This window comes from Alosa pseudoharengus, unplaced genomic scaffold (assembly GCF_046254945.1).
Source record: "Alosa pseudoharengus isolate Yale_2024_CS ecotype anadromous, Long Island Sound unplaced genomic scaffold, YU_APseudo_1.1 YU_APseudo_1.1_scf_10, whole genome shotgun sequence".
NCBI lineage: Eukaryota > Metazoa > Chordata > Actinopteri > Clupeiformes > Clupeidae > Alosa > Alosa pseudoharengus.
The window spans coordinates 24,019,899-24,091,987 of NW_027468565.1; the positions used below are offsets into that span (position 1 = coordinate 24,019,899).

The window sequence follows — 72,089 nt, forward strand, 5'->3', positions numbered from 1 at the left end:
GTCCACAGTCCCTGTAACTCTAAATAACGATGGAGAAATCATCAAATTTCCACAAAAACTCTCTCCCCCTCTATATCAGAAACCGTCTCCCCCTCTATATCAGGAACTGTCTCCCCCTCTATATCAGGAACTGTCTCCCCCTCTATATCTGCTGTGTGTTCAATGTAAGCTTTTCTGAGTGAGATGCTGTATAAGCTGAACATGTATGTTTAGTCTCTACTTTTAGTTTAACGGAGTGCAGCGCACTCTAAGATTTCACTGTATCTCCTCAAACATATTCCCAGACTGCCATGAGTCATTGACCTACAGCGCTATTCTTCTACGATTCAATGAAAAAACATGTTCTAGTGTGATGTCTGTAAGACAAGTTTAAACATTTTCTGTTACATTTAAATGATGTCTCTTTAAACGAGAGCTGCTGATGCGCGCCTACTGTCTTCACCCAAACCGAGTAGACACACGAGAAGCCGTTGGATTTGTAGAGTGGTTCACTACGCGGCAGACCTGGACATGTGGATCTGTGAGCTGAAGCACCAGCTGAGTATTTTTAGCATAGCGGGATGCTGCCGCTAAATCAGTGCAGCGCCTCAGAGACATAGAGATGGAGGAGGAGGAAGATGAGGAGGAGGGGTGGAGGGCACAATCCATCTCTGCTGCTATTGTCTCCTCATATGTGCGTGTGTGTGTGTGTGTGTGTGTGTGTGTGTGTGCAAGACAAGTATATGAGACTATGTTTGTGTGTGTGCGTGACACGTGTATGAGAATGAGTTTGTGTGTGTGAGATGGAGTTTGTATGTGTGTGTGCATTTGTGTGAATGCGTGTATGAGACTGTGTTTGTGTGTGTGTGGGGGGGGGGCTCCCCTAGGGCTGTCTGCAGGTAGACTCTGGGTCTCCTCTGAGGCTTGCTGGAGGCTGAGGGAGTGTTTACATCGCTATGCCACCTCTTGTCCATTTATGAAGTATTTCCTGTTCATCTGTCATGAGTTCCTCTTTGCCGCTTAGCTTGAGGCTACAACTGGATTACATAACGCCCACATGCACATCATAAAGATACCAATGCCTTTACAGGAGCTATATTGGAGCACCATTTCAACAAGTTTCAAGTTTCAACAGTTTAGAAGTGACATTGTCCAAGAGTATGCGTTCTTCTAATCCATTTACAAACTGTTCATGTGAGGATTATATTAACGTCATGTGTATTTATTTTTGAGTGAGTGGAACCAACTATCATTTGGTAATCCTTCTTGAGGATCCCTCACTCTGGAGGGACAGGTGTGTAGTGAGCTTTCTCAGGAGTTTGTGAGAGATTAGCTTTCTTTGAGCTGCACATTCAACTGATCCATGATTAGTCATTGATTTGAGCGGCCGATGTCCTTCTCATTGTAAATGATCATTGCTGTCTGCCACTTTTTCTAAGCCACTGAAAACAGCTGTTGTAAAGCCCCTTCTCAAGAAGAATAATCTGGATGCCTCCATGCTAAACAATTACAGGCCCATATACAATCTACCTTTTATTGGCAAAATTATTGAAAAAGTTAGCCTGGAAATCCAGACCCAGAAATCTAGAAAGATTAAGGGTCTGGCCACGAGTAATGAAAACTCGAGGGGCAGCACCAAGCATGCATTTGAAAACATTTGCTGCATGCAATTGGATAACACTACGACCAATGTTTACTGACTGATTCCGTACTTCGACGCAATTGGATAACACTACGACCAATGCTTACTGACTGATTCTGGACTTCGACCATTCACCATCCAGCAAATTCAAATTGTGCTCTGAGAACTCTGGATTTACAGGGTATGAAAAAAGTCTTTAATCAATTAACCACTTTCCTAACATCAAATCGGTATTTTGATTACTTTCAGTCTGGTTTTCGGGCAAGTCACAGCACTAAAACAGCTCTTATTAAGGTTTTAAATGGCATGCGCCTCAATACAGATGCAGGCAAAACATAGTGCTACTGGACCTTAGTGCAACATTTGACACTGTTGATTACAACATATTACTACACAGATTAGAACACTGGGTTGGATTTACAGATCTAGTTATCTGGCTCAAATCATATCTACTAGAAAGGCGCTTCTTTGTTGCCATCGACAACTGTACCTCAACACCAACGTCCTTGACTTGTGGTGTTCCCCAGGGGTTAATCTTGGGGCCACTATTATTCAACCTCTACTGTATATGCTCCCACTTGGACAAATCATCAAAAATATTTTGATTTTCTATCATAGCTATCGGAACTCCCCCTATTACCGTCGGTCCCGTATTTCCGCCGTCTTGCGTGTATGTGTCACTTAATATCCATTTCTATACAAACCATGACGGCGGATTCCTAAAGAAACGCAAGCACCCACACCATAGGTGTATCTAAATTAGCCAAAAATGACATTTTACCGTGACTCGAAGAGCTGTAAACAGTGTTGTAAGGCTGCGTGTACACATCCACTTGGAGTTTCAGTGGAATTTTAATTTCATGACGAGAATTCTTGGTCTAACCGTTCATGTGCAGTTGAAACTTGAATTTCCCCTTGGGGATCAATAAAGTATCTATCTATCTATCTATCTATCGAAACGGCGTAAATAGGCGACCCATTAGGCCAGCACTATAACTCTGAGCGTGGTAAACAAAATCAGATATTTCAGGCAGTAAATGCTTCCGTTAAGAACCAAACCAGATTTTGTTAAAATCTACACACCTATGGCTACTGAAAAATGTAAGGTTCATTTAGCAAATGTTATTTTGAAGTGTTAAAAAACATTGTTGTTTTAGAATTTCCGAACAAAAGTGGTGATAATTGGGGGTGTTACGATATGCAGATGACACCCAATGACCCCCATTGACCAAATCACTGTTGGACTTACTCATTTGCACTATCACCATGACCACTATCACCATTGCACTACCATCATGACACTCATTCACACAGAGCTCCTTAGAGCACCTTACCATACCTTACTATGCACAGAGAATCACAGGCTCAGTCCCTGCCTCAGTCATTGCAAGCGCCTCTGATTGATTAATCACCACTATGTGGATACTGTTTTTAGAATTTAGATTAAGTGTTAGTTAGTATAATTTGTATTTTAGTATATTTAGCATATTCTTTATCTTCTACCGTCCTTATTGCTTAGTTGTGTTTTTATATTATATACTTTAATTACTCTTTCTGCTGTTAAAGAATGTGTTTGTGTTGTCTGTATGCTGCTGAGACCTTGAATTTCCCCTGGGGATCAATAAAGTATCTATCTATCTATCTATCTATCAACTAGCCTGGCCCTGACCACCTAGATCTTCTTTCAGGGAGATCTAGTCTGGAATCCCATAGTTCATAACAGTTTCCCTCAGACAAGAAAAATGTCAGCCCAATCAACGATGAGAGGGGAAGACGAAACCGAAACTTATTGTAATAAACAGAATAAAATGATAAACAGTCACAAAATGCAGTTGGAAAAATGCAGACATTTATTTATAGCAAAGGTAGACCCACATACATTGTTTCCTGACAGTTGATGCTGTTTATTGTCAGTTTGGAAAGTTTTGGCGAAGTAGGAAGTAATGTAATGGAATCTCTGATCAATGTGATTCGTAAGTCTGGACCAATGATTTCAAAGTTGCCCGTCACAATGCAAGAGTTGCAAACGTTTCCCAATCAAGAGTTCCCAGTCTATTCACTTCGTGAATGAGCCTGGATATTTCCAGACTACAAACCAATAACTGGATGTCTCAAAATGTTCTTCAGCTGAACAAAGAAAAAACTGAAGTAATTATATCTGGTAAAACGGAGGACACTGTCTTGGTGTATTAATTTACAGTGATCTACATTTCAACAGCCACATAAAAGCAATAACTAATTCAGCTTTTTACCACCTCAAAAACATTGTCAAACTTAGAGTGCTGATGTCAAAACATGATTTAGAAAAACTCATTCATGAATTTATCTCCAGCCAGGGGCAGAGCCAGAGGGGTGGCTCGGGGTGGCACAGGCTACCCTTAAAATTCGATTGGCCACCCCAGGTGCCACCCCAAAATCCTAGTCTATGGTTGGCCATTATGACATTATCTAAGGCGGGACCTTTCTTGATGCACCTGCATCGCTAGTTTGAAGTGTCAGACAGACGTCGGAAAGTGGCAAACACACTTGTCATTATACATGACTTTGAGTTTAGGCCTACAGGCTACTGCTTATGCTAACACGCAAAGATATCTATTTACCTATCGCTTCTGCCAGTGCTTATCTAATCACACACAAGTTGCGTGACTAATTAGTCAAGTTGCGTGACTAATTTTCCTATCTGCTTATTTTACCTAGCCTACCCTGCCAACATTTGCTAGGTCATTAAGTGTTAACTGTGGCCCTAAAAGCATTTAATTATAATACTGTCCTAATCAAGTTTTGAAAATCGGAGGTTCACAGGCTACTGTGACCTTGGTGTCCCCTTCTTTCAATATTCTTTGCATCCGACTAAGAATTTTCATTTAACCTATGGCCTGTCAAAATAATCTTAGTGCAAATAATCTCACAGCGCAAATTAATTTAGTCTTTTACGCAGTGGAGAAAGTGACTGCGCACGGCAAGAAAGAAAGAGCGTCCATTCACCCATTCTTCTCTGTTGAACTACCGTACTAGCGAAGTAGTCTACTCATCACACAGACATTACATGTATGAGCCGGACAGTAACGGAGTGCATTTACTTGAGTACAGTACTTGAGTACAGTTTTGAGGGATCTGTACTTTACTCAAGTATCATTTTTGGGGAGTACTCATGACTTTACTCAAGTACATTTGAGAGGCAAATATTATACTCTTTACTCCACTACATTTATATCCATAACTATGAGTACCCGTTACTTCTTCTTCTAAAAAAGGAAAAAATAAAAATCTCGGAAACCCTCAATTTGTTGTTTCCCTCTCAAACGTGATTGGATTGTGCAGGCGCCACTGATTGGGACAGCCTATTAGCAATCACCTTCAGCTTTCCGCCAAAGTCAACTCCATGGTGAGATTTAGATAAGAGACGAAACCATGGACGAAACAATGGATGGAGACGCAGCAGGTCCATCCCGGGAATGTGACAACCTTGCCAGACTATTTCAATTTTCTGAACAAGTTAATGATAGTTTTCGCTTCAAGTGTTTCAATTACAAAATAGTATTTTGTATTTGAAATACGTATTTTAAATACATGTATTACAAATACTGCCCATCCCTGGCAACATGGTAAAAAGATGAAAATGACTTGATTTTAATTTCAATTCCTTTTACATTCTCCAAGGTATTAACATTAAAACTTTTTATAACTCCATGTAGGATGTTTCTGTACAAATGTAAGCACTGTGGCAGTAGTAATGCAATATTTAGAAAATGTACTCTTGTACTCTTGATACTCAAGTACTTTTAAAAACAAGTACTTCAGTACTTTTACTTGTACTTGAGTAAAATTTAGCAAAGGGTATCTGTACTTTTACACAAGTAATGAAGCTGTGTACTCTGTCCGCCTCTGCATATATCACGATGTTAGCCACTAGTTGCTGTGGTAAACGGTTCGCGAGAAAAGTAACTAATTTAATCATATTATTATACAGTTCTGCGCCCATCTCCCATTCATCTCGGTGGAATGCTTTGCGAACTCTTCCCATATAGCCTACAAACAATACATACAAACCATCAGAATAAACAGCGGACCTTACCGAACACAAAGGTGTAAAGCATCCCCCTGTACAGATAGCCATTCCAGAGTAATCCGGTTTTGAATTTGCAGCAAATTTCTACATGTCTCCAACTTTGGGCTTTACATTTCATAGCAGCGATTGTAAGCGATATGAATTCTGGTGACCATTCAACCAGTCAAGGATTTGTTGTGAAATATTTACATTTTGGGAAGTTTACGTAGCTTGGGCTAAACTGTATGTTTCTTTCATCCCCCATGCCTGTTTTATTCGTCCTGACCAGGAGGGATAAATGAAACATTGCGCATGTTCCACTTTTGCTTAAATATATTCTGGACGGTTTTGTTCAGAGCTGAAAGTGCAACTGTATTTGACAAAAGACAGATGTAAGTAATTGCTAGTGACAAAATATTAACTTTCGGTGTGGTCTTTTTGTAAATAATGTTTAATTAAAAAGTATTTTGATCGTCCCAGCTGTCCCCTAGAGGTGTCCTATATCCAAGGGGAATATTCTCACCTCTATGTATTGCCACTCTGTTTCGAGGGACAAGGGGTAGGCTAGGGGAAGGGGAAGAATGTCAAATGGGATTGAGCCTTAGGGTCTGTAGCATTATGAATGTAACATTATGTTTAGATTAAGGTTAGTCTTTAATTGGTGTTTATTTCATTCATGTTTCATACAAAAGTATTTTAAGCATTTAGTTGAGAGGTGTTTGTTGATTTTGGATGACTTTGTTATAGCTCTTTGCCAGCTCAGACAAAAAAAGCAGGTCAAATTATTTTAACAGCTACAGAAATAGATGGCCAGATAGCCATATAATAGAATATAATATATTTTAATGTCCCCATGATGGAATTTGTTTTAGCACAGCATAACCCATTAATAGACAACTTAGATTGAATATGTTTGTTTATTTGTATTTGCATTTTATTCAAATACAAAGACATTGTATGTGAGAGTATGGTCTTTGCCCTTCAATTGATGAGTATAGTGTTTGGTGCATGGTTTTCCTAATGTATTTGTGCTAATTTAACATCTTGAGTCTGTTTCTGTTTATCTGGATGTTTTGCCTCATGCCCCACCCTTGTTAAAAATGTCTAGAATCGCCACTGTCTCCAGCAGGGTTGATTACTGCAATGGACTTTTCACAGGCCTTCCTAAAAAGAGTATCAAACAGCTTCAGGTGATACAAAAAACGCAGCAGCTAGGATTCTCATGAAAACTAAAATAATTGACAACCTTACTCCAATTCTTAAGTTCCTGCACTGGCTTCCAGTAAGTCACAGAATTGACTTTATAGCACTACTGCTTGTTTATACAGTAAATCAGTAAATGGAGCAGGACGTAAATACCTATCAGACATGCTTCAGCAGTACACACCTCCTCGACCTCTCAGGTCTCAGGAGAAAAACTTGTTAGTAAAACCTGCTGTTACATGGTGAAGCAGCTTTTAGCTGCTATTCGGTTCAGCTCTGGAACCAATTTTCGGATGACATAAAAAAGGGCCCAACTGTAGCCAGTTTTAAATCTAGACTTGGGTGTTAATACTCCACGAGGGGGACCATCGAGCCCTGTGGTCGGGCATTTTGGCCCTGAAAGGAAATATGTGTATGCCCGCACAGTTTGGGACTATTTCAAGATTCTCCAGAGTGCTGCTGTTCACTGGGTGCTTGACAATACCGATCATTCTATGTTGACAATCATTCTATGTTTGTCTAGCATAGAATTTTGGCATTTTTATGTGTTTTAATTATTACTTCTTAAACACTTTTAAACTATTGGCCTTTTTATGGAAGAATATTAGACTCAAAAGTTTTGTACGTGTGTATCACGTTTTGAAACTGTAGAAATTATTTGTAACTGTAAAAATGATCTGTACAAGTAATTGTCAATATCACAAATATGCCCTACACTGTCACAAATCACACAAATCTATTCTATGGGTATGGAACGGTTTTACAGCTACAAATCATCCTACAGTTAAAAATATTTTACCATTACAAATATATTCTACAATTACAAATCAATATTCTACGTACAAAAAGTTGTCCTACAGTTACAAATCTTTTCTGCAGGTGCACAGGCGTTTGCACCACCTTAGGGATAAAAAGCGTCTCTTTAACAGGAAGTGCCAGAACAGTCTCAAAAGTATTGGTATACTTGCAGAAAATACTTGTGCGAGCGGCAGAGATGTGTAATGGCAGAAAAGTTTCGTAATTGAAAGACAAGCAACTGTGGAAAGTTTAGTACCTGTGGAATATATTTGTAAGTGAAGGACATATAAGTAATACTTGAAATCGTTCGTGTTATTTTTTTGTTAAATCACAAATTAGTTTTACAGTTACAAATCTTGATGCACACACACACAATACATATGAGACACTTCTCATCCCTAAGGTGGTGCAAAAGTCTGTGCACTTGCAGAAAAGATTTGTAACTGTAGGACAACTTTTTGTGCGTAGAATATTGATTTGTAATTGTAGAATATGTTTGTAATGGTAAATTATTTTTAACTGTAGGATGATTTGTAGCTGTAAAACCGATCCATACCTGTATAGATTTGTAAGTGTATAGGGCATATATACCATAGGAACCATAAGTCTCTATGGAGTTTAGCAGTATATAGCTTCACCCAGAAGACCCACAGGTTAGGATGTACCATGCATCCTGCAGCTGGGCTGTGTGTGTGTGCTGCTGCTCCGGCTCCTGCATGCCTACCGGCCCAGAACCGAACTGGGTGAGCAGTGCAGATGGAAACCCCTGACGTTGAAGAGGAGCAGCGACCACGTGTGTGTGTGTGCGTGTGTGTGGGCAGCTCCGGAGTCTTCTGCTTTTACTGCTGCTGATGTTCTCTAGGCTTTACATAAAGAACACAAACACAAACACACACACACACACACACACACAGTAGCCTACAGTAGCACTCCAACACACCATGCCTTACATAAAGAACACACACACACACACACACTCACACAGTAGCCTACAGTAGCACTCCAACACATCATGCCCTAAGAACGCGCGCACACACACACACACACACACACAGCAGCCTACAGTAGCACTCCAACACACCATGCCTTACATAAAACACACACTCACTCACACACACTCACTCACACACACACACACACACACACACACACACACTCACACACACAGTAGCCTACAGTAGCACTCCAACACACCATGCTTTACATAAAGAACACATACACACACACCAGGGTTGTGCACAATTCGAATTGCAATTCTGCTTCCTGTTTGCTACCTCAATTGAAATGCAAGTGAAATTCAACAATTAAATTGGAATTTAAGAGCCAGTTTCAATTCAATTCTGGAATTTTGCACAAGCCTGACACACACACACGCACACACAGTTGCCTACAGTAGCACTCCAACACACCATGCCATGAACACACACATACACACACACAGTACACTAGCACTCCCAACACATCATGCCTTTCATAAAGAACACACACACACACACACACACACACACACACAGTAGCGCTCCAATACAGCATGCCTTACATAAAGAACACACACACACAAACACACACACACACACACACACAGAGTAACCTACAGTTGTTCTTCAACACTCACCATGCCTTACATAAAGAACACACACAGAGTACCCTTTAGCTGTACTACAGTAGTACTCTTACAGACGTCAGACCTTACATAAAGTGTGAGAGTGTGCGCCGCATACACACTCCGCTAAAGCAGCACTGGTGCAGAGGCAGAGCAGAGTGTGGTGTAACACTCAACGCTAGCAGAAGCTGACCTCGAGCATGGCACAGAACAGTGAGCCACTCAGCCCCAAAACCTCCAACATACTCAGCCTTTTCAGCACCTAGAAGAGCAAAGAGCTCAACTTTCTGACGGCTGAAATAACTCTGAGCTCCACACTCTTCACTTCCCCTCAGGAGCCCGCAGAACAGGCTGCTTTTTGGAGCACTGTATGCCTCTGGCCATGTCACATGGTTCCTGCTTTTGTCAATAGGACAGCCAGACAAAGATTTTCATATTTTGTTGAGCGACACTTGTCATCTGAACTATAAATTGGCCTTGAGAATCAAATAGGGACGAAGGATAAGCCATTGCAATGCCAAGCTAAGGTCAAAATCAGTCTGGCTACATGCTCTTCCTATTTATTAAACAACTTGCATTCAGCTTCAGTGGGACACTATTCCCAATTCAATAGTAATCCATATGGAGATGATTCCTGATTCCCCATCGCTTCAGTGATTCCAGATTCCCCATCGCTTCAGTGTGGGCTGATTCCCAATTCCCGATTTCCGGTCTCTGCTCCGGCCGCCCACTGACTCATCCTCTCAGCTATTCTGGAACTACAATGGAGAGCAGAAATGAGTCACTGAGATACACTCTGACTCCGGCCCCAAGTCGGGGAGCCCTGAAGACTGCACAGAAGTTCCTGTAAGCATAGCCCTCACAGAAGGGTTCCTGTTCCTGTCCCCTGTGGCCTTGGTTTCTGGACATTTCTGTAAGTACAGTTTTCTTATAAAGGTTCCAGCTTTTGTCTTCCTGTCTTGGAGCCTTGGACAGTGTCCTGTAACTGGAGCCAAAGGGACTGTTCTAACAGTTTAGCCATACAGTTCTAACAGCTTAGCAATACAGTTCTAACAGTTTAGCAATACAGTTCTAACAGCTTAGCAATACAATTCTAGCAATAGAGTTCTAACAGCTTAGCAAAACAGTTCTAAGAGCTTAGCAATGCAATTTTAACAGTTAAGCCATACAACTCAAACCGTTTAGCCATACAAATCAAACAATCTAGATCAGTGGTTCTCAAACTTTTCACAGCATGTACCACCTCAGAAAACAAATGGCTCTCTAAGTATCACCATTATGACCAGCATTAAAATACAAACTTTTCACAGCATTAAAATACAAACTTTTCACAGCATGTACCACCTCAGAAAACAAATGGCTCTCTGTTTTAGTGTAGGCCAATTTAACTACATATTTTACATGGTAAATACTGTTTTGCATCGGTACCACTATAGAGAGTCCACGAACCACCACTGGTACCCGTACCACAGTTTGAGAACCACTGGTCTATACACATCTCTATTATTTTATCCCAAGGCACCAAAACCATGCTTGTGGAGATGACACCTCATTCCGCTACGCAGGTTGAGCTGCAGGAGCACAATGCAATATGACACATATTGAACTCACAGCCACCTCCCCAGCTGTACGGCCGAGGCCAGCCTGCTCTCAGAGACAGGTCGTATCCGTGCCCGAGACAGGGCGTATCCGTGCCCGAGACAGGGCGTATCCGTGTCTGAGCCTAAGTGTGTGCCCGTGTGGCTGAGTGTGTGCCCTGTGCCTGAGTGTGTGCACGAGCCTGAGTGTGTGCCCGTGTGCCCAAGTATGTGCCCGTGTGCCTGAGTATGTGCCCGTGTGCCTGAGTGTGTGCCCGTGTGCCTGAGTGTGTGCCCGTGTGTCTGAGTGTGTGGCCGTGTGCCTGAGTATGTGCCCGTGTGCCTGAGTGTGTGCCCGTGTGCCTGAGTGTGTGCCCGTGTGCCTGAGTGTGTGGCCGTGTGCCTGAGTGTGTGGCCGTGTCTGAGTGTGTGCCCGTGTGCCAGAGTGTGTGGCCGTGTCTGCCCGCGGTGCAGACCAGAGTTTCAGGAAGCAGAGCTGTGGTGGGCTGGTCAGCTTTCATGCGGGCCTTTCATGTGTGGCTGTGAGGTCCCTTTGAGGCTGGGCTCGGCCGGGACAGGGCTCTGGGCTGCCTAATGACGCTGTGCTGCTGCTGCACGCGGACGTCTGTTTGATGTGGCAGCAGGTGTAGCCTGACCGCTTTTGTTCTATGAAATAACCTGCGGCTTCAGTGGAGCAGCTCCCATGTCACCACAGTAACTCCTGATTATCCATGACACTCAAACACATCACGCTTAAGCAGCGGGATTTACCCGGGGAGTCAGTAGCACTGGTCAGTGTGGGTATATTACGCTCTCAAATAAGATCCTCTGTGACTATGACTGTCTCTCTGTCAGACTGAACCAGAGATGTGTTTGTGTCCTGACCTGTCCTGATCACCAGTTCAACTCCATTGGTTGCTTTCCCTTCCTCTGTTATACCTTCACCGCATTCTGAGAGATGAGCTGTTCATGAGAAGCCAATAATCATTTGAGTTGGATGTGTGGAGTTGCTGGGGGTGTAGCAGGCCGGGGGTGGGCGGGGTGGGGGGGGGTTATAAATCAGACTTGTCACTCACAAAAAGGAGCCAGAGGCCCCACCCGGGGGGGAGGGGGTAATAAATCAGACCTGTCACTCACAAATAGGAGCCAGGAGCCACCCCAGCGCCCAATTCAAAGAAAGAAGAAAAGCTCCTTCAATGGGCCAGGTACAGCTGGAATCATTAAAGAGAGTGTGTGTGCAGGGGGTGGGAAGAGAACAGGATCATTAAGGTCTGATAATCACATTTATAAAACACAGGTCACCTGGGCACAATCAATATATCTTTATCCAAAGGAAGATGATGTTTCAGGGCTGAGATAATCTACTGCCACCCCCCCCCCCCTCCCCTCTCTACTGGCACCCCCCCCCCCCTCCTCCCCTCTCTACTACCTCCTCCCCTCTCTACTACCTCCTGCCCTCCATCTCCTCCCCTCTCTGCCACCTCCTCCTCTCTCTGCCAGCTCCTCATCACTCTGTCACGAGGGCTGTATGCTGATGCTTAAAGGCTGTGCTCACAGGAGGAAGAACATAGTCATTGCATGCATCGCTTTGGATAAAATCATCTCTTCTTCATCTCATCTTGTGTGCCTCTACACCAGTGTTTCCCAAACTTTTTTTCTGGGGACCCACTTTTTAAAAATGACAGACCATCGCCACCCATTTCACTTCAGAGCATGCAACATGCAACCACCAATATTGTTTTAGGCCACAGGTTCTCAAACTTTTCTAGTGCGTTTTAAATCCGAAATAATAAGGAATGTGAGGAGGTTGCTATTAACTTTAAAGAGTGCATCTACAATCAAAAATATCTACAGCCAATGATGCAAATTGAATAGCCATGTCCGGTATTCGGATGTCTGCTTTAGTTGACAGCACGGTAACTAGATTTTAATCGGTCAAGCTGAAGAGCTGGTGTCCGTTAATGTTCATGCAAAAAGGCTAATTCATGTCCCTTGCATTTTGCAACTGCGTGGTCCATGGCAGGCGCCCCACAGAAATGTTTCATTTTGCGAGTGAGATGTCCACGCTGTCCCCTCTGCGACGCGTTCGCCCCCCAGTTTCAGAGCTATTCTAAATGCAAAATTGCACAGAGGGCCGTGACTGTAGTTAACAAACTAGATCCTAATAGAAAACTGTTAGCTTTCCTGGCTAAATGATATAAGTTAGGCCTATTACACAACATAAATTGTGCTGGCGACCCAAATAAAATCTCCTGCGACCCACCTGTGGGTCGCGACCCAGTCTTTAGGAACCAATGCTCTACACCTTCCTCTACAGTTCCAGGTCCTGGACTGTACTGGCTGTCCACTGGCCCACTGTGTTACTGCTTACACTGTCTACACTGTTTTACTGGCTATATTAGCCCACTTGCACAACACCTCCCTCCATCCCCTAGTCCGGACTGTGGTCTAACTTCATATTTGACCAATGGCTGATACCCTATTACAGTACATCAAACCTTAATACCTCAACCTATCCTTGCATTGCTGCTATAATTCTTATATTACTATGTTTACATTTTTCAAGTATATTGTCCATATAATTATACTATAACTGTTATATTGCTATGCTTAACATTTTCTATGCTTATATTACTATACTTAAATTACTATTCTTATATGCTTACTTTTTTCTCTTACATTGTCCATATTTAATGCTGGTCTCTTATATTGTCCATATTTATTGCTGGTCTCTAGACTAGTCCCTGCGCTGTTGCACTGTTGGACTTATTTGCACTACCACCATGACACACACCTCAAAGAGCACCTTACCACTGCATACTGAAACACAGGGTCAGTCCCTGCTCCGTCACTGCAAGTGCCTCATGATTATACATCCTTAGTACATTCATGTGGATCCTTGATTTAGTATCTTTTACTGTCCTTGTTAATGTGAATTTGTTATTTTTTTTATCATCCTGTTTATGTTATAGTGTATGTTGTGTGTGATGTCTTGAGCTACTGGGACCTTACATTTCCCCTAGGGGGTCAATAAAGTATCTATCTATCTATCTATCTATCTATCTATCTAAAAAACACTCACCTTACTTTTCCTCAACACAAATGACAGAAGTTTGCAGAGTAAACCACTCAGATTCGCACAGGTCTCTTAGTCTCTATCACACGCGACTGTCACTCACAGTCTTCATCTGAGCTCTAGAATAGGCCAGTACAGTCAGGACTGGCTTCTCACCTGGGAGTCCTGTCACCTGGGAGACAAACTCATCAGCTGCTGGCTATGTTCTAAAGGAGCCTGGGATTCTCTTTAGGGGTCTATTGTACCCTGGGTTACTAGAGTTATTAGATGATTTTAGACGATTTATTAGACGTTCCCAAAGAAATAAAATTAAATTCGACTTGATAGCAGAATGATTGCATTTTGCCTGGCACTGGCTTTATAATACTCTCCCATGCCATCATTACATTCGGGACATCCTGTGGTATGCTTTAATTGAGATATGGGAACAATCAAATACTTTGGAGATGCATTGAAGTATATTACATTTTTCAGTGGTTGGATACATTATATTGCATGTTTGGGACTATTGCTTGTTACAGATGTCTGGTTAAAAGTTAGGTTTATATTCAAAACGTCTGCAGCTATGCTCCTGCTCTGGAACAGATGACAAAAGATTCCCAGAGATCTTGTGGGAGAATAAAGGCCCTCTGCACAGGGCTCCAGTCTGGAGAGAGAAAGAGCTCCATCTGCTGGTCAGAATCTGAGTTACACCTTACGTAGTAGCACTATATTAGAGTATCTATTGACCAAACCATAGAAAGTGTGTATGTGTGCCGTGAGTGAGTGCTGTGACATGATTCCATAACAGGCTAATTTCACGAAGCCCAGACAGGGACCGGAGAAGACGAGGGAGTGAATAAATAAGTATGTTTTCTTGCCCCTTACTATTAACTGTCTTTGTTTTATTCTGTAAAAAGCAGGTTTACATGTTGCCACACATGACAACCAACTCCCTGCAAAGCAGTGGTGTGCAATGGCACATCATTACAATGGAATTAAATTACACTGGAATTATATGAATTAAATCAGTGTATATGATCTCCATTTGGCCCTTGAATGCCTTTGAGTCATCAATGGTGGCAGTCAGATGTTGATTTATATATAATGATGTGGTATAATACTATGTTTTCCAGTCCAGCTTGCAACTGGAACCCCATAGACCAGTAAAGGCTTTGGCATACTCCTGCTGTGTTCCATGCACATGAACCCCATAGAACAGTAAAGGCTTTGGCATACTCCTGCTGTGTTCCGCGTGTTCCGCGCACATGAACCCCATAGACCAGTGTTTCCCAAACTTTTTTTCTGGGGACCCACTGAAATGGGAAATGACAGACCATCGCAACCCATTCACTTCAGAGCAAACAATCATCCACCAATATTGTTTTAGGCCACATGTTCTCAAACTTTTCTATGCCACGTTAATCTGTCTTCTCTTAAAGTTGGCTACACACGTTCACATTCTATGCCTAACACCGCAGCCTCTGCATGGGTTCTCCCCTCCCAAGAGTTAATTGGTTGGGTCCATATAGCCCGTCTTTTCTAAAAAGTTTTCTCAGATACCAGCCGGGCCGGCCCTACCGTAGTGATAAGCGTCAGGGAGGATGGATGGTAGAAAGAGGCCATGAGGGACTGAAAAGGCCAGGTAAGAAAGACGAAAAGTATTGGAGGAAAATGCTGCCAAATGTGCCAAGCTTCCAGATTTTTTTTGAAGAGGACAGACATAAGTGGCAACTGGTAAAGAGAGATAGCCATGATAATAATAGCCGTGTAATTATTGGGATAATACTGGACGTTGTAGCATTGTCAACCTATTCACAAGCAACATATTAAATTAATTAAAATATTAGACTTTTTGTATCATCCAATATGGTGATTCATAGACTTCATAGTATGCAAATATTGATAACAAAACTCAAGCTTGATCTGTATGCAGTAGCCTAGGCCTAAAAACAAAAGTAGCCTCTGAGCAGCAGATCAGCCAGTCCCCCGCTGAAAACGATCAGCCCGAAATTAGCTATGACTACAGGGACAAGTAGGAAGGATAATCGTGTTAACTATATGAATTAAAGTTATTTTATGTAAGAAAGAACAGTATATGACAGCAGTAGCTACGTGATCAACCTATATGCCTTGTTTGCTCAGAAGTGGGTGTAGTAAAGGAGCAAATCACCAAACAACAACATGATAGCTGACCCACGCAGAAAAAACATGTAAACAATAGTTCAATATGACTCTTAGTGGAATTGTGGGATACATTTCAAATGCTTTATTTCTTCCTTCCTGTTTTTGTTAACTTATCAACCTATCCTTGTGGAATATTGGTAGCCTATAATAAAAACTACAGGATAGTAAGAGCTGAAATGTTGCTTTATTTATCTAATTTCCACTACCACTAAAAAAGTTGGCCGGTTTTGGGCGTGAAACTCCCGGGCTGAAAAGTGGCCCCACTCAGGCCCTGCACAATTCTGCAATCTCAATTACACATGAAACAATGTTAAATATTTTCAAAGCTGTAAAAGGTTTTGTACAAACACACAACCTCAGCTTTTTCTCATCCTGCTTTGAGCACAGTTGTGTTGCATTTTGAGCATCATCAGCGTGTAAGGTATTTTGTGACAGGCTGTTGTAAGAATGGAACTATAGAGGCTTTTGCGCAATAGCCAAAAGATAATGCCCCTTTATTGTAGGCTAGCCTAGTAGAGTTCACAAGGTGGAAAACGAGAGGAAATAACTTAAAATTGTCCATTTAAAATTGTAGCTTAATATAATGCACTAGTGTGTTTTAAATCCGAAATATTAAGTATTGTGAGGACGTTGCTATTAACTTTAAAGAGTGCATCTATAATCGAAAATATCTACAGCCTATGAAGCAAATTGAATAGCCATGTCCGGTATATGGATGTCTGCTTTAGTTGACAGCACGGTAACTAGATTTTTTTTTTCTAGGGAAACAGAGGAGGCATACGCTTATCATACGGGAGTCTGTGTCCACATGAGTGTGTGTGTGTGTGTGTGTGTGTGTGTGTGTGTGCTGAATATATGATATTTACATTACATGTATTCATTTTGCAGACCCGTTTATCCAAAGCGATTTACAGTAATAGAATAACATTTGAACTACAGAGCACAGCAATATACAGACCTGCCAACCTATAAGATATATATTTTTTAGCTCATCTTGGTCTACATTTTCGCTTACTTTTTTACTTACTTTTCGCTTTGGACAAAGGCGTCTGCCAAATCCCATAACCAACCATAACCATACATGTGTGCAGCCAAATGTCGGCGCAACATATACCTCTGTAAAAAATGAAGAGACCACTGCACAGTTTTCTGATGTCATCCTACAGTTGCTGAGTGACATTCAAATGGGTTGACGGTTATATTCAAAATTAAGAGACCACTGCAAATTTGAATATGACTGTCAAAATGCAGGTCCACTGGGTGAGTTGATTAAGTAGAAAATGTCTGACAGCAACAGACTTTCTACCTGACAAGGCATTCCATAATCAAATATGCTGACCCCCCTGTTACTGACATGGGTTACTCAATTGAAATTACTATTTGAATACAATAAGGTTGTGTTTCGTTCAAAACAAGACTGCTTTATGTAACTGTTAACAAATTGGACAGCCCTGACTTTTCATTTCTTACAGTGCATGATCTCATCATGCTATGTTTCAAAAAGTATTTTGCAGTATTTTAAAAATACAAAAATACAAAACACTGAAGTATTTTGATACTAAATATGAAGGAATTTCCATCATCCCAATCACATACAAATGACTACATTATTTGTATATGTTATTATTTACCACCTTTCATCGATCCACAAACAAACATAATTCAGCAACCTAATGACTTCTAACTAACCGTTCCATTATGGTTCAGATGGCAATTGAATTATCCTTTTATTTTCTTATATATAATAAAGCACTTTGTATGAAATGCTAAATAAATAAATAAAAAAAACGGTCCAGTAAATAAATGGATATGAGGATAACTACATAATGAAAAGAGTCAAGAGAGACAATGATTCCAAAGATTTCATTGAATGATGCTAACTGCATCAAACCATTCCGTATGGGATCACAAAGGTGGCTAGGCAACAACATGATGCCATAGAACATAGCATAGGGTAAACTGGAATTTGTGTTCACTTTTGCTTGAGTTGAGTGTGTAGTTGGCTGGTTTCAGATTTGTGGATAATTTGATGTTCAAACTGTGATTTCTGGCAATCTTATTTAAATGCGGTTCTGCTGGTTCTTAGCCTGCTGCCTGGCAGCACGGCAGGATGAAGGCAAAAAAATTAAGAAATGTGTCAAAAAATACGGACTGGTAGAGCTAAAAAGAGAACTGGAAGCTTTGGGAGTGAACATTGATGGGCACGTGGATGAGACTAAAAAGAAAAACAAAAAGAAGATCAAAAAGGAATTACAAAAGCTCCTCATAAAGGAGCTGAAGAAGATTGAGCACGACAAAAATGGACTGGACAACAGGGCTTATGAAGACGGGTTCACTATGCCCATGGAGAACCCCGAACATGTCCTATCTGCTCTGAATGAACTGGAGGCTTTGAGAATTTACAGTGATGAGGACATGGATGAGACTACAAAGAAAAACAAAATTAAGAGAAAAATTGAACTACAAAGGTTCCTAATAAATGAGCTGAAGGAGGTTGAGCAAGGCAAAACTGACCTGGACAACCAAGTTTACGAAGAGAAATCACTAATCACTATGCCCATGGATATCCCTGAAGATGTCCTAAATGTCCTAGATGATCTGGACACATTCTTGGATAAACAGTTGGAAGTATCAGAGAGATATGAACGAGAAGATGCCGTGCTCGACAGTCTCCTGTTTAAAGTGGACTCGACTCTGGGTAAGTAGAATACATCTGCTCACATTGGGTGTAAGAAGTAGCCTTGCATCACCAAAACCCAACTTGAGCAATAAGTGGGCAATGTAAAAAGTGAGCTAACATATAGAACATAAAAATGGTTGAGCAGTTAATTTTAACTAGAATTGCGGTTCCGAGGAACTGCAAGAGTGGGTTTGATCAGGGGCATGGAACTCGGCCTCATCCAAGGATTCCAACGGTACCTCATTTATGAAAATCGGACATACGGGTCAAAAGTTACATGCACACACCTTCATATACACAGACAGCCCAGCCCAGCCCATTAGAGCTCTGCCAGATGGCTTAGAACTCTGCCAGGTGCAAGCTTAAACAATTAGAGCTGTGATGTCACAATCGGAATTAGAATCTTTGAACATTCCGCCATTCATTTCAATGGGCCCAAAAAATGCCGAAAAACGGGAATAACGCGAAAACGACAAGGGCCAGCGACACGAAAGTAACACGCGCACTACACCGGTTCGGGCCTAAATTTTTGGAGTTTGAACCGCGTCGATAGCTCAAACGGTCTAGGAGCAGTAGTGAGTACAAAAAGTGGGTGAAAAAGAAGATATAAGTAAACTTAAGAAGAACAATAGTGGTCTTGCTGGATCAAACCCACTAATAAAATGCTCCTCCAATTTGTTTCATTTCAGAAGGAGAAATTAAAAGGAAGAGAAACAGAGAGCATGGAGGCCAGACGCTGGAGACAGGAAAGAGGAGGAGGAATGGGAGGCCTGTTTCTGGAGTGCCCTACAAATTCACAATGGCTCCATCCCTGGGAGGAGGTTTTGTGTGGTAGGACACAGCAGCAGACGGCTGACAAGGACAAGGACCATTACCAACAGTCAATAAAACCAAAACCAGAAGCCAGACTTTTGGTGATCTTCACTGTTTCTCCTCTATTCATTTCTCAAATATAATTCTGCAACCTAATGACTTGTAGGACCAGTAAGGACCAGATGGGAACGTATGATCCCTCTATGGTTTTATTTGCTTTATAAAATGTATTATCTGTTAAGATTCAAGTCCAGTATGCAAAAATGCTAAATTATTACAGAATGAATTATTACTGAACATCATCTTAACCAAATTCAACCTCTAGAATGGAGAATATAACTTTACAACTTTTTAAACACTGATGAGGACATGGATGAAACTAAAAACAAAAACAAAAAGAAGACCAAAAAGGAACTACAAAAGCTGCTAATAAATATAATTCAAATATAATTCTGCAACCTAATGACCGTAGGACCAGGTGGGGACGTATGATCCCCCTGTTTTTTATTTGTTTTATGAAAAGTCCATAGACAGTAATTTCCTGTGTATTAGCTGTACTGTGTATAAACCGCAGGACAGTGTTTTATGCAAGTTTAAAAAAACAAAACCTTATTAATACCATATTAACTGCCCCCGTGTATTAACCTCATAGCTGAAGAAATTTTGCAAAATCAATGTATAAACCTCGGCTTATAGTTGGGAAATAACGGTAACATTGAAGCTAACCTTTACTTTTACCACATGCTCTTATTGATTGTATGATTGCACTATTTGTGGTATGCAGGCATTGTACAACGGGGGCCCCATATCCAGTATTCACAGAATCATCAAATATCCAGTTTATAACAACAATTAAATTAGATATAGTCACCTACAAATGAAACAGAGGGCGCTTGTTTTATTGAGCAGGTTTTGCATAGAAGCCATAATAAGGCCATATCTGTGTATTATTTGAAAATTTAGGCTATGGTATGTTTATTTTTTCTTCACACAGGATGTTAGTGTGCCGTGGGACATTTTAAGTGTCAAAAGTGTGCCGTGGCACAAAAAAGGTTGAAAAACACTGATATAAACTATTGATGTAAACTGTATTTCTGATTATTTATTCATGACAGCACACATTATGCAGATATTATAGACTACGTGCTGTTAGGCTGTTACGTGCTGCTACATTAGGCTCCAACAGCTCGTTCTACCTCTTTCTGTCTCTTACTGCTTCAGCTGTCAGCAGCACTGGTTGAAGCCTGGAAATATTGTAAACAAATTAGCCGAATGGGCTACCTCATCATAGACCATTCAGTTTCCCCACGTGTGTTTAAGTTTCAAAGTGATACTTTTTCTCCTTGGGACTGGCCTTTTAGAGTCTGGAGAAAGACTTTAACATTTACATGGGGATTGAGATGATAAGAACATAAGAGCACAGAGTCGACTTAAATGCAACAGTTTTGAACACATTTGCGCAGCGTGCTAATGATGCTAACCGGATTTGGGAGCAAATGGCCTTTTGAATGGGAGTGCTAGGGGCACTACTATTTGGATGCATCGAAATCGCTATTTTTATAACACTAAGAATTCAATTCAATTCAATTTCAATTTATTGTGCTTATAGAGCGCCAAAACATTACACATGTATCATGGCGCTTTACAGAGTGTAGACAATCAGAGAAGAAGGCTCAACACAACATGAAACTTATATTGAAGTATCACCAGGGTCTCTACACATGAACTCAAGCATTGAGAACATTGTTTGTGTACACAGAGTTTACTAAAAGAAAGGTTTTGGACTATAGTGGTGGGACATATCGACCCAACCCGGCCCGCGGCTCGGGCAGAGAATCTAAACTCTAGCTCACACACGTATCAGGACAAGCATACTCAGGGGCAGGAGCACAAGATCCTGGCCCCTATGCATAGGCAGTCCTGATGGGCTCCCATGCCCCCCCCCCCCCCCCCCCCTCATGCATATATTCCAGACTTTTCAAGGGCCCTCACTCCCCTTGGGGCCCTAGTAACCACCAGTACTGGTTTTACCGCCAGTCCGCTGCCCCTGAGCATACTAGCAAAACTATTTAACCCTTTCTTTACATCTGCAGCTCATTCATTTGGTTATGAAGTACACAGGCCTCATACTGTCCATTTCCCCTGGATTAAAGTCTGGAGAGTTCCAGCCAGCCTTGAGGATGACTGCAGGTCACTTTGAGGTCTGCTAGTTCCAAAAGACATTTTTACACAGCTGGCAAAGTAACAAGATGACAACCTTTGGATTACACTGCAAACAGTGCTATTTATACAGCTATCTACAGCGGGGGAAATAAGTATTGTCAACATTTTTTTTCAGTAAGTATACTTCCAATGAAGCTATTTGCATGACATTTTCACCAGACATTAGTATTAACTTACGTAATCCACACATATAAAAAAATCCAAACATTAATGTCCATAAGTAGAGTTATGAGTAAAAAAGTGGAATGGCACAGGGAAAAAGTATTGAACACGATAAGAATGGGCGTGTTCAAAAGTATTGAACACGCTTATGGGCAGCCGTGGCCCACTGGTTAGCACTTTGGACTTGTAACCGGAGGGTTGCTGGTTCGAGCCCCGACCAGTGGGCCGCGGCTCAAGTGCCCTTGAGCAAGGCACCTAACCCCTCACTGCTCCCCGAGCGCCGCCATTGTAGCAGGCAGCTCACTGCGCCGGGATTAGTGTGTGCTTCACCTCACTGTGTGTTTACTGTGTGCTGTTTGTGTTTCACTAATTCACCGATTGGGTTAAATGCAGAGACCAAATTTCCCTCATGGGATCAAAAAAGTATATATACTTATACTATACTTATACTTAAGAAAAAGCAGTACACAAAGGCAAGGAATAGCAAGGAATGAGCTGGAATCTAGAAGTAGTTTGAGAGTAATTATCCCTTCTATCTGTGCAAATTAATATTAGATGGGTTAGCACATATTGATGGGCTATAAAAAGGTTTTTTGTTACCAAGGTATAACACAAGAAACATTTCATGATGGGTAAAAGCAAAGAGCTCTCCCAAGACCTTTGCAACCTTATGGAGACCTTTTTACCCCCCCCCCCCCCCCCCAATAAATGCACAAATAGGCTGACACCAAACATAATTTCACTGCATTTCTTACATCCAGTAACTATATGCATGTGACAATAAACTTCCTTGTATCCTTGTAACAACATGGTAACAGTTAAGTTTTAAAGCAATTCTCTCAACAATTTTAGGACAATTTAAAAACGGTAGAGTACAGTAAGAATAAATGCATCAGTGAGTGCTGTTTTTAAACAGTTGAGTGTCAGTTCAAGACGGGTGGTAAGTGCTAGGATCAGCAAGACCTGTTGTAAGTGGTGCTATGAGAGCTGGGTCTTCAGGAGTTTTTTGAAAATGGAGAGGGATGACCCTGCCCTTGTAGGAACTGGCAGTGTGTTCCACCAACGAGGAACAACAGATGAGAAAAGTTTGGATTGGCCTGAGCATATCTGTTGCAATATCTGTGTGCATTCCTACATTAGGTCTATTTCTTTGATAGTCAACATAATTTGCTACCACATAACAAATACCAAATAACAATACAAAAGTTTCTTACAAACGTTCCTGCATACTTCTTAAATGTGCTGCAGTCAGATGGGTGCCCTAAAGACATAACTAGATCTTGAGCATCTATTACCAGTGTTGAATGAGCAGTTTTTGCAGTGATCACTACTGGACATTCCACATTGCTAGACAGCACTTGAGTGAGGATGACTTATTTCCACTTCACAAATACTTCTTGAATTTCCCCTGGGGATCAATAAAGTATCTATCTATCTATCTATAACCATCGCTATCTGCAATAGCTACAGTACAGGGACATTAATCAGTTCATATCTGAGCAACCCTCAAACATGCACACTCTTTTTGCATTGCTGGGATTTGAATGATAGGAAAGAGCACCAGTGAGATGTTTTAACTAGGCAAGCACAGTCACCTTTACAGTAAAAAAAAATACAGTGTAAATCCTCTGTAAAGACTGACAACTGTTCATAATAGTTAGTGACAAAGTACTTTCTACAGAAAAATGAGCAGTCACCTACTATTCTATCAATTTATTATCAAGGAATCTATTTTGCTTCTAAATGTCATACTGAATTTTAGTTATTATTTCAATTTATATTTTAATTTTAGCTTATTTTCATTTGCTACTTGAGGGTCATTGGGGTAATTCCTGTCCTGTCCCACAACATATATGATACATAATAAAGAGTATATTAATGCCTTATTTTTTGCAATTCCTATGATATCTGATGGCAAAACCAAAAAGTATGTGAATTATGCTAATTAGCAAGCTTAAAACTCAAAATTGAGCTTGGTAAACAAAATATTTGAATTCAGCACCCTCAAATTGTGTGAAATAGCCCCTTTACCGACTTTTCCTCAAATTTGCCAACAGGACTTTTTCTGAACGTTTGTTAGCTATCTGCTCTCCCTCTAAAGACAACATCAGCTTTTGAAACTGAGGAATTGTATTGTTTTATGGAAAATATATGGTCATTTTGAATTTGATGTGAAACACATTTCAAAAAAGTTGCGACAGGCTGTTTCACCACTGTTTCACCGCCTCTTCTTTTTACACTTACATCTGGGCACGGAAGAGAGTGTTGGAGAGTAAAAAGTCCCATTCTTGCCCAATACAACCTCAAATCAGAAAAAGTTGGGACGTTGTGTAAAATGTGAATAAAAACAGAATGTAATAATCTGCAAATTTCTTAAACTCATATTTAGTTGCAAAAAAGACAACTGTTGAAAATTACAAATTTGACTATTTCAGGGAAAATATATGTATATGAATTTGATACCAGCAACATGTTTCAAAAAAAGTTTGGGACGAGGGTAAGAAAATGCTGAAAAAGTTGTGTAATGATAAAGAAAACAAAAGGAGGAATGTTTCATAACTAATTAGGGTAACTGGCAACACGATTGGGTATGAAAAAGAGCATCCCAGAGAGGCAGGGTCTTTAAGAAGTCAAGATGTAGGGATATACATTACTCTGTGTAAACCTGTGTGAATCAATGATGAAACAATGTAATTTTAATGCTTCTTACCATGAAATTGTGAAGTATTTGGCGAGTTCATCATCTTCAATACATAATATAATTATAAAAATATTCATAGAATTTAGAGAATTCTTTTCAAACAGGATAGAGCTGAAGAACGATAATGGATGGCCGTGGTTTTTTAGACCTCAGATGGCACTGCATCAAAACCAGACCTGTTTCTGTAAAGAATGGGCTCAGGAAAGCCTCTGATAACCATTGTCTGTGTGCAGTTTGATACTCAATTCAGAAATGCTGGAGTAAACTTTACCATGCAAAGAGGAAATTGTATATAGATACAGAAACACCACCATCTTATCTGGGCCTGAGCTTGTTTTAAATAGACTGAGGTAACGTGGAAAAAGGTCCTGTGGTTAGACCAATCAAAATTTGCAATTATTTTTGGAAATCATGGACTCATCTGGGCTAAAGAGGAGAGGGCCTATCCAAGTATCCAACATATCCAACTTGTTTTAGTGGTCAGTTTGAAGCCCAACATCTATGACGGTGTGGAGGTGCATTAGTGCCTACAGCATGGGCCTCTTGCACATCTGGCAAGGCACAATCAATTCTGAATTATGTATACAGATTTTGAGCAACATATACTGCCATCCAGGCAATGTCTTTTCCAGGGAAGGCCTTGAATATTTTAGGAAAACAATGCCAAAATGAATTCTGCACATATTTAAACAATATTTTTCCATAGTGGAAGTGTCCAGGTGCTCGAATAGCCTGTCTGCAGTCCAGACCTGTCAAATTAGGTGCACCATTAAATGAAAAACATCATTAAGAATACGCCATACTGTTGAGCAACTGCAATCCTATTGGGCAGGAATGAGACGACATTTCATTCTCAAAACTCTAGCAACTGGTCTCCTCAGTTCCTAAACATTTACAAAATGTTGTTAAATGAAAGGATGAAGCAGCACAGAGGTAAACATTCCCTGTCCCAACTTTTTTTTAAACATGTTGCTGGCATCAAATTCAAAATGAACATATATTTTCCATGAAATAGTCAAAATTTTCCTTTTCAAAATTTTATATGTTGTCTATGCCCTTTCTGCTGCTAAATATGGGTTTACGAGACTTGTTGATCACATTCTGTTTTTATTTACATTTTACGTCCCAACTTTTTCTGATTTGGGGTTGTAGGATTTCAGCAGCTCAACAGTCTTCTTATAGTTTTTTGTTCTTCGTTTAATGATGCACCAGACATGACAGGTCTGGACTGTAGGCCATTTTAGGCACTGCACCCCTATACCATCATGCTGGCTTTTGAACTGTGCACTAATTACAAGTTGGACTATCCCTCTCCTCTTTAGCCTGGAGGATGCAAAGTCCATGATTTCCTAAAAGATTGCCAATTTCTGATAGATCTAAACACCAGACAGTTTTAGCTTGGGCCCATATACAATGCAACCGGAAAGTTTTCAGACCCTTTCAATTTTTCCACATTTTGTTATGCTTCAGACTCACCATGGATTCAATGTTTTTTTCTCATCAATCTAGGTATTTGGAGTGTTTTGTACATTTATAAAAACAAAATTAAAGACTGAAATGATTCATTTACATTCAGACCCTTTGTTATGATGCTTGCAATTGAGCTCTGGTGCATCCTACTTCTATCAATGGTCCTTGGGATGCTTCTACAACTTGATTGGAGTCCACCTGTGCCTAAATTAATTCAACCCTTGTCATTCTGTAAGGGTTCTCCCATGTTCACAAAGGAACTTTCTATCTAGGAGATCTAGGAGGACTGTTGGTTGTTCTAAACTTTTCAGTTTGAGAATGACGGAGGCTACCATGCTCTTGGGCATTTTCAATGCTGCAGAAATGTTCTTGTATCCTTCCCCAGCTCTGACCATGTCCATTCTCTCTATTATTCATAAGAAATGAAGGTCTCTTGTGTGGTCAATGACAAGATCTCAACACCAACACATTTTGGACTATACAGGAAGTCAAAGGCTGGCACACACACCCCCATTCTCATCAACGGGACTGAGGTGGAGCGTGTCACCATAGCTTCAAGTTTCCATGGACCAAGAACTACTTGACAGGGGCAACAAGGAGGTGGCACTACCCTATCCCACCCATAGCATTCTATTTATTTATTTATATTACAAATGTACTGTAACTACACTTATACATACCTATTCTATTGTTCCTAATGTTAAAGCTATCATACTGTAGACTATGCTCCTTAGTCAACTGTACTGTGTATACTGTTAATACTGCACATACACTTTTTTACTACTCTTATAATGTTACTGTTAATACACGGCACATACTTGTATACTGTACACATCTGTCTTCATTGTCCATACTGCATATCCATATTTATTCTGCTCGTATAATGTTACTGTTAATAAACTGCACATATCCCTACTGTGAACCATGTCACTTGTCTAACTGTATACTATACTGTCCACACTGCACTACTTCACATTGCACTTTTCTGCTTTTTTGCACATCTGGTTAGACGCTGACTACATTTCGTTGTCTCTGTACTGGTACTCTGCACAATGACAATAAAGTTAAATCTAATCTAATGTAATCTCATATAATTTAAATCTAATATAGATCTTTATCTATACAGTCATAGGGCGCAGCCGACTGAATTTAATTCAGACTCCCTCAACCCTGAAGACAATAGGGTCAACTTCTTCATGACCTGACTCTTTAAAAAGATTAAAGTTTCAATATAGGTGTATTTAATGTGTCCTAATGCAGATGGATCTCATTATATATATATATATATATATATATTTCTCTTTTTCTTAAAAGCTATCATACTGTACCTTAGTCAACTGTACTGTGTATACTATTAATACTGCACATACACTTTTTTACTACTCTTATAATGTTACTGTTAATACACGGCACATACCTGTATACTGTACACATCTGTCTTTACTGTCCATACTGCATATTTATTCTGCTCTTACTATGTTACTTGATATTTCTTTTTATTTTTTTACAGGAGCTAAGCAGGAGCAGCTTTTCCCTGATTTGGAAACATGCAGGCATGGACCTGCTCAAACCTCCATCCAGCATCCCTGCAGTGTCTGTTGGAGAGACTTCTATGTGTTGTACATCTTCTGCTCAAAACAATGACAAACATACTGTCAGGCCTTTATAAGCCTACTATCAAGAACGATTTGATAGTCTATAGGCCAAATGTTAGTCTAAATCATATTAACTGTTTGTCAAAGTATGTTATTTGTTCTTATTTAGTGTAGGCTAAAGTATATGAACAATAAAAAGGGTCATGGCATGAAAAAAAATCTTTGTTTTCAAAAAAGGCAAATTCATTCAAAGGAACAAAAATGATTGGAATAAATATTTATGCCCGTTATGACTGCCTCTATAAACTGTGACAGATGTGTTTAATGTAGCCATGCTCCGCAATATAGAAAATGAAACTGCTTTATGTGAAAGGTTTTAAATTATCACTGCAAGTCTAGCGTCTAGAACGGCAACGTGTAGGCTACCTCTACTATCCCGTCCACATCCACCCGCATGCTTCTTACAGGCAAGGCAGACTGGTGGGTAATTAATATAATTCTATAGGCCAGTGGTAATGACGACACATTTATATGCGATCAGTTATTCATTATTTATTTAACAGTCTCTTGCACGTGCATTCCTTCTCACATTAAGTTCCTCAGTTGTCTACAGCGTAATGGCGTAGCGGCTACTCGTGGAAAAAACGGTGCCCCGCCACTCTCTGAAGTGAGGCAGGCAGCCATCTCCCACTCGCTCTACAGACGGAGAAGCCTATACTGATGTTCTGCATCAGAACATGAGCTCTAGCCTACATAATGTTTCTCAGCGGGGTAAACTTAACGTTATTTCTCATCCCATCAAATTAAAAGAAACGTAAAAAATGGGTTATTAGGCAACGGAAGCGCGGAATGTGCTCCCATCCTTTTCATATGTTATGGCTTTAGTTAGAGAAAATACGAATTGCGGGGAGAGACAAAGTGGTTGAATCGATGGATTGCCTTGCGGACGTACTTCTTGAGTTGCACTGAGTTCGCATTCTACTTCTCTCCAGATGAGTTTCACCGAGTTTACATCCGGGTTTTTTCCCTAGGCAATGGAAGGCGTAGTACCACTGTTCCTTAGGCAAAGTGAAATAAATTCGCCGCACCGTCACAAAAAAGTAGTTCTGTTGTAAAACATATTTTCTTTCTGTTCTCAAAGTCGGCTTTCAACACATACACTCACTTTCACACGCATTGTGTTAGTTTATAGTTGAATGGACGTGTTATGAGGATAAAATACTCTTTTTACACTACAGTTTTCTTACCCCCCTTCCTCTCCCTCTTCCTGCGCGCATTGATCATTTTTGTGCTGTGGCTGTGGTGAATGAGATTGAAGAAGAGTTCTTGTTTTGTATCTCAGTTTCTCTCTTTTTTTACACAAATTCAATTTAAACAAATTAAGAAATAAAACAGACAAACTGGACGATATCCAATGTAGGCTTATGAAATAGTTAGGGTAGTAATTGTACCGGGTATCCTGTACCGATTTGGGGTGTTTGAAAATATTTATTTAAATAATTTGTGAGGAGAGAAGGACTACTGCTCAAGTGAGTAGAGGAGGGTAAGTGCACCTTGGGATCTTTTTTTATTATTATAAGAACTTTTATCTCCATTGTTTCGAAACTTTGATCGTTAACAGACACTATAGCGTTTATTCATTTAAGGCATCGTAGTCGCAAGGAGGACAAAACCGGCTGATGGCTACAGTTTTTGTTCATTTATCGTTATTCTAGGAGTTGAGTGGTATTTCTAAGTGCAATGGTTATTGGAGGACAGCGAGCGTAGAGCAAAGGGGCCGATTCTAACTTGCCACCATCAGCTTCATGTACGTGATCATGATGATCCGTAAGCTAAGAAATTCAGCGTTGCGGCTTTACATGAGTGTAGAGGTTGTTGTGATGGAGTGCAACGGGTGTTCTTATCTTTTGCTAGCTCGAGAGCTAGCTTTAGTAACAGTTACCAGTAACAGTTTTCTGTGCGGCTTCAATAGGCTGTAGCCTGCTAACTGACAATATTAGCAAGCTAGCTGGCTAGCTGTTTCTGGTTAGCTCACTGGCTAGAACCAGCGAGGTAATATTAGCTTACTAAAAGCTTGTAAGGTTGCTCGGAAAGCTGGCTAACGTTAGTTATCACTACTAACCCTGGGTATGGAGTTATACAGTTATCCGGATTCCATAAATGAACTTCGTGGTGACGCTATCACGCTGTATTCTGGTTTGTTTCTATAATCTTAAAGAACACATTTTCAGTCTTTTCAGACGTTCATCAATTCTTCATCCACTTCTGATTTTTTGCTACCAGCTAGGGGGACGTAACATTAGCTAGCTTGCACCAACAACTAGCGAGAGTAGCTATGGAACCTGCAGATTCTCATAGAGCGAAGCAAACGTGCGCCAGCTACATAGCTAAGAAGTAACGTTAGGTGTGCGGAGGTTTAGCTTGGTCTGTTACTTAAAAGTTGAGTACGTAGGAATATCAGTTTGATTACATTTCATATGTATCCAAATGTTTAGAGAAATCAACAGCATATCAAGGTTTACGGTATTGTCACAGATTTTTGGCACACAAGGCCTATCAAGTGAACTTTTCCCTATCATATCCTTGCAACGCTGCCATACTCACTCAGGATAAAATTATGTTAGAATCTCACTAACATGAAATTATTTGTTTGAGACGATAACTATCGTTACTTTCGAATAGTTCTTCGTTTGTCACCCCACGGAAGAAGTTTTGCTTTTATGATGCAGGTTAAAAAAAAATTGCACTTGACTGGGGAGGAATTTAGACCACCCTTACATTTCGGACGCGCCCATTGTTTTTCGGTCCTACCTGTTACTTGGATCCAACAACCAGTTATGGTGCCATCTAACTCAATCGATGGTCCAGACCAGCATAGGAAGACATTAAATGCTCTTTGGTTGCCTTGGTATTGACACCGTCCCTAGTTTACCTCGGAAGGGGCTGTTTACAGATAGCGACCAACCCAAACTCGTCTGTCTAAGAAAAAAATATTTAGTTCTGGAAAGTCTGTTTGTGAAGGCCTCATTGTTGCTTCAGTTATTACTAAAGCACATTATTAGATTTATGTGCTCGGAAAAATAGTCAAATGCCAAAAACTGGTTAAACAACTGGGTTTAAATATATACTATGCAGAAGAGTTGTACCATTAGACAGATTTATGTCAGATTTTCCCGTAAAAATACTGTGGTGTTTTTAGGGGCACCTGGAACTAGCTCCTAGGTATTATTCAGATAATACTCTGCTATGATCTAGCCCAGGCCTTTTCCAGATTACCATTTGAAATGTAGCCTATGAAGAAATGGCCCCTGTACTCTCTCTCTCTCACCCTCCCTCCCTCTTTTTGTATTTTTCACAGTATTGCACTGACCTAAATGTGCTCACAGATCATGAGTGGCATTGCTGAGCAACTGACATTTAAGTTATGGGTAGCAATGTCCAACAAACTTGTATGTTATTTGTGGCATTTTTGAACACACTGTTAACTGAGTGTCCTGCTAAGATCCCTTTTCTGTGCTAATGTTTCGGATGCCTCTTTTCTGTAATGAAAATGAAAGATGAGTGCAGACTGACCATACCCACTGCCCATGCCTGGGCCGCAGATGCCATGGCACTTACAGGGTGTCTGCTTAGGAGGTGTCAGGAGGGTTAGTGTTGGGGTGCAGAACATTAAGAGGTTGGCTGTATCATTGGCTACAGAGTTAGGGTGCAGAACATTAAAGGTGCTCTAAGCGATGCCACGTGTTTTTTAGGCTGAAACATTTTATGTCACTTACTGCAAACCACCTAACCAACCGCTAGTGTCCTGAATACACTGTAAAAAAACGCCATCTCTGTAGACAGCCCAGGCTCCAAAAACGGCAACAAAAACAACCTGGGCAAACCTAGCCCATAAAAGCATAACAAACTGTTCCAGCAAATCACAGACGAGATGTGCGTTTAGGAGAATTTCAATTGCACGGGAGCAACACGGGAGGGAGGGGGAGGAAGTAGCGCGCTAGCTCTCTGTTTTGTTTGAAAGTCAACAGAAGTGACGTTACCCAGCATCGCTTAGAGCACCTTAAGATTTAGGCTGTATCATTGGCTACAGGGTTAGGGTGCAGACCCTCAGAGGGTTAGGCTGTGTCAGAGGGCTAACATCCATCTGAGACAAATCTTATTCCAGTTGTCTGAATTAGTTTGATGAGCTTAATCAGAAGCATCTGACTTATGTAATGTGGAGACAAGCCACCTAACTGTAGTCCAACTGCAGCTCACTGGAGGAGGCATTATCTAGAGCCTGACAAACTAACGTAATGCCATTCAAAGCTGTATTTTCTTCCCATGCGAGTTGGGTTTTAAAAGTACAGTTTGCGATTCAGATGAAAGTTTGTCGATATTTGAGCTCAACACCAAATCAAATTCCATCCCTTCCTCTCTTACTCCTGAACCTTATACAACAGTTGATTGGTTCGTTAAAAGTACGGTTTGGTCCGAGCCACTGTGTTTGTTTGTCATGTACATAGCAGGACTGTATCTACGAGTTAGCACACACACACTTAGATGAGTTAGCACACAGAATGCAAGATGAGCTTTAGAACACAGACAGCAAGATGAGCTTTAGAACACAGACAGCAAGATTAGCTTTAGAACACAGACAGCAAGGTGAGATTTAGGGGGGTGGTGTTGGGCAGGTGGCATTTAGGGTGGGATAGTGTTGGGCAGGTGGCATTTAGGGTGGGATAGTGTTGGACAGGTGGCATTAAGGGTGGGATGATTTTGGGCAGGTGGGATAGTGTTGGACAGGTGGCATTAAGGGTGGGATGATTTTGGGCAGGTGGGATAGTGTTGGACAGGTGGCATTAAGGGTGGGATGATTTTGGGCAGGTGGGATAGTGTTGGGCAGGTGGGATTTAGGGTGGGATGGTGTTGGGCAGGTGGTGTTTAGGGTGGGATATTGTTGGGCAGGTGGCATTTATGGTGGGATGATTTTGGGCAGATGGGATGGTGTTGGGCAGGTGGCATTTAGGGTGGGATGGTGTTGGGCAGGTGGCATTTAGGGTGGGATGGTGTTGGGCAGGTGGGATAGTGTTGGGCAGGTGGCCTTTAGGGTGGGATGGTGTTGGGCAGGTGGCATTTAGGGTGGGATAGTGTTGGGCAGGTGGCATTTAGGGTGGGATGGTGTTGGGCAGGTGGGATAGTGTTGGGCAGGTGGCCTTTAGGGTGGGATGGTGTTGGGCAGGTGGCATTTAGGGTGGGATAGTGTTGGGCAGGTGGCATTTAGGGTGGGATGGTGTTGGGCAGGTGGCATTTAGGGTGGGATGATGTTGGGCAGGTGGCATGGTGTTGGGCAGGTGGGATGGGGGATGTGTCCAGTTGAGCTGTGTCCTGTCTAGGACTGGCCGGTGCGGGAGAGTGTGAGTTCTGAGTTGTATAGCCACCCCAGTGTGTTATTGTGTGTGTGTGTGTGTCTGGTAGATTTCTTGCAGTCTAACACACTGTTGTGTGTGTGGGTAGACCTGGGTTCCCATGGTCCTGAAAATACTGAAAATGTCATAGAAATTCTGGAATCTCATTTTTCCATTCCAGGAAGTCCTGAAACTATGTAAATTCACTGAAAGTTTAGGAGAAGTCATGACATTTAATTTTGTGACCTGTCTAGGTGTAATGTGCGTATGCTTGCTTGCTTGCCATTTTTATGTGCGTGTGAGTGTGTTTGTGTGTGTGTGTGTGTGTGTGTTCGTTCATGCGTGCGTTTGTGTGTGTGTAGCTGATATCGCCCCGACGCCCCCCATGATCGGAATTCAGATCGAAATTTAATGCAGTTTTGAACCTGTCAGCCAAAGATACCTGTGATTACAACGCCTGGTTTTTGCCTTTTCATTTTTAACTAGCTGTGGCTACACCTCAAATGAGTGGATATGGGATGTGTTGACTTGGCCCCTGGAGACCAATATACCAAAATAATTTGGTCATCCTCGGCCCTACAGTTCTTGAGATATTCACAGAAAACTATGTCCGACCTACCCTCTTTTCGGGGCACCCGTTGCAGCGGGTGGGCAACGGATTAAAACGAAGAACAATGGTTCCGTGCCATCTTCGTGGGGCTACATTGCCCACCAAGTTCTGTGCAGCCCGGTCTTTAAGTGTCCCGGGAATCATTGACACGTTGATAAGAGTGTTTTCACTTGTAGCATGTGAGGTTTAATTAGGCACAATACAGTATGTACTCTGAAGGATGAAAGTGTGTGCACTTGTAGCATGTGAGGTTTGATTAGGCCCAATCTGTACTATAAAGAATAAATTGTGCGCTTGTAGCATTTGAAGGATCATGGAGATGTCATTTTAGGTCATAAAAAAGCAAGGATGAGTTTTGAAATGTTGAATGAAATGAAAAGGAGTGTGAACCCTGACTGCAGTCCAGTATTTTAGCTCAACACTGTGTGTGTGTGTTGGTGTCCCAGTCCCAGTCTGATGGCTGCTAATGTGTTTGCTGTTTTGCAGGGAGCTGGAGAGAGAAGCCCACGCACTTGGCAAAGTGGTGAGTCCTGTGATGGCCTCTACTAAAGCTGTGCTCTCGGCCAGGTGTGATGGCCTCTGTTGTAGCTGTGCTCTCGGCCAGGTGTGATGGCCTCTACTAAAGCTGTGCTCTAGGCCAGGTGTGATGGCCTCTATAGGTGTGCTCTCGGCCAGGTGTGATGGCCTCTGTTGTAGCTGTGCTCTCGACCAGGGGGGTATTCCATCAACCTCCCTAATGAAGGCGGCGCTTAACAGAAATGGCCTGGCTTGAACTAGCGTAGACTTTCACTTAAGGGCTGAAGCCGTTCCATTAACTCAAGCTAGCGGCATCTTGGCCTCGTTTATTCAAGCGAGGTTTAGGTCAGCTTCATCTCTGCTCGTGCACGAGGTAGAACATAGGGATGTAACGATTACCGGTATAATGATAAACCGTGATAAAAATGTTGACTATAACAATTACCGTTTTCTTTTGAAATATCATAATTATCACGGTAGATTACCACGGTGTTGAAACCGTGTGTTTAATCCTTCCCAGCTTCATCCAGCCTGCTTTTGACATACAGTAGGCCTGGTACAATGAAGCAAAATTGGTACCCTACTGATTCTGTTGTCTAATTGATGGTTTTAACTGCTATTTGGATTAGGCTACAACTGATTTTAAAAGGCGGAACATTTTCACGCAAAACTTGCACTGTATCATTTAGCCACTCTGTCTTTTTATGTTCGCGTCCACATTAAATCCATTCCACTCACGTTATCAGAAGAACACAGTAGCCTAAAGTTTTATTTCGAACACTTAATTTGGTCTCACTTAATTGAAAATTTAAACTTAATTTCACGGCGGCCACGTCGTTGCCCCTTGCGTTGGCCGTGATGTCCCTTTGAAAATCAGAGGTTTACAGGCCACGGTGGCCTTGGTGCCCTTCTTGCAATATTCTGCTTTGCGTCCTACTAATAGCGATTTTTATTTAGCCTATGGCCTGTAAAAATATTTACAGCGTAAATTAATTTAGTCTTTTACGCAGTGGAGAAAGTGACAGCGCAAGAAAGAAAGTGCGTCTAAATTCACCCATTCTTCTCAGTTGAACTACTCGCGAAGTAGCCTACTCATCACACATACATCACAAGTAGGCCTATCACATGAAAGAGCTTTTTTTCAGCTTTTCAACGAAGTTAGCCGCGAATTGCTGTGGTGAACGGTTCGCGAGAAAAGTCAATAATATAATTCAATTTAATCATAAATTCTACTGAAGGTTTTGCGTCCATCTCCTTACCCATTCCTCTCGGTGCAATACTTCACGAACCTTTCGTTTAACACATGACAAACCATATATCAGAATAAACAGCAGACCTTACCGAACACAAAGGTGTAAAGCAGTCACCTGTACAGTTAGCCGTTCCAGAGTAATCCAGTTTTGAATTTGCAGTAAATTTCGACATGCATGGCTGTCTCCAAATTTGGGCTTTAAGTTTTACAATGTGTTTAAATTGTTCCACATGATTTCATAACGGGCCAAATACAAAATAAATGTTACAAATATCGCCTAGATATCGGTAAATCAGAGGACAGCTGACTAAGAGTTTGTGAAAGTAGATCACAAAATGCTAAGCATGCATCTAGGCTATTTGAGTTTCTTAAAGCTGAACTGTGCTTAAATTGAATACATGATTTCATAACAGGCCAAATATAAAATAAATGTTAAATATAGCCTAGATATCTGTAAATATTAGATGATCAGATGATTTGCAGGTCTATGTAATATGTCATGTTTCATGTTTTTGTAATGTTTCATACAGTGATGCAGGTCTACTGCAGTGAATAGGCTATACAACTTTGATCATTTTTATAGCCTACTACTGTATAGTTAACTTTGGCCTTGGTGCCCTAACATGTGGCCTTTGTGCCCTCCACCAAATATTCCCAACTGAAGAATGGTGAAATTCCAAGCCTGGTCTCACTCATTGGATCCAAATAACAGTAATAGCAACCTCCAAGTAATGTTAGAGTAAGTTAAGATATAAGCACAGCTAGGGATGTAATGATTACAGGTATAATGGTAAACCGTGATAAAAATGTTGACGATAATAATTACCGTTTTCTTTTCAAATATCATAATTATCACGGTTGATTACCGCGGTGTGGAAACCGTGTGTTTAATCCTTTCCAGCTTCATCCGAGCCTGCATTTGACATACAGTAGCCCTGGTACAATGAAACAAAACTGGTACCCTACTGATTCTCTTGTCTAATTGATGGTTTTAACTGAGATTCGGATTAGCCTACACCTGATTTTAAAAAGCGGAACATTTTCACCGCAAAATGTGCACTGTATCATGTAGCCACTCTGCTTTTTTTTTATGTTCACATCCACATTAAATCCATTCCACTCACGTTATCAGGAGAATACAGTAGCCTAAAGTTTTATTTCGAACGCTTACTTTGGTCTCACTCATTGGATCCAAATAACAGAAATGGCAAACTCCAAGTTATGGTAGGGTGTTAAGCTATAAGCACATACTGTATCCAATTAAACATGAAGAAAAAAGACTTTTTGAAACTATTTCAGCTTGTGTAGCCCTATCAGTGCTTTCTGAACATATTGAACACACAGAAATACCGTGATATTACCGAAAACCGTGATCATTTTGGTCACTATAACCGTGAGGTTACATTTTCATACCGTTACATCCCTAAGCACAGCCAATTAAACATGAAAAACTGAACGGGACACTTTTTGAAACTATTTCAGCTTGTGTAGGCCTATCAGTGCTTTCTGAACATATTGAACACACTTTTAAAAATACAGTGATGATACCGAAAACCGTGATAATTTTGGTCACTATAACCGTGAGGTTAAATTTTCATACCGTTACATCCCTAGTAGAACAGTAGACCAAAACAGTAGATTGACGAAAAGAGGATATATGTCGTAAAATTAAGACAATACTAGACGATTTCTGTTCGATTTGGCAAGCGCCATCTACAGGATTTTCATCAAAAGTCATCAAATTTAACATCGAGAGAAAAAAATAGATTGCCTACAGAAATTGGAGAATAATGAAAGCATACATTTAAAACAACAATGCTAATGGTTTGAAATCAATCGCGAGTTTGATTGGCTTCACTCTTGAACACATAGACTATACAGTCTATGCTTGAACAAAACAAGTGAATGAATAAATAGTATCAACTCAAAAACAACTTTGGCATATATTCAAAACTATCTATAGCCTACGTTTTTAGATTAAAAGAGTTCACTTCAAATTATTGTGTAGGTGGTCATAAAATAAATTAGTATCAACATTATAGCTTATTGTCTCCCATAAGTCCAAAAGTGTTTGAAATATAATTATCTGAAATGCAATGGCTTTCAATTTGTCATTTACGCCAAGTATTTAATCTGTGTAGCACACAGTTGATTTGACATTCATGAACAATCGTATACACATGAAGCAGTTTTAATTATTAGCTGCCTATAGGCCTACAGGCTACAGAATTATCCTTTGGCTTGCATCAGATATAATATAGCCCACTGGCAAAGCATATTACTGTCACTGAACAGCCTACCAAATGTGCATGACCCTTTATCAACAGTAGACATATGTCTTTCATTAACGAGTATAACTAAAAATGGCATTATCAAGGTGATAAGCTATGTAGCCTTAATACTTCGTATGGGAAGCGAACCTGTGAACACGCAAGAATGTAATTGCTGTGGTAAGCCGTCTCGCTGCACGTTACACCACCACCGAACGTAAATGACGCAGAGTAGCAAGATTCCTAGAACCACACGCATGTGAAGTTAAAACATTTTAAGTCGCATAATCTTCATAAATTCTTTGGAGCTAGTGAATGTGTAAATCCATGCTTGGTGACACTGTCGGAAAAAACATGTCTAGGCCTGTGACGAAAGCACAGGTCGACGGAACCATTTTTTTGGACTCGTTTTCCGACTGATTGGTTTTTTTGCCACACAGCTTAATTTAGCTTGAAAGTTAACCTGATACGGAGCAGGTTAGTTCTGTGGCATAAATTCCCATAGTTACCAAGCTGGGATTCATCTCCCATAACCTCATTAATGGAACGGAATTCTCACTAAAATTAGCGAGACTTATTGAAATAAGCCAGGTTTGGCCTTTAGCGAGGTTGATGGAATACCCCCCAGGTGTGATGGCCTCTGTTGTAGCAGTGCTCTCAGCCAGGTGTGATTGCCTGTATTGCACACACTTGTGCTCTTGGCTGATAGCCTCTGTTGTACATTGTACTCTGAGCCAGGTGTGATCGCCTCTGTTGTACTTTGTGCTCTAGGCCAGGTGTGATGGCCTCTATTGTAGGTGTGCTCTAGGCCAGGTGTGATGGCCTCTATTGTAGGTGTGCTCTCGGCCAGGTGTGATGGCCTCTATTGTAGCTGTGCTCTAGGCCAGGTGTGATGGCCTCTATTGTAGCTGTGCTCTAGGCCAGGTGTGATGGCCTCTGTTGTAGCTGTGCTCTCTCTTTTTCTGAGGGGAGGTGCAGGGTCTGCCTTCCTGTTCCTCATACGGCCAAATGCTTCCCTTATCACAGCCACCATTCACCAAAGACGCCTTAGTGTCTGTTTTGAGACTAATGTAGCATTTGGGAAGCAGCAGCATAACCTGAAATCATTTAATTTGGGAAAAACATTGAGAGACTGGATTGCTAATCATCTTGACACAAAATAACTGTTTAAAAGCCTTGCTCTTTATAAACGCCAGTCTTGTGTGAGCAGTTTGAACAGCAATTTGAAAGCAATAGGTTGACTGAATCGGCTTTGTTCTAACGCAGCTAGTTAAGTCGAAACGGAATTCACAAAAGCTCAATCTTGGCTGGGTTGACTACTGCAGTGGCCAGTTCAGGTACAGTATCATCCTAAAAAGACCATCAAACAGCAGCAGATGGTACAACATGCAGCTGCTGGAATTCTTACTAAATGAAAAGGAATTGACCACATCACTCCAACACTTTAAACTGGCTTCCAGTAAGTCATAGAAATGACTTTAAAGCTCTACTGTTGGTTTCATAAATCACTAAAAAGGACGGCACCTCTCAGTCCTATTTCAGCATCCCACACCTGCTGGGCCTCAGATCACTGAAGAAACATGGGTTGCTAATATACTGCCATACTAACATGCTGAAGTGACTTACAATGCTAGCTGCTGTGCGGTTTAGCTCTGGAGCCAACTTCTGGATGACATCAAAGGCCCCCGCTGCAGCTAGTTTCAGATCTCTTCTCAGATGCTTTCTTTGCAAGATCAAATGCACTTGATGAACTTTTTATAACAAGATTTTATGTTCTTCAAGCTTCTCTGTTAATCTTTCATGACTCATATTCTTAAAGTAATCTCAGGTAAATTCTTTTGTGAACTTTACCTTTTCTCTGTTGTCTGCTCCTTTGTAAAAGAGGAGATACTGAATGTACATGAAGATGTACACTTGCTCCATGTGTTTACAGCGGTGGCATTTGTGCTTATATATGATGTCTGATGCATGACACATTCAAGTGCCTGATCTTAGCTACTGTCTGTAATGTTTTATTTATTGGAATACAGTGGGCATTTAAATATGACTATACAACATTGACCAACTAAGTGCGAAAGACTTTTAAAGTCGAGTCATCTTTGCAAAACCAACACATAGGCCTCCTGTTCTGATCATCTACAGTAAAATATGGTGGGGATTTTTAGAAGTCACACACAAAGGTCAGGTCAAGGTCAGGGTTTGAGGTTCTTTGGTTTTGTCCCACCTACCTGCCCCCTGTAGCTGATGGACTGGGAACTCGTTGTGTTGTCTCCACTCCCTGTGTGCTCAAACGTCCCACCGCACCGCATCACTCTGAGTGCAATCTAATGAGTTGATGGGTCATATTCAAATTAAGAGACCACTGCAAATTTGAATATGACAGTCAACTCATTCGAATGTCACTCAGCAACCGTAGGATGACATCAGAAAAATGTGCAGTGGTCTCTTAATTTTTTCAGAGCTGTATATTTATAATATGTTTGCTTTAAGTGTGGCCATCACCGGCAGCCCTAGGTACAAACTGTACCGTGGTATAGTTCTCCTGGGTTCTACAGGCGAGTGGGCCTGTGGTGTAGTTCTTCTGGGTTCTAAAGACGAGTGGGCCCATGGTGTAGTTTTCCTGGGTTCTACAGACGAGTGGGCCCATAGTGTAGTTCTCCTGGGTTCTACAGACGAGTGGGCCTGTGGTGTAGTTTTCCTGGGCTCTACATACTAGTGGACCTGTGATGTAGTTCTCCTGGCTCCTAATTCAGTTCCAGCTGCTGATCTCTCTCTTCTCTACTCTATCCTCTCCTCTCTCCACAGGCTGACCGTATTCTTGGACTCTCAGACCAGCTGAGTGGATCAATGATGGAATTACAAACTTTACAGGAGGCGTTGAAAGTGGAAATACAAGTTCACCAGGTGGGGAGGAGTCCATTTTTCACTTGAGCTTTCTCTCACACCATTGCTGTGTTGGAGTCCTCAAACCTTTTCTCACACCATTTCAGTGTTGGATTCCTCTTACCTGTTACTGTATGACCATGTTATTAATCCCCCGTAGATATGTTAACATTATTCTTTGAAATAGACTATTAAGGCCATGTTAGGCCACTTTTTGAGGTATGTTCATATGAACAACTACTCAGTGTCATCTTCAAATTCATTTTGATGGTATATATTCCTGCGAAGGACAGGTGAGTACACAGCATTATTCCCACTAGCGTCCAGGTAAACAGAGTCATTCCCACTAACGTCCAGGTAAACGCAGCATGATTCCCACTAGCGTCCAGGTAAACACATCGTCATTCCCACTAGCGTCCAGGTAAAAGCAGCATTATTCCCACTAGCGTCCAGGTAAACACATCGTCATTCCCACTAGCGTCCAGGTAAACGCAGCGCCATTCCCACTAGCATCCAGGTAAACGCAGCGCCATTCCCACTAGCATCCAGGTTATGCACTGCATAGTTTTGTTGTTGGTCAGAAGATTTAAGAAACTTTTCTCAGCACAAGATCACCAACAATATTGACCAAAGACTCCAGTTAGCATGTTGGTTCTTCATACCCTGATACCCCACAGAGAGGGCATCTATACTCTGATATCCAAATGGAGTATGAGAATGGAAATACCCTCTGTGTGGTATCAACTGAGCCAGCCATCATAGGGCATGTGGACGCAGTGGATATAACAGTTTTTAAATTCCTCCAAGCTTCTGTTAAATGCATCAAAGAATCTGATGTGTGTTAGATGGCCTTATGTCCCTCATATCTAATGTGAGGCAGGTGATTTAATATTGAGCTCTCTGTGTGGGACAGGTGCACTTGACTGCAGTTCAGTTGTTGGCCTGCAGATGTCACTGTTTCAGCTGTAATGTTTGTTGACTTGGACTCAGCATTGAACTTTATCAATTTCAGAGGAGGTGAAAATGAATGTGTCTAATGTACCAATGGGTCTGTTTCAGTGTCTTAACATGTTAATTCTCCATTTTCCCCTCATAGAAACTGGTTGCTCAGATGAAACAAGATCCTCAGGTAATGATTAAAGTGTCTACAGTAGTAGTTAGAATGGCAAATGTTTTCACACCAAACTATTAACTGACTCATTCATCATGTTCATTCATACAATTATGATACTTTACACAGTGAATGCCAGAATGCATAGTTGTTGAATTTCCGTTCATCCTGATGCTATTTTACAATAAAAAGTGAGGTGTGAATATGTTTGTGTGACCATTTACGTTCACCCTTATGGTATTTTACAATAAAAAAGTGAGGTGTGAATATGTGTGTGTGACCGTGCTACTGTGTTTGCTATTCAGAATGCCGATTTGAAGAAACAACTCCATGAACTCCAGGCCAAGATAACCGCTCTGAGTGAGAAACAGGTGAGTCTGACCGAGAAACTGGTGAGCTCTGCTCTGAGTGAGAAACAGCTGAGAACAACTGAGAAACTGATAGAGAGCTTCTGTGAGAAACAGGTGAGTCTGAGAGAGAAACAGGTGAGTGAGTGAGAAACAGGTCAATCTGAGAGAGAGAGACGGGTGACTGAGAAGCAGGTGAGAAATACTGATAGAGAACTTCTGTGAGGGGAACTTCAGACCCGTTAGACTCTGCTGAAAGTCTTCACACTAGGTCAGTGTAGGAGTCTGCACATGAGCTAGTTCTGTGGAAAACCTCATTCAAATAAGCCTCATGCAAATGCTGTTGCTATGGTGACTAACGTGTCACTTTTTAAACTCTGCAGAGCTGTATAGGTCCTGTTGAGTAACATGCTTCTTATTACACTACAGAGCTGTATGGGTCCTGTTGAGTAACATGCTTCTTTTACATTACATTACATTACATTACATTTGGCTAATGCTTTTTTAGCCAAAGCGACTAACAACATGGTAAACAGTTTAAGTTTTAGAGCAACTCTCAAAAAATTTTTTGGACAATTTAAAAAAAACATTAGAGTACAGTAAGAATAAGTGCATCAGTGAGTGCTGTTTTTAACAGTTACGTGTCAGTTTAAGACGGCTGGTGAGTGCTAGGATCAGCAAGACTTGTTGTAAGTGTTGCTATGAGAGGAGATGTTCTCTAAAGAGCTGGGTCTTCAGGAGTTTTTTGAAAATGGAGAGGGATGTCCCTGCCCTTGTAGGAACTGGCAGTGTGTTCCACCAACGAGGAACAACAGATGAGAAAAGTTTGGATTGGCCTGAGCGTACCGGTGGTAGAGCTAGACTCTACAGACTCTACAGAGCTGTATGGGTCCTGTTGAGTAACCTGCTTCTTATTACACTCTACAGAGCTGTATGGGTCCTGTTGAGTAACCTTATTATTACACTTTACAGAGCTGTATGGGTCCTGTAGAATAAACTGCTGCTAAGTACACTTGTGTGTTGACGCACGGGCGCTCACTCAGTTTTGAGACTGCTGTTGTGTACTGACGGCAGGCGACCCACTGTCACACCGTGGCCCTGCCCACATACGGTTCTGTGCTGGCATTCCGTAGAAAAACGGAGGCCTCCATCCCCTAAGTATGCTGTCTCCTAGCAACTGGAACAGCATATGTCTGTTAGCCAGTGTGTGTCTGCTGTGGACTGCCACTGCCTGATGTGAGGTGCGCATGCTCAGACATGTTTGTTGGTTCCAAAAACGTACTTTTTGAACTTGGTAGACGGCAGTATTTCTACATAAAACAAATAACTTTGGGATTTGTGGGCTTTATATTTTGTTAAAGTTAGCAAGGAATAGCTACTATTACATCTAAAAAGTCAGTTTTTTGGAACCAAGAAATACATTTGTATATAAATAACTTTTTTAGTTATTTCCAGGTTCTGGAGTGATTGGCCTTATGGGGCCTGGCATAGCAGTCAGTCAGAGTGAGCATTTGCTAAAAACATTTCCACTAGAGAAAGTGTCCTCCTGTTTATGAAACCAGATTATGTACTTATGCAATTATACCCCATGTACAGTACTTCCTGTCAAATTCAGCTCAAACAACCTCAAACTGTTTGTTCAGTGTTGATTCAGTGTCAGTGCTCAGAAAATCGTTGTCATACAGTCCCAGCTCTGTGAGTGGACAATAACATAATGACCAAGCCACAGATAATCCCAGCCAATCAACACAGTGCTTGTGAGGAGGAACACTGAAGGGAAGGGTGAAATTTGACTGGGTAATTCACAAAGCCAACTGCATTTCTGAGAAACCAAAAGTGAAGATCATCTCTTGGAGATAATGGATAGTAGCTTCGTTATCAGTGAGCCTCAGAACACGGACAGTGAGTTTCACCTTGGTCTGGACGAGTCGATGCTGGCCTTAGAAAAGATGTAGAGTGGCCAGAGGTGTGTGTGTGTGTGTGTGTGTGTGAAAGAAAGAAAGATAAAAGGGCTGTAACTGTGTAGGCCTGAGGTGTTCTGTGGCTCCAGTAGGTTGAGAGGGGGAACTCTGTGAGCTGAGTGTTAATGAGGAGTTCTTCCTTCTCCCTGTCCTCCCTCTGTTGTCCATTCTCCTCCCTCCGTTCTCCTCCTCCTCCCTCTATCCTTCCTTCTCCCTCTCTTCCTGTGTAGGGGGTTGGAGGGCGTTAACGACGGGCCATGTTGTTGCTACTCTAGTGCCTCTCCCAGCTCTAATGCAGTTCTTATTTCCTCTCAGAAAAAGGTGGTGGAGCAGCTGAGGAAGGACCTGCTGGTGAAGCAGGAGCCCGAGCTGAAGCTGCAGCTGCAGGCCACACAGATGGCCGACACCAAGCACCTGCTCCAGCTGTCCACCACACAGGCCCAGCAGCCCCCCACCACTCATAACACCGGGGTACAGCAGGTACACACACACACACACACACACACACACACACACACACACACACACACACACTCATAACACCGGGTTACAGCAGGTACACACACACACACAGAGAACACAGGGGTACAGCAGGTACACACAGACATACATACATACACACACACACACACACACACACACAGAACACCAGGGTACAGCAGGCACACACACACACAAAGAATACAGGGGTACAGCAGGTTCTAATACCCCTGTTCTCTCTGTCTGTTTTTCTCGCTCTGTAGATGTTCTAACACTACTGTTCCGTTTTTCTCTCTGTAGAAGACTTTGACACTCACCCCGGTGCTCACCACTAAGACGCTACCTCTCGTGCTGAAAGCTGCCACCACAACAATGCCTGCTTCTGCCACCGGCCAGTGTCCCACCGTCGCCATGGTTACTGCCATAAGCAACATGCCCAAACCTGTGGTCAACTCCGACTCCCAGGCCACACCCATCAACCTGCAGGTGGCCAGCAAATTGCCCAATCAGGGCTCAGATCCTGTCCGCATCATCTCCAAGAATGCCATTGTGGTAAGTGTGCGCTCCCCGCCGAGCTGCTCCCATCATGCTTTGCGGCACAGTCTGTCCTCAGCGCGGTTGTCCTGATGCGATGATATCTGGATGACACGTTTGTGCGTGTAGAGCAGCTCCAGCTCCTCTTCCCTCCAGTGTGAGGCTGGGGTATGTGTGGTGGCACTAGCTTGTTAATGCCCAGCATGGTAAACATTCACACACACACACACACACACACAAAACAAATTGGAGTGATGTGTGAAGTGTGTGCCGGTAGCCGGCGTCCCTGGGAGGCGGGGCCGAGAATAAACAGGTGATTTCATCGCAGGTGCAGGCCGCCACCACCACGTCCTCGGCCCAGCCAATCAAAGTTCCTCAGTTTGTCCCTCCTGCTAGAGCAACGCCGCGGCCCACCTACCTGCCTCAGGTGCGTCCTTCTAAGCCCCGCCTCCCCTCCTGGACCCTCCTGCCCCACCCATCTCTGTTTGTTTGTGCACTTGTTTATGTGTGTCTTTGTGTGTGTTGTTTTGTGTACCTGCCACTAGAGTGTGCTCATGCACTCACAAACCCATAGGCTGCTGCTTCAGGATAGAAATCCCCGTCATCTGCTCTTCCCAACAGCCCGATACTGGCATTCTTTACTGTAGTTCACTCTTAGATTAACAGCCCGATATTGCTGTTCTTTTCTGTAGTTCACTCTTAAATGAACAGCTCGATACTGCTGTTCCCTACAGTAGAGTTCAGTCTGTTATATGATCACTGCAGAGTGCAGATCACTGAGCTCCTCATCTAGAAGACTTTACTCTGCTATTGGGAGCCCCAGCCAAATGATTCCTAGACTGATCTAAAACAAATGGCAGTAAGGCTAGAGTTGGACTAGCTGCCAGATGCTACTGTTCCCGGCAGTAGAGTTTAGTGTGTAATAATCAGTTGTGAATGTTGTTTCATACAGCACTGTAATGGAGTCCATTAAGGCCTTAGCTGAGAGTGGGTTGATGCTCCTGACTATGTATCTAGTAGCTTTTGTGTCTTTATATGTGTGTGTGTTTGCGTTTTTGTATGCGTGTGTGTCTGTGTTTTTTTATCTGTGTGTGCACGTTGTTGCTGTTTGGCAAGCTTTTGTATGTCTGTGTGTGTTTGTATGTTGTAGTGCTGTTTCCTCATGGCAGGTTGCTTGCTAGCAGTCATGTTTGTGTGTTGTGCCTCTCCTGCAGAGGTGTGTGTGTGTGTGTGTGTGTGTAAGAGAGAGAGAGTCCTATGATCCCCCTGTGTAGTCTGTGTGAAGATTAAGTGATATGTGTATGTGTGTATTAGTGTAATACATCTGGGTGACTGGCTGTTTCCAAGGTCTACCCACCTATACACACACACACACACACACACACACACACACACACACACACAGACAGACCGACCGACAGACACTGCAAGAAAGGCTGTTCCTCGGGGGAACTTGAGTCTTCAGTGTTGGTCGCTGCAGATGAACATGTTTAAAGATGACAGAATTGATGAACAGAATATTGTTCCTTCTTCTCACATAGTAGGTATGAACTGGTCTGTTGAAAAATGTTAAGATGCTATTTTACAAGCCCATTTGCAACCTTATAATTTGGCTAGGGAATAAAATTGCCTATTTTAACAGTTATCTGGCATCCACTTGAATAATTAAGTAAGCTTTACGTTGATTGGCTGCCTTGCAGCCAAAGACTTGTCTCCAGCAAGTGGAACATAACGTGTGGAAAGGGGCGGGGACCAGAGGGAGGATTTGGGTCAATCTGTCTTTCAGACTCACCTGTTTGTTAGTGGTCTTACAAGTCCCAGATTTGTATATGAAGGAGGAAATAATCGTTTTTCCGGTTCATGGTAGCTTTGTGGCCAGGCACCCAACTCTCCTTCTTCAACAAAGCTATTCTGCTAAAGCTATTCTGCTAAAGCTAATCTTTAAGGTTCTACTGTTATATGGTGACATGAGCTTGTCCTGAATGAATTTACACACTCAACCATGAAGTCTTCTATGAGCTTGTCCTGAATGAATTTACACACTCAACCGTGAAGTCTTCTATGAGCTTGTCCTGAATGATGGCGAAGATGAATTTCCTCTGCAGTACAACAGGAGGCAAATAGTGTGCTTTTCCCAAACAGTGAAGATGAATTTCCTCTGCAGACTTGAGTTGTTTCCTCACTGACTACAGTGTATATGACTGAAAAGTGCCTTAACTTGCCAGGGAAGGTCCATCAGACATTACTGCAGCTTCTGTCCTCTGGCCAGCAGGATGGCATCTCTGAGGCAGCTGCTCAGTGCTTTCTGGTCCAGGGGTCAGGAGATGGAGAGTTAGTATCCAGGTTGGCCGACACCATCTTGGAAAAATGCCACCCTATGTGTGCCGTCATGTGCACGCTAAAGTATGTTGTCAATGTGGATTGGCTGATGTGCCCATGAGCTGGCCATTTCCCAGCTGGGAGCATCAACCTATCTGCTAGGACAATATCATTTGTGGCAATCTGTTGCGAGGCACCCAATTGGTTTGTTTGTGAAAATGTAATCGGAGTTAAGCACTTATGATGGAACGCCCTTCTCAAAGTAGCTAGCCTAGCATCCGCCTAGCATCCCCTTCTAGCCTAGCATCCGCCTAGCATCTCCAGGCCTGTAGTGTATACCTAAGGTGCATCCTATCCCTCTATTTCCATGCGGCCTCTCTCCTCGGTCCTCCAGCTAGTGCCCTGGAAATCGTTCAAAGCTCGATGTCATCAAGGATGTCTCATTTCTCTAATTGTAACCAGAAGAGGTGAGAGAGAGGAGAGAGGAGAGAGGAGAGAAGAGAAAGGGCCGATACGCAAGGAAACACGAGAGCATCCTATGCGGAAGCATTTTCAGTCGGAATTGTGCGATCATTGGTCCAAGCTCTCAAGGTGAAAAGTTCCCTCCCATGTCTAATGTTTGGTTTCCAACAAGTTCGTAGGGATTTATTAGCGACAATAAATTAGTAGATAGACCAAGAAAAGATCTTTATATGCTGGAACTGTCATGAACTACCATGCAAAAGATTTTTGTTCTCACGTTGTATTTAAATAAGAGTTCATTCATCTCTCAAGAACTGTCAAACATTACCTCATTATCAGGGTCAATAAGTGGGAATACTCCATGGTCATAGGATTGATAAGTGGAAAAAGATCATGTTCATATGATTACCTCATTATCAGGGTCGATAAGTGGGAATACTGCATGTTCATATGATTACCTCATTATCAGGGTCGATAAGTAGTAAGAGTCCACGTTCGATTACCTCATTATCAGGGTCGATAAGTAGGAAGAGTCCACGTTCGATTACCTCATTATCAGGGTCGATAAGTGGGAATACTGCATGTTCATATGATTACCTCATTATCAGGGTCGATAAGTAGGAAGAGTCCACGTTTGATTACCTCATTATCAGGGTCGATAAGTGGGAAGAGTCCACGTTCATATGATTACCTCGATGGGAGGGTCGATAAGTGGGAAGAGTCCACGTTCATATGATTACCTCAATGGGAGGGTCGATAAGTGGGAAGAGTCCATGTTCAATATCGTCACCTTTCTAAAATAATTATAATTTTTTTCAAGTTTTTCAGAAAGCACAAAAAAAGTTAACCAAAAGTGTAATGATAATACCTGGCATCCGCCTAGCATCTCTTTCTAGCCTAGCATCCGCCTAGCATCTCCAGGATTGTATAGTCCCCATGGTCTGATGCAGGAGCTCAGCTGTGTGCTGGCCTGTCCTGTACTGTTCCTTTAGTGGTATTATCTGTGAGTGTGTGTGGCAGACTCTTTCTCCAGCAGCATGGCAGCTGGAGTGGTTTTGCCTGTGAGCTTTGACCTCTGACCTCTAGCTGACCTGCTCTCGTCTGTGTCCCAGGTGAGGCCGAAACCTCCTGCACCCAACAATGTGCCCATCGCCCCCGCACCTGCTTCGGCCCCGCCCCCACCCATGGTGGCCGCACCCCCTCAGCTGCTACAGCGGCCAATCATGCTGGCCACCAAGCTGAGCCCCTCCTCCCTGTCACAGACCACGCCCATCCACCAGGTGCGCATAGTCAACGGTCAGCCCTGCGCCACCCTTGCCAAGACCACGCCCACTGGACAGTTGACTGGCATTGTCATCAGTGCGCCTGCACCCACTCTTCAGATCAGTAGCCTACCCACAGACACAAAGGTAAGAGCAGGTATCCAGATTCAAATCTTTTTTTCTGATCCCACCCCAGCTCTCTCTCCCACTCGCTTCCTGTAACTCTTCACTGTCCTATCCGAATAAAGGCAAAAAGGCCAATGAAAAAATAGAGTTGTTCACTAACTCCCCCCAGATGCATGGGTAAAAAGAGGTAAAAGGGAGCTATTGCTAACTGGAGTAACCCACTTCCAATAAATTATGCTAAGCTAGGCTAACAGTGTCAGATTGGGTTACTGCACACACAGAGAATAGAAAGGTGTGTGTATCCTCTTATCTAACTCTGGGGTAAACGGGAAATAAGCTAATTTACCAAAATGTAGGTGTGTTCATTCACTTAAGATTTCTATGGTAGATGGATTTGTCCCAAGTTTACAAGTAGGAGGTTGTTTTATTGAAGCGTTGTATTATGTTTTCTAGTAGGAGGTTGGGATATCTCGATCTCTGAGTTACTAGGGAACGGAACCAGGGCATCCCTCCCCATCTTCAAAAACCTCTTGAACACCCAACTCTTTTAAAACCACTTTCTCTCCTAACACTTCTAACATAACATCACATGCCTAACCTGCATTTACCATGCACTTCCTCTGCCTAACCTGCACTTACCATGCACTTCTTCTTCACCCACTACTAGCATGATTACTGCCTGGCTGTCACTTAACTCATTGAATGCCGCGCTGTTTTTGGAAGCTTTGGCCCAGAGTGCCAGCAATCTTGATCATTGTTGACGATTTTTGTAGAGCCACACCGTATTCTGTGTTATAGCTATGGACACATACTATGGCTTGTTTGAAAGGTGAGACTTTAAGCTCTCAGTGGGTACAAACCGTTTATTTCTACATGCCTCTGTTCGTAAGAAATCCCAAGATAAACAGTGGATAGTTTTCATCAAAATCCCTGTTTTATTTCTAGAAATGGAGATGTAGCGTCTTTGATGAAATAAGTGTTGCCTGTAAAGTTTCCGGGAAGTAACCTGGCGAGACTGCCCCCTAGTGATAAACCCACGAAAATGGCCTGGTTTTGACCCAACGTGCATGTGTCACTGATTCAACCCAAAGCGGCAACCATCAAAAGCAGAGTTTTAAGATAAAATGTCCAGATAAAATGTCCAGATGCGTTTTCATGAGTTTTCGATCGTCATATATTTCATTTCCATTCATCACAGAGTTCCCAAAATGACATATAAGGTGTGTTAGAGTGTCTAGTTTCATAACTAAAAAAAAAAAGCTAAAAACGTAATATTACGCATGGGAAGGAAAAATGTAATATTACGTATCTGCACTTATCTGCACTATCAGTTTCTGGGTATCGTATAAGGTTGCAGTTAAACAGTTGTATTAATTGTTACTTATTTTGTACCGTAGCTTGATTTGGTCCATTTATAAGTCATTTTGGATAAAAGCCTCAGATAAATTATAAAATGTAAATATCAGACAGATGTCTGTAAAGCAGCATTAGAACCCAAACATTAGCCTCCCCATCAATGCAAAGGAAAGAGGAGTATTTTTGCTGTTTTTGCTGAGTATTTTTGACTTGTGGTGATATGTTCTGCTTTCTAACGTGGTTGCACCTCCCCAACAGACTGTTAAACTCCATGGGGGGGCTGAGCAGGTTCCAGTGACTCCGCCCTCTTCCACACCCCCACCTCTGCCTGTGGCCAAACCCAAACGCGAGGAGAACCCTCAGGTGTGACAGCCAACGCATTGCGAATAAAAAGGCATACCCAGACTAATCGTGTCCCAATAGTCACCTCCGGTGCGTCGTACATTAGCAGAGTTTCCACTGTCGAGCCAATGCAGGGCGAATAAAGGCATACCCCGACTAATCGTGTCCCAATAGTCACCTCCGGTGCGTCGTACATTAGAAGAGTTTCCACTGTCGAGCCAACGCAGGGCGAATAAAGGCATACCCAGACTAATCGTGTCCCAGGGCCATTAGTCACCTCCAGTGCTTCATCACTTCTCCACGGGGCGTCCTCAGAGCTTTTGTTCCTGGATTTCCCAGTTACCATCACTAGAAACTCATTTTGACAATGAAGGGTTTTGGTTGTTGTTGGCGTTATTGCCTTAATTGGGTTACAATGTACAATTATTCCCTCGCGATTGAGATCTCCTGATTCTGCATGTGCATTTGAAAACATTGTGACGTGAAATGCTACACAATAGCTGCTTATGATTGTTTGTGAATAGGTCTTAGTGAGTTAGGAGTCCTCTCAACTACTTCTAAGCGGCCCCAGACTAAGGTGCTACTTTTAGTCCTAAAATGCTTCGAGAATTGGCCCAAGTAAAAAAAATTAAGAAGTCCTAAAGTTACGAGTGACACGCCCATTATTTTTAGGAGTTTCTCCTAACTTCGCCAGTTAGGAGCTACTTTTTAGCTTTAAGATTTTCCAGTTAGGAGCTACTTTTAGCCTTAAGATTCTACTGTATGTAAATACAGCCCCTGATCCACATCTTCATGTTGCTTGTTAAATATATTGCTGAATTAACTTCTAAAATACCACATTACATAGGAGTAGAGGAGTCTTAAATGCCACGTTACATAGTAGTAGAGGAGTTTTAAATGCGTATACCTTCTGGAAAATGCCTTATTTGCATGTTAGCCCAATATTCCACTGAGCAAAAAATGGCAATAGCAACTTTTACTTTTACAAAAGTTGTCCTGGCTCGACAGTCCGTTTATATATAACTTTATTTACAGACTCAAAGTCCAGATAAAAAACACACATACCATATTACATGAAGGGTACTAACATACATGCATACATGCATAACGTAACCTTGGTAACGAAAAACCTTTTTATAGCCCATCAATATGTACTAACGCAGCTTATATTAATTTGCACAGATAGGAGGGATAATTACTCTCTAACTACTGCTCGTTCCTTGCCATTCCTTGCCTTTGTGTACTGCTTTTTCTTAGCGTGTTCAATACTTTTTCCCTGTGCCATTCCACTTTTTTAACTACTTATGGACATTAATGTTTGGATTTTTTTATATGTGTGGATTACCTAAGTTAATACTAATGTCTGGTGAAAAGTTCATGCAAAAAATGGGAAGGGAAGTATATCTTGCCATAATGTGATCTTCACAGAGGGTAGTGTTATGAGACTGTTTGTGTGTTTGTGTGTGTGTGTGAGAGAGTGAGAGCGTGAGAGACTATCTGTGTGTGTCCAATGCAGAGGGAAACATACACTGAGCCTATCTGCTCTCTCCACAGAAACTTGCCTTCATGGTATCTCTGGGCCTAGTGACGCACGACCATCTGGAAGGTACTCACAGATGTCACACACACACACACACATACATACATACATCCATACATACATACACACACACTTGAACTGGGACAGAAATCTGAGGTTGTGATTTTTTTTGCCACAGAGATACAGAGCAGGAGACAGGAGCGCAAGAGGAGAACAACGGCCAACCCTGTGTACAGCGGAGCGGTGTTTGAGCCAGAGGTACACACACACAAACACACATACATACACACACACACACACACACACACACACACACACACACATACACACACACACTTACCAACCCTGTGTACAGCGGAGCGGTGTTTGAGCCAGAGGTACACACACACAAACACACACACACACACCACTAGTGGAGTAAGTCTTTTATCAGTAATGACTACCTGTTGTTGTAGCCTCCTAGTGAGTGAGTCTGTTGTGTGTAATGATTGTGTGTTGGTCTCCTGCAGAGGAAGAAGAGTGCGGTGACCTACCTGAACACGCCCCTTCACCAGGGCACCAGGAAGCGAGGTGGGTGGAACAGGGCTGGCTGCCCAGTGTTGTCCGTTTCTCTCTCTCTGTCTTTCTTTCTTTCTTTCTTTCTTTTTCTCTTTTTCTTTCTTTCTTTCTTTCTTTCTAACTCTCTCCCTCTCTCGCCGGCCTGTCTGATAACTAACCCAAAAATCCCAAACGTTCTCCGCTCTGCTTAGTCTCCTGAAAAGGCAGACACCAGCTGGACTGACCTGGTCTCCAAGTACACTATCTAAACCTATTACATACTACACTGGTCTCCAAGTACACTATCTAAACCTGTTTCATTCTACACTGGTCTCCAAGTACACTATCTAAAACTATTACATACTACACTGGTCTCAAAGTACACTATCTAAACCTGTTTCATTCTACACTGGTCTCCAAGTACACTATCTAAACCTATTACATACTACACTGGTCTCCAAGTACACTATCTAAACCTGTTTCATTCTACACTGGTCTCCAAGTACACTATCTAAACCTGTTTCATTCTACACTGGTCTCCAAGTACACTATCTAAACCTATTACATACTACACTGGTCTCCAAGTACACTATCTAAACCTATTACATACTACACTGGTCTGCAAGTGTCTAATCTAATCCTACTGCATATCACACTGACTTACTATCTAATCTTCTAATCTAATGCATATTTTAGTAGTCTCTAATCTATGCGCACTAACTAATTCTGCTGCATACTACGCTGGTGTGTGAGTGCACTATCTAATTCTGCTGCATACTACGCTGGTCTGTAAGTGCACTAACTCCTCTTTTCTTCCTTCGTCGTTCTTCGCCTCCCTTCCTCTAACACTAGCCAATGAGGACCCCCTGTGTAAGGTATGTGTGATGGAGGGTTCTGTGTCTCTGTGTTTTATTTTGTTTTCTCCATTTTCCCCCTTCTTTTGTTTTTGTTTTTGTTCTCGTCTGTCTCATTTCACCAGGTCGCCCTCCCAAATACAGCAGCGCCCCGGACGTGAGCGCGCACCCCCCGCGCTCTCCCTCCGGCTGCCACCCCGCCTCCCTTGCCCCTGAGCGGCTCGACGCGGGGGGGCTCCCTCACCCCGCACACCCTCACACCCTCCCTCTGCCCTCTCCCAGCTCAGGGGATGTAAGTAGCAGCTGGAGAGACACCAGGCCAACCCCCCCCCCCCCAGCAGCCCCCCCACTCCCACCCCCCTCACACACGCCCAGAGTCCGCACCTCACTCACCATCGCCCAATCCCCCCCACCCACCCCATGCTTAGTCCACACACACTCCTAAACAAACCCACACACACACACACACACACACTCTGGTGTTCTCCCAAACACACACACTCTCAGTCACACAAAACTCATGTCGGAGTACAAGTTCACACTTTTCTGACGTAGTCTCAAATCATAGCTACACAAACACACACACAAGCTCTCTCTGATAAACCTGCCACTCACCTCTCATCCCCATGGATCCACTCACTCATTAACTCAAGATCATCCTCTCTTGTTGGTTTTGTTTGTTGATTAAGCTGTGTGTTTGTGTTCATGGAGCCTGCAACCTTACAAAGTGAACAGTCATAACGCCCTCCCCCCAACCCCTAAGGGTGCCTTATTTAATCTCTAGCAGTTTACATCAGTTAATCCAGCCTTAACTCTTGAGACATCCAGACATGACGAGTAAAATATAAGCTGCCCTTTCTAAATGACTTTTCAGTTTAAAGGCCTTAATTTAAGTGACCCCTAAGCAAATCCCTCCCTCTTTGTCCACCCTGCCAAGCGTGATTGGCCCGGCCCGTAAGGGGGCGGGACACTGACGCGTGCATTCTTCCTGACAGGGAGACATCCATGAGGACTTCTGTGCCGTGTGCAGACGCAGCGGCCAGTTGCTCATGTGCGACACCTGCTCCCGCGTCTACCACCTGCCCTGCTTGGACCCGCCCCTCAAAAACATTCCCAAGGGCATGTGGATCTGCCCCAAATGCCAAGACCAGGTAAACAGGGAAAGGGCCTGCCTGCCCCCCATGCCCCTTGTGTCCCCCACACGAGACCACTCTCTCCCCGGTTCCTCTCCAGATGGGTGCAGGCAGAGATATGGCTGTTCGGGGCTTTGTAAGCTTCTGTCCACACTGTTCAGCACTCTGTGTCATGCCTTTTTACCCACTCAATGCTGCCATTCAGTTGCTTTGGTTGTCCATCTCCACCATTACGTGTCAGTCTGAGAGTGCTAGTTGTCCTGTTCTCTCTAAGAACTGTGCCTGGGTATCGTGTCACTCAGCTCATAACCTAACTGGTCATTCCCTCTGCAGATTCTCAAAAAAGAAGATGCCATTCCTTGGCCAGGGACTCTGGCTATTGTCCATTCCTATATTGCATACAAAGAAGGTACTAAATGCTTCAACTCTTTGAGCTGGCCAAAGTATATGCTGTGTTGCTTGTTCAGACCCTTTCAAATAAGTCCTCTGTGGAGGAATGTGTTGTGTGAAAGTGATGTTTGTGTATCACAGAAGTGTGTGTGTGTGTGTGTGTGTGTGTGTGTCTTCAGCTAAAGAGGAGGAGAAACAGAAGCTGTTAAAGTGGAGCACTGAGCTGAAGCTGGAGAGAGAACAACTGGAGCAGAGAGTCAAGCAGCTCACCAACTCCATTACGGTTAGTCTCACCAACTCCATTACGGTTAGTCTCACCAACTCCATCACGGTTAGTCTCACCAACTCCATCACGGTTAGTCTTATTAATTCCCATCACGGTTAGTCTTATGAACTCCCATCATGGTCAGTAGTCTCACAAACTCCATCACGGTTAGTCTCACCAACTCCATCATGGTTAGTCTTATCAACTCCCATCACGATCAGTAGTCTCACCAACTCCCATCACGATCAGTAGTCTCACCAACTCCCATCACGATCAGTAGTCTCACCAACTCTATCACAGTTATGATGTGAAGTATCAGGCTAACGTAGGTGTAGCTGTAAGTATCAGACTGATGCATTCTGGTTCTCTGAATTGTTTCAGAATGTGAGGTAGGCGCAGTAATGAGATAAGGTTTGATCATTGGTTAAAAGCATTACTGCCATTAATATTTCTCATCTACAGAAGAGTAGGTGCTCTTGATCTTTTGCTTTGGATGTTTACGCATTGCTTTACAAGATGCTGACAAGAGGCGGTTCCTTCGGCTAACCATTGCTATCTTGTTTCTGACAGAAATGCATGGAGACCAAGAACACCATCCTGGCTCGGCAGAAGGAGATGCACTCCTCGCTTGAGAAGGTGAAGCACCTCATCGCCCTCATCCAGAGCTTCGAGCGCAACCAGACTCTGGAGCCTGAAACCTGCCCACCAGTCACAGAGGAATCCTTAAAGGCTCCCCAACTCGTCACAGAGGAATCATCCTTAAAGACCTCACAACTAGTCACAGAGGAATCCTCCAAGGTGGGCCCCGTGGTCAAGATGGAGGTCACCTCTGAGGTTAAGATGGAGGTCGCCTCTGAGGTTAAGATGGAGGTCACCTCAGAGGTCAAGATGGAGATCACCTCAAAAGCCACTTCAGAGGTCATTGCTGAAGTATCAAAAGGTGCCCCAGCTGAGCCTGCAACCAGGGAGGAGCCCAATTTTGAGGTTGAACCTGATTCTAAAGTGCAATCTGGTTCTAATGTGGGGCCCAGTGCAGAGGTAGTACCTAGTTCTGATGTGGGGTCCAGTGCTGTGGTGGAACCTAGTTCTGATGTGGGGTCCAGTGCTGTGGTGGAACCTAGTTTTGACGAGGGGTCCAGTGCTGTGGTGGAACCTAGTTCTGACGCGGGGTCCAGTGCTGTGGTGGAACCTAGTTCTGATGCGGGGTCCAGTTCTCTGGTGGAACCTGCGCCTGAGATAACAACCGGTGCTGAGGAAGAAGTTGGTTCAAAAGTTGAGCTAAGTCCTGAAGTAGCAGCCGGGTCCGAGGTGGTGGCTGGGTCTGGATGTGGGCACGAGGACGGTGCCGAGGCCCCAGACACCAGCAGACCAGCAGAGCCCATGGAGGTCTCAGCCAACGGAGACACAGACTCTCACAGTGAGAGCACGGGGCACAGCCACCCGTGTGCTGCCCCGCCTGAGGCGAACACAACCCTGCTGCCCAGCAACGGCACAGCAGATACGGGGGCGCAGGGGGAAGCTGCAAAGGAAGCAGACCAGGAGCAGAATGGCTCCAGTAATGGCAAAACGTCAGAAGGCTCCCAGGGGGCTGTCCAGCCTGCTCCTCACAACCAAACAGAGTCCCCTAAATAACATGCACCTACTCACCCACATCACAAAGAACTCCACTGCACCCAGGACTGGTGTGCTATGTTGCCAATCTCTCTCTATATATAAATATAAATATATATATAATGAATATATGGACACTTTTTTTGTTCTTTCTGGTTGGACTGTATTGTAAAGCTGTGTCAGCAGCACATTTAAGAGTGGTTGGAGGCCTGGAGGATGTAGACCACAGTACCCAATGCTTGATTGGGCAAGGGCCATGCCAGTCTGTCATGCCAACCTCTCCCCAGAGGGAGGTGCTGAGTTGACCAGTCTGGAGCATCCTACCAGCGTGTGCCTGCAGCAGTTAACCCTGGAACTAGGGACTCGCCTATAAACATGTGGAATTAATCCTTCAAACAGTCTTTCCTGAAGGATTTAAGAACTGGCTAGTAGGATGGCAACGTTAACTTTTCAGCCACTCCTGTGGTGTTAGGGGACTGGCTGGCAGGTTAGTGAAGTTATCCTTTTGGCCACCCCTGAAGGCTTTAGGGACTGGCTAAGGCTAGTCTTCTACCCTTGCGGTGGTAGTTCCCAGACCATCCAAAGCCTGCCTGCTGCCCCCATGGCTCTGTGTTTCCTAAACCAAAAGATCTCTGTCCACAGGCAGGAAAGCATCAGTATTTAGCCTAGTGTCCAGGCAGCGGGGAACACTGGGGTCGGGAAAGTCACTCTCAACACCTCGGGTGAGCAGTCGACAGACATGACACAAGGAGAGGAAGTTGAGGGAAGGCAGAGTTTTCCCGTTAATGAGGAGCGAAGAACAGCAAAATGGGGCAACACGTGGGAGACCTCAGAGAACATGTGGTAACTTAGGTTTTTTTTTTTTTTTTTTTAAAGAAAGGAAAAAAGGAAAACAAACAATATGGTGTTGGTCCTGTGTAGTGAAAATGTGTTGTGTGTGAATTGGTGTGTCAGTCCTGAGCGCTAAATGTGAACAGTTGCAAGCTTTGCAGTGTCAATCTGTCAAAATATGACACCTTGTCCATTTCTGGGGAGTATTTCTTTTTTACATAGAGGTGGAAAAATATGCAGGTCTTCCTAGTCTTCAGAAATACAAGTGCTTTTTTTTCTGTTAGATAAGTCATTTATTTTGAAAGGTGTTGACTGGTATAGTTTCTGCAGGCTGGTCTACTGGAGGCCTCGAGATCAGGCCTCAGAAGAAGGCTTCGCTGGTTTCTGAACTGCCAAATATTTTTGTATCCGAGTGTAAAAGGGACATGTTCTTTTCTAAGGACCAGGTCAGTCAATAGGAATCCCCATTTAAATGCGTGTGAATGTTGCACTGTCATTGCTAACAACAAATGTGCTTTCCAAATTTCTGTCTTATTTGATGGAAATTTTGATGGTAGAAGAAGGGGGGCAAATATTGCAACAATCTTTGAAACTAAAGCACAAGCTTGTCCGAAAAATAGTTGGTGAGAGGGAGATCTCAGACACACTTGAACATTTTCTTTGTTATGGCTTTTGCTTCAAGTGTGTATGTGTCTGAGTGGACCTGTTTGTCATTTTTATAACTTGTTCTGAGCTTGCCAAGATATCCTCCATGCCCTTAAAGAGGTGAGAGGCCTTGTCCCGACATTAGTCCCTGGATGCAGAAAATACATCTGGCAATAGCCCACATGCAGAAAATACTCCTGACTTCAGTCCCACATGCAGAAAATACTTCTGACTCTAGTCCCATGTGCAGAAAATACTCCTGACTTTAGTCCCATGTGCAGAAAAAATGACGGATGTTTGTGCTGACATTAATCCACAATGCAGAAAATATTCCCAATGATGATGCTGACATTAGTCCACCATACAGGAAATAGTCCTGATGTTGGCCCTGATTTAGTCCCCTATACAGAAAATCCTCCGTACTTTAGTCCTGACTACTGCAGTGTGTGGAGAGTGCACCTGACATTAGTCTGCTCCTGACGCTAGTCCTGACGTTATGTCTCATGTTAGTCTGCTCACAGCGCTAGTCCTGGCGTTATTCTGCTCCTGACACTAGTCCTGACATCGGTCTGCTCCTGACGCTAGTCCTGACATCAGTCTGCCCCTGACGTTTGACCTAGTTAAGTGTGCAGAGAACAGACCTGCTCTGCTCTGTAGTATGAGTTTATGAACCCTCCCCTCTCCTTCTGCCCCCACAACTGATCTCTGAAGAAGATTTCCCCACAGAATGATGTCATGTCAACATTAGTCATGAATTACTAGAAATAGATTGATAAATATCAGACTTTGAGGCCCTTGGTCTGGGATTGGCTGATCCTTTTATTACAAAATTTGGACATCTCTCAAGATGTCTGATGATTCCCCCCCAAGCACTTAAACTCAACAACATCCCTATCTAGTAGTTGTGTCAGAAGTAGGTAATTTTTGTCAGCATCCTGATTTGACAACTTGTGGATTTATTTTTGTCACTGCACAGCTGATGATGTGTATCATGTTTACATTAATTCATGACCAATTAACATATCTAAAAAGAAAATATTTGATCAAGAGAGAAGTAGGGACCCAATGATGGCCAACAGTGGTCTCAAAATACTATTTGAAACAGGTTCTTAATTGCACAATTAAAAGCATTACTAAGAGATGAAACCAATTGAAATTTAGATATTTGTCAAGTCTGTGTGGTAGGACCATTGGTTTAGTTGTCTGAATCTGGTCAGACCCTTTGACTGGAGAGTTGTGCTGTTAAGTGGTCGTTAGTGTTGAGTGTGTGATGGCAGGTGACTGAGTGGCTGCACACCTGCAAGTTCATTACTGTGAAATGACATATCTTCATCTCAAACACACGTTGGCCTGATACAAGGCTCTCTCATGTCCAATCAAGTGTTCTGTTGGCCCACTCCGCCCTTCTGAACCCTCACGTTCTAACCAGGAGGAACCCTCATGTTCTCACTTGGAAGATCTTATTCCATGTTTAGGTACCCAGAGTGCCTTTCCTCGCTCCTTTGTTTTTTCCAGCTGCACTGTGACCGTCATCACTGCTTCTCTTAACAGCTCTGACACCCGGCATCCCCTGAAACCGTCAGTCAGTGGAGTGGAGACCTTAAAGCACAACAGCAGGTTCACACATCAGCGTGTGGACAAGCAATGGACGCTTTCATTAGGAGTTCTACAGTGGAGGTGTAGTTGTATTGTTAGGGGTTTGGTTTGAGTTCATTGAAACTGCCTTAAGTTGTTTTTATCCATGGTGAGATATTGTCCAAACTTTACACAACTGAGATGGCTTAAGAGTCTTAACCTGTGGCTAGTGTGAAGGTGAATGTGACAGAGGTGCTTAACTTAAGCCACCATCTCTCCAATTTGCAAGATCAAAACTCAAGTGTGAACATTTTTGAAAGTGGAAACCACTAATTCATGTAGATATTTACCTTCATTTTACGCACTTTTTATACCCCAGGTATTTTAGTTTGTCTCCCTTGGAAGCGTTGCCCATCCGTGATGTAGACTTAAATCAGGGAGTTTGATTCCATCTCATCCTCAGGACCCTAGAGCTGAGACCCCAACCCTCCACACCCGCAGTCTGTGGAGTCTCTGTGGTTCAGAACATATCAGTGCTCCTGCATCAGCCTTCATCTCCACGCTCTTTACTTGCACATTCTTTTGGAGTGACTTTGATTTGGAATCAGGTGAACTAAGTTCAGGCTTGGAAGGATCAAATGAGACTGCTTATTGATTGGATAAACCTGTTCTACCTGGGACATCATCTGTCCAATCAGGAACTCTGAGAGCATGCCTTTTTATGCAAGTGTTTTATAGAATTGTTTTCAGGTTTCTTTGTTTTGGATATGCATTTTACTTTGTGTTTGTAAAGCTTTATGCAAAATTGTCATTTTATTATTTTCTGTACACATTCTGGCAGTGTAATGCCAATTCTGAAATGTTGACAACAGACTTGCATCTCCCCCAGAGCATTATGATTTTTAAAATGAACAAATAAAACTTCAGACATTGCATCTGTGGAACCACAAGGCTGGGAAGTGTGACCCCAGTCCCAGACGCTCCTGCAGAGCTGCAATGGACTAGCCTGAAAGCCAGAGACTATGGGTGGAGGTAGCCGGTCCCTGACTCTGAGGGGAGGCTACCTTGGCTGATGCTTCGAGCTGAATGCTGATGTAAATGTGCTGGGGGCCAGTTGGGTGGGGGTTCTTGAGTACGGTGTTGTTGAGTGCATTTGTTGTGTTTTTAAAATTTTTAAAAGAAAAACAGCCACGCATTCCATTTAACATTGAATTTGTCATGACTCCAGTATACCCAAAGAGATCGCTAATGTGCATTTCTTTTTATTTTAATTTTATTTTTTTTGCTATTTTTTGCCCTTTTTTAAAAAAAAATAATTTTAAATACATATCAATTGACTTCCTGAGGCACTGTCAATTGTATGCTTGTCTTTTCCAGCCTTTGTCTGGTGAAAAGTGAAGGGTTCACCTCAGTTGGGGCAGGCAGGAGTGCTGGGGGTGGGGGTGGGGCGCATCCCTGAGGTGGAGCTGTTGTAGTTTCCTGGGTGTTTCCTCTCCGGCGTGCTGGTATGGGCAGCCCGTCCCCTAGCCAGTGCATTACATGTCTTTATTTCTTTTTTAAAATGGCATATCGAACTACATTCCACATCCTCTGTTTTTACTTCCATGTATGTCATTCTTGTGGCCTTCTGGTATTCTTGATGCATTTCATCTGATATTGTTGTAATACTGTTGACGTCCCCACTGTTGTCCACCTGAGAGCGTGTGTTACCTCGTCTGCAGTACACACAATTGACTTTTCATGTAAAGTGTGCAAAAAAAGAAAAAAAAATTCTGAAAACTTCCACTTTGTTTCCACACAGATGGGGATGCATAGTAGCGATATGAATTACAAAACATGGCTCACCTGGTGTGCTGAACTACGTGTACATTGTTTATTACACAATCTGAATATTTGTAAAATTGTTTGTATTTTTTCATGATGATTTTAAAGAGATAAGAAGTGTGATTATTTTTTGACTTGTTTCTGTTACAGATCTTCTTGTTTTTGTTTTGCATTGGCCTGACATTGTGAGTGAACCGCTGGGTTTCTTACCTCTCCTGTTTTGAGCCTTCTCTGTGATAAGTTATTTGTATGCAGTATTTAGAAGATACTGTAGGGAACGTGGGAAGAAGTTGATATTAGGAGCATTTGATCAATTTGTATTTATTTATTTTATCATTTTGTTAATAAATTGTTAAAATGAAGCCTGTTTGTTTTTGTTGTAATTTTTTGGGCCTGCTGCGTTTCTCTTAGAACTCATTTAGAACACTTCTATAAAAACATATAGAACACTATTCTCTTTGAACACATTGAACACTCTAGTTCTAGTCTGAGACCACACCTGTGTAGGTAGTCTACAGAACTAACCCTCCATAAAGGAGTTTAATTGTCCTCTACATTTCCTGCTTACGCAAAAGCATTCGGTCACCTGGATTTGCCCACTTTTTCTACCACAGCGAGACATGTCGGTTTCTAAAGTTGAGTTTAAAAAGAGCGTCTTTTTTACAGCCGCTTAGGTAAGGGTGAACTCGACTGACTATCCTGCAGCCCAAGTTTATGACTATCTTTCGAGTTGCTGCTTACGTGATACCTGTCAGCTATATAGCCTTGCAAAACCAGTTAAACATTGAGATGGGGGGGGGGGGGGGGGCAAGCTGAATTTATTCTCCATCTATCATAAGTCCGCGGTTGTACACTCAAGTTGCTTTCTTCCGTTTTCCATGTCATTTCCTGTAATAAAAAGATGGTGGTCAAAGCAGAGAGAAGCAGCTGACTCGTTACAATAATGTGAAATGATAAACTTTACATCGCCCAGGACTAGTAAAAGCAAACATTGCCACTGCGTCTGCGACGGGATTGACCGAGCGCAAAGCTCTAGGGTCGTGCATTAGAAAGTCCTGCACAGACCCCCCGACGGACTGCGGACTCGACAGAAGGTGAGCTCGTCTTACTAGCCAATGTGGCCAATGAAAATGGCTTCCGAAAGCGTTAGGCAAATTGCCAATTGCCTGCAGTCTGGAATCGAAGAAATATTGCGTTGACGCACAGTTGTCAGTGGCTCATTAGCACTCCTGAGAGATCCATACCCATTGCGGAGTTTGCTGATTGTTTCGCAGCAACAACAAACTTTCGAGGCGAAATGCAAGTTTGCTTTTTAGGATCATTGTTGCCCCATTTGTTTCGCTTCGAGCTTGTCGTCAATGTAATATACAGTCTGGTCTGAGTGACGGTAATAAGAACCAATCACAGACTAGTTTATGATAAGAAGAACCAATCGTGATTCAGTTTTGCAGACCAAATATTTTGGATGTCGGGGTTTTCTGGAGCGTCAGCAACATCGCGCCGCGCGACAGTTCAGAAGGGGACAGGGCAGCTAGGCTGTAGAGCTAAATATCATATCGACGTTTCATGCCAAAATACGATTGTAACAGTGAAGTCACTGAAATACGCTGACGTTGCATTGTGGACAACGCCACAGCACTAAAATATGTAAAACTCCTTCTGTGCATGTTAGGAACAGAGCAGACCTAGGTGAATTTCTATATCCAAAAATATGTTTTGTGGGAAAAACCTAATCGTTTGAGCTATTAGATTTAGGTCAAGGTTGAGATCTACTCAACTTTACCTTTCCATTCAAAAGTATTACTTAGATATCTCCCAACTAGTGTTAGTGTCAGGGACATGGACAGTATGTTAGTCTTGTTTATGACTCTCTCTGTGTGTGTGTGTGTGTGTGTATGTGTCTTAGAGGCAAAGCGAGAGATGCTCACTCTAGGTTACCCCCCCAGCTGAGACAATGGTTTGAGTGGCCCAGGGCATCCCAACATGGCTGACACCCACTCCTTCAGCACTCAACCGTCTCCAGAGAAACACCGGGACTGCAGCGCGAGGTGAGGATATTGCATGTAGGGTCATGTGTCACCTGTCAGTGAAGAGGGTTTGATGAAGACATTATGTGAGCGGTTAAAGTTATTTTGTGCTTGATGTGTTGCAGCCAGTGTTTTTTTTCCCCCCACAGCAACATCACAGACAAGCCGGCAGAGGAACCAAGCAAGAGGCTGAAAGTGGACCATGAGTGCTGCACCTCAGACCACCAGCAGGGGGCAGATTTCTGGTGTAAGAAGCCCCTTATACACTGAATCTAGTCCACTTCTCTTTACAGACTATGGCCCACCAGTTACAATCAATCAATCTAAATCTCCATGTACACTGAATGTAGACTGCCTGGCCAAAAAAGTCAGATGATCTAGTATTTAAAGGGACACCAGGCAACGTTTTAGTGTTAATTACTCATCTTCATAGGTCGGTATATGGTTAAATGACTCATTACAGGGCAAATGAAGACTCTCTCGCCCGCCCCTACTGCCTGTAGGAAGAATATCCCGCTTGCAAATTCAGTGTATCGTACCCGCCGACCGAAGCAGGATCAGTTTACATCCTGCATCCACAGCACAGAGGCAGGCTAACGAAACGCTAGTGATTGTTGCAAACGTGTGTATAACAGCAGAGCCGGCGAAGAAGCAGCGAAAACCCTTGACGGAAGATGCAAAGAAAAGGAACAGAGCTTCAGACCGAGCGAGGGGGAGTTTCGTAGAGAAAAAGCATCAGGCTTGCCTGGTGTCCCTTTAATTGTGCTACCTTTAGTTTTGATTACAGCATTTATTTGCATTACCATTGTTTTGACAATCTTATGCAACATCACATCAATTATGTCCATCTAGAGTTGCATTCACTTTTTACCAAGATCTTCTACTGGTGACAGGATTTTCAACAACAGCCACTTGTCCTGCCCATCCAAAAGACTTTAAATGGTTGGGAGTCTGTGGTGGCCAATTTATGTATAAAGATGATTCCTCATACTCCCTCAACCACTTTTCCATAATTTCCGCCATATTAATTCTGAAATTCATCCTGGAATATGCTTGTGCCGTCAGGGACCAATAGACTGGATGAAACGAGTCATTCAGTTTATTCAGGTGGTCATCTGGTTTCATTTGATTTAATCATGTTGAAAAGTCTGCAAATTAAATATTAGTGTTCTTTTCTATTTTGGCCAGGTGGTGTAGTTCACTGTTGAACAGGATCCAGTTAATTCTGTGTGTGTATATGTGTCTGTGTATGTGTGTGTGTAGTCTGTGAAGAGTGTAAGGAGTTCTTTCTGGAGGAGTGTCCGTCCCATGGCCCGCCCGTGTTTGTGCCGGACACACCGGTGGACGTGGGTGTGTGTGGCCGCGCCTCGCTCACTGTGCCCTCAGGTATAGTGCTGGTGCAGGAGGAGGGCGAGGTGGACGTGTGCTGCGTAGACGAGGACATCCCCAAGGGGGCACTGTTCGGCCCCTACCAGGGAGAGATGGTGTCCCACGACCAGTCATCCAGCTCCTTCTCCTGGGTGGTAGGTGCAGGGTTGGGCTTGTGGATCAGGGGAAACATAAAATATGCATGTGGATTACAGAAATCATTTTTATATTCATAAAAACTATAGTTGTCATTGGGTTTTGGGCAAGATGAACTACAATATCAGGTTTTCTTTGCAGATCGTCGACAAGAACACATACAAATGCATCGATGGCAGTGATGAGTCTAAAGCCAACTGGATGAGGTATGTATGTGTGTGTGTGTGTGTATCTGTGTCTGTGTGTGTGTGTGTGGGGGGGGGGTGTTTGTGTCTCTGTGTGTGTATGTGTCTACTCTGGACACCAATCATGAGTGTAGGGATTAATGTTGATGTAATGTCTCTACACACACACTGCTCTCTACACACACACACACTGCTCTCTACACACACACTGCTCACTACGTACAGTACACACTACTCTCCACACACACACTGCTCTCTCTACACAAACACACTGCTCACTACGTACACACTACTCTCCACACACACACTGCTCTCTGTACACACACACTGCTATCTACACACACACACTGCACTCTACACACACACTGCTCTGTCTACACACACACTGCTCTCTACACACACACACTGCTCTCTCTACACACACACTGCTCACTACGTACACACTACTCTCTACACACACACTGCTCTCTACACACACACTGCTCAGTCCCTCCAGGATTTCGCGAGGATTTTTTGAGATTGTTGCGATCTAAAATGCCTGATTTCGCGACAACTTTTAAAAAAAATTGCGATGGAAGTTGCGGTGTTTTCAGCTGTTTGTTGCGAAGAAATTGCAAGAGGAAGTGAAAATTGCAAAAATAGTTGCGATTTTTTTTTTAATTATTTTTTAATTGAGGGTAGTAACACCAAAATTACACTGATCATCTTGATGCTTATTAAAAAGTATAAGTAAAGGTAAATAGTAAGGGTTACAGAAAATCCTTTCGTAGAACTGTCCAAAAAAGACAGCCCCCTAAAGAGATGGCATCATGTCATATGTTTCAATACATTCATATATGTTGTAATTCATATTAAGCACATAATTACTAATAACCAACTAAGTATCTACTAATTATGACCGCCGCGCAGCGAAGCCGCGGTCATATAGGTTTAGGCAGATTTTTTTTTTTTTTTCTTCTTTTTCGCATGCCCAAATTTCCGTCAATGATTCCCGGGACACTGAAAGACCGGGGTACACGAAACTTGGTGGGCATGTAACCCCACATGGATAGCATGGAACCATCGTTTTTCGTTTTGATCTGTAGCCCCCCCGCTGGACTGGACCCCCCGAAAGGAGGGTAGGGCAGACACAGTTTTCTGTGAATATCTCGAGAACCGTAGGGTTTAGGAGGACCATTTTTTTTTTGTATGTTGATCTCAAGGGGCCATGTCAACCCATTCCATAACCACTCATTTCATGTATAGCGCCACCTAGTTAAACACAAAAAAGTAAAAATTAGGTGTTGTAATCGCAGGTATCTGTGACCTAACATAGTCAAAACTGCACAAATTGGAAGTGTCGGATCATTATGACACCCTCTGTATGCACGCCAAGTTTCGTGGAATTCCGTTCATGGGGGGCCACACAATAAATTAATTTATGTTACTATACACCAACTGGCCTGTAGGTGGCCGGAGACAGTTTTCTGTGAATATCTCGAGAACCGTAGGGCCTAGGAGGTCCACCTTTTTTATGTATGTTGGTCTTAAGGGGGCATGTCAACCCATCCCATTACCACTTATTTCATGTATAGCGCCACCTAGTTAAAAATTAAAAAGCAAAAAATTAGGTGTTTTCATCACAATATCTCTGGCTGACAAGGTCAAAACTGCACGAAATTAAAAGTGTAGGATCATTATGACACCCTCCGAATGCATGCCAAGTTTTGTGTACTTTCGTTCATGGGGGGCCTTACAATAAAATAATGTATGTGTACATTTAGTGACGTACACCAACAAGGATTCCCGGGACACTGAAAGACCGGGGTACACAAAACTTGGTGGGCATGTAACCCCACATGGATAGCATGGAACCGTCATTTTTCGTTTTGATCTGTAGCCCCCCCGCTGGACTGGACCCCCCCCCCCCCCCCGAAAGGAGGGTAGGGCAGACACAGTTCTCTGTGAATATCTTGAGAACTGTAGGGACTAGGATGACCATTTTTTTCCGTATGTTTGCCTCCAGGGGTCATGTTAACCCATTTCATGTGCACACATGTGCACAAACAGATACACACACACACACATACATTCATAGTAATCATACGTATGACACATACTCACACAGTAGACATATGTACGCTTGCATGCACAGGCACATACGCAGGCACACACACAAGCACGCACACACACACACACACACACACACACACACACACACACACACACATAACATAAACATGTACATGCACACATGCACACAATTCAAGAATTTCTCAGAATTATGAACAGGAAAGATGGAGGTGGGATTGTATAAAATGAATTTTACATGTGAAATCTATGAACTAATCATGTTTTGGTACTTGTTGTCTAGCAGATATCAGTGAGAATTGAGTGTGGATAATGCAATTTAGTGAGACAGTTAGAATCATATAGGCCTTTCAGCGTGATTTATTTTTGTGAAAAAAAATGTGCTGGACTGGGCGGCGGTCATATTTTGTACCGCTCTGCGGTACATCTAGTTTCATATTTATTTTAAACTATTAGACTACACTTTTCTTTAATGTTATTACATTGGTGGTGTGTAAGTCTAATTGACTGCCTGCCACTTTAAAGGAACACGCCACCCAATGTCAGTAGTAATATATGTTCTTACCTTAACTTTCACGAGTTGAGTCATACCTCTCCCATGTCCGTACGTGCACTCAAACGCTCTGGTGCGCGGCTGGACTGTGTTAGCATGTTGCTATGCTAGCGGGCTTTGACGGCAACTAAGCGTAGAAGTAATCAAAAACATCCACGTTTTACCGACTTAAATACAGTTGCACGAGTAGTTGATAGAAATGCTACGGCCACGCAACGTGAAACGTGGCGATTTTCCAAGCGAATAAACCGGAGAACTACAATGTGTGGCGCAATAGCACTTGGGAGTACTTCGACCTAGCGTAGTAGTATTGTTAACACCTAATTGTAGATCCTATCCACCACAGAGTTTAGAATCCATGCTGGATCGACCCTCAGCCTCTCCCTCCCCTCTGAGCGAGAGAGAGGCACACACACTAGAGATGCGCTGATGGGCTATTATTTCAACCATATGCATAGCAAAACTTATCATCCATCAGCCATCCATCAACACCAAAGTTTTTTGACCAATCTTCGAAACGGCACCCGCACCATCCGCTGGTTGTTTTAATGTAGGCTATATGGGTGATGCAGCGCTGCTGACGTGAGGCTAGAAAGCCCTTGCCTGTTCTAGGAAGACTGATCCAATAAACAAATATATTAAAAGGCTAAAGTCGTACATTGGCTATGTTGTATCCCCAGAATATCAGCAGCAAACTCAGTCTCTGTCTCGCAAAACAGTCTCCAAATAAAACTCACATCGGCCTGTTGCTTATACTGCCAGCTTGTGACAATATATCGTCCAAAATGCTTGATTGCATTGCATTCTCCACATTTTTAGCTAAATTTTCATGTACCACATCAGCATTTTTGTTCAGTGAATCTTTTGTAAATTGCTTTAAAATGAATTGCGCTGTCTGTCTGAAAAAGACGCGCTCGTGCAGTCAAAATGAATGGGAGTCTTCAGAACAGGCTTTCAGTCACCCTGACATAACAGTGTGTAAAGTAGCCTATAATGTGAATGACTTGTTATTTTATCAAGGATTTCTTTCTTTTTGCAAAAAATAAAGTACAATAGGCATTAATTAGTAGGCCAGGAGCATGTTGAAATTATGTGGCAAATTGCGTTTTTTATTACAATGATAACATTGTAAAAGGACGTGACCGAAGCTGAGGCAAGCCAGGCAATAGGCCTATAGGCCCGACGGTAATTGTAAAGCAATTTACAAAAGATTCACTGAACAAAAATGCTGATGTGGTACATGAAAATGTAGCTAAAAATGTGGAGAATGCAATGCAATCAAGCATTTTGGACGATATATTTTCACAAGCTGGGAGAAAAGGCAACAGGCCGATGTGCGTTTTATTTGGAGACTGTTTTGCGAGACAGAGACTGAGTTTGCTGCTGATATTCTGGGGATAGGCTACAACATAGCCAATGTACGACTTTAGCCTTTTAATATATTTGCTGCATTGGATCAGTCTTCCTAGAACAGGCAAGGGCTTTCTAGCCTCACGTCAGCAGCGCTGCATCACCCATATAGCCTACATTAAAACAACCAGCGGATGGTGGGCGGGTGCCGTTTCGAAAATTGGTCAAAAAACTTTGGTGTTGATGGATGGCTGCTGGATGATAAGTTTTGCTATGCAGTTATGGTTGAAATAATAGCCCATCAGCGCATCTCTAGTGTGTGTGCCTCTCTCTCGCTCAGAGGGGAGGGAGAGGCTGAGTCCAGCATGGATTCTAAACTCTGTGGTGGATAGGATCTACAATTAGGTGTTAACAATACTACTACGCTAGGTCGAAGTACTCCCAAGTGCTATTGCGCCACACATTGTAGTTCTCCGGTTTATTCGCTTGGAAAATCGCCACGTTTCACGTTGCGTGGCCGTAGCATTTCTATCAACTACTCGTGCAACTGTATTTAAGTCGGTAAAACGTGGATGTTTTTGATTACTTCTACGCTTAGTTGCCGTCAAAGCCCGCTAGCATAGCAACATGCTAACACAGTCCAGCCGCGCACCAGAGCGTTTGAGTGCACGTACGGACACGGGAGAGGTATGACTCAACTCGTGAAAGTTAAGGTAAGAACATATATTACTACTGACATTGGGTGGCGTGTTCCTTTAAGGACGTGAGACTAGCGGAATAACATTTCTAAGTGGATTGGAACGATTGCATCTCACTGTGTTCGGCTACGACTGGAAATAACTTTTTGCATAGTGCATTACGATATGTGGATGGAATTCGGGGTGTTTTCTATGTCATTAGTTAAAATAAGTGTTAAAAAATAACTTGTATGAAATCATTCTTGGATTAATTTCTATGATTTTGGTAGCACTACACAAACTGAGCCCACAAGCAAACATGACACGAGCTGAAAGGACATCTCCAGGTGTAAACGTTTGACAATGGGTTGCATATTGTAGCCTACTCAAATGTCAGTAAACCGAGTAGGCCTTAATTAACTTACTTTCATAGCCTAGGCAGGTTAGCAACACTAGGTTGAGATGACAGATGCAAGTAAAGCAGATCATTAACGTTAGCCTTCTATTTATTGTCATCAAAACTGCAGAGGAGTGAAGTTATAGTGCAGTCTCTGGTGTCTACAGAAGTGAGTGTGGCATCTGACTGTTGGGGCTGTTGTGGTAGGTGAAATTTCACGGGGAAACCATGATGATTGGTCAAATTTGCGAAAAAGTTGCAGTGTTTGGACAAAATTGCGAGGTCGCCCAGAATTCACGAGGATTTGCTGAATTTGCGTTAATTGTTGCGATCGCAACATCGTGAATTCCTGGAGGGACTGACTGCTCTCTACACACACACTGCTCTCTACACACACACTGCTCTCTCTACACACACACTGCTCTCTACACACACACTGCTCTCTACATACACACTGCTCTCTACACACACACTGCTCTCTCTACACACACTGCTCTCTACACACACACTGCTCTCTCTACACACACACTGCTCTCTACACACACACTGCTCTCTACATACACACTGCTCACTACGTACACACTGCTCTCTCTACTACATACGTAGTTTTGACATCCTGCTCTGCCCTGGCCTACGGGCGGCAGGTTCGTGCGGAGCTCATCGGACGGCTCTGAACGGAATCTGAGTGCCTTCCAGCATGGGGAGCACATCTACTTCCGTGTGTGCCGCCGACTGGCGTCCGGGGAGCGCCTGCGAGTGTGGTACAGTGAAGACTACCTGAGGAGGCTGCAGGACATCTCACAGGACCGCATCATCCACAACCTGGACTCAGGTGAGAGAGCACCTCCGCACCTCTGTGCCGAGCGTCTCTGTGAACATGATAAGAAGATACACTTGTGGGTGTTTCATCTTTAGCTGTTTGTCTGTGACAGTGACCTCATATACACTTGTGTGCGAGTTTCATCTTTAGCTGTCGGACGTTAGCATTAGTACTGACAAACTGCACACCAGTTGTGTTTTGATGCCTTAACTGAATGTTTGCGTCTGCATTTCTGAATGAATTCAACAGAGGTGTTGGTACATGCTGCTGTGTGTATTACACTATGAGTCCATTAAGTTTGTTGTATAGTCAAGACTGTGATTCTGT

General features: G+C 42.7%; 2 protein-coding genes across 7 annotated transcripts in view; both read left to right on the forward strand.

The window, feature by feature from the left end:
• Positions 1 to 29,026: 29,026 nt before the first annotated feature.
• phf21ab (PHD finger protein 21Ab) lies at positions 29,027 to 58,145 on the forward strand. Of its 5 annotated transcripts, none has more exons than XM_076268094.1 (18): positions 29,027 to 29,279; positions 34,220 to 34,300; positions 40,577 to 40,675; positions 41,751 to 41,783; positions 42,071 to 42,136; positions 44,389 to 44,553; positions 44,854 to 45,105; positions 45,416 to 45,514; positions 48,981 to 49,277; positions 50,871 to 50,975; positions 52,509 to 52,560; positions 52,673 to 52,752; positions 53,004 to 53,064; positions 54,011 to 54,177; positions 54,881 to 55,036; positions 55,352 to 55,427; positions 55,588 to 55,691; positions 56,244 to 58,145. In XM_076268094.1, the coding sequence occupies exons 3-18, from the start codon at positions 40,619 to 40,621 to the stop codon at positions 57,303 to 57,305; spliced, it is 2,832 nt and encodes a 943-aa protein (XP_076124209.1). In that variant the 5' UTR covers positions 29,027 to 29,279; positions 34,220 to 34,300; positions 40,577 to 40,618; the 3' UTR covers positions 57,306 to 58,145. The 5 variants fall into 5 exon arrangements, with proteins under 5 accessions (XP_076124209.1, XP_076124195.1, XP_076124223.1 ...); XM_076268080.1 differs by having other exon boundaries at positions 34,220 to 34,256; XM_076268108.1 differs by lacking the exon at positions 54,881 to 55,036 and having other exon boundaries at positions 34,220 to 34,256.
• Positions 58,146 to 63,035: 4,890 nt separating this feature from the next.
• The window catches only part of prdm11 (PR domain containing 11), an 18,769-nt gene continuing 9,715 nt past the window's right edge, over positions 63,036 to 72,089 (forward strand). For both annotated transcript variants that reach the window (XM_076268120.1, XM_076268129.1), the window contains exons 1-6: positions 63,036 to 63,253; positions 64,066 to 64,207; positions 64,336 to 64,433; positions 65,450 to 65,709; positions 65,852 to 65,916; positions 71,587 to 71,774. In XM_076268120.1, the coding sequence (XP_076124235.1) occupies positions 64,143 to 64,207; positions 64,336 to 64,433; positions 65,450 to 65,709; positions 65,852 to 65,916; positions 71,587 to 71,774 (676 nt within the window). In that variant the 5' untranslated portion in view covers positions 63,036 to 63,253; positions 64,066 to 64,142. The remainder of the gene's footprint in view (positions 63,254 to 64,065; positions 64,208 to 64,335; positions 64,434 to 65,449; positions 65,710 to 65,851; positions 65,917 to 71,586; positions 71,775 to 72,089) is intronic.

What these genes read in the sequence shown, in the direction of transcription:
- phf21ab (XM_076268094.1), top strand. Translation starts at nt 40,619, where the DNA reads ATGATGGAATTACAAACTTTACAGGAGGCGTTGAAAGTGGAAATACAA. An exon ending in TGGAAATACAAGTTCACCAG is followed by an intron (nt 40,676 to 41,750) that starts GTGGGGAGGAGT and finishes TTCCCCTCATAG; the next exon opens with AAACTGGTTGCTCAGATGAA. An exon ending in GAGCGGTGTTTGAGCCAGAG is followed by an intron (nt 52,753 to 53,003) that starts GTACACACACAC and finishes GGTCTCCTGCAG; the next exon opens with AGGAAGAAGAGTGCGGTGAC.